Genomic DNA, 70,086 nt, shown 5'->3' with positions numbered 1-70,086 from the left:
AACCATGCACTGACTGGGTCTAGAAGCTATGACTGGTCATTTGAAAATAATGAGAGCAAATACGGTTAACAGAAAAGTATACAACTTACTATTTCCAGACAGGAGGTAGCTTCTTTGTCTTCTTGTAGTATCGAGCAAGCCTATGAATCCTGCTCTCAACAAGGATCAACCGGAACTTGGAATCCTTATCCTTCCTGTTCCTCTCCAAATGCTTCCTAATTGCAACAGCCTTCTTGATGAGATGATATAAATCCTCGGGAATTTCGGGTGCAAGACCTTAAAAACAAATGAGAAGTGCCTAATTAACAAATGAACTATAAATGACAAAAGCTAAATTGTAACTCAAAATTATTACGCAAAGACAAAAAAAGAAAATTAAAATTAAGTCTGAATAATTACACCGTAATTTATGATATACACTCAATCACATGAACTAAAAGTTCAGCTTATTTTGAATAAAAATTAAGTCATTAGTCATGTTCCTTGTAAAAGGATTAGCTCCCTACCCTTTGCAAAAGAAAACACTCTCAGAGGAACAACTAATCTATGCAGCCTAAACACAGCAAAATATTTTATGTAACAATATTCTGGTGAAACAAGGCATACACATACGACTAATACCATAAACCTACTTTTCTACTTATTTTCTTCTAGAAGAAAAGAAGCTACTTTCTTAAACAAATGGAATATAAATAGTAAGTGACCAAAACAATCTTACCATGAGCCTTCAGGATGCGCAAAATCTTGCTTCCGGTGACGCTCCTAACCTGAGCAATACCATGAGAATCACGGAGAATGACACCAATCTGAGAAGGAGTAAGCCCCTTCTTTGCAAATTTGCAAATATTCTCCTCAACCTGAAAACAACTAGTATTATTCCTCCTTCACAATCTAAAGTGAAATCCCACAATATCTTAACCTTAAAATAATAACAATCCCACATGATTGAAAACCTCTTAAAAATTAGCTCAAAATGGCAGCGGCGTGCGTCAACAGAGTAATGATACTGGTTACCCAAAGCTCAAAAACTAAAACGAAATCTCTAAACACAGTACTTAAAGTCTAGCTTTTTCAATACAATAAGGGAGCAATTAATTCAATGATTCACTGATACTGCGAGAAATATAGAGCTTAAAGAGTTCTACGACTAACATCTTGGGGAGAGATCTTGAGCCAACTTGGTGGAGTTCTCTTGTAAGGCAGAGCTGAAGCTGAAATACCCTTGCTGCAAGCAAGCAATGCAGATATCAAAAACTGCAATAGAGACATATTAAGAGGGAGTGGGAGATAGAGGGAGAGGGAGATACCCGCGGCTGTGCATGCGACCCATGGTGACGGCGATGAAGATTGAGCAGTCTCTGCTTGCTGGCTCAGCTTCCTATACAGCAGATCTGCAAACCCTAGATTTTCTATCCTAAGAAGTGTTTAATATATGCATGTCAGACACCAAAATGGGCCTGGTTAAAGCATAGATTACAATAGTAGGGCCAAGGTTGGGCTGCATTTACGTCCTATTTTAGGCGTTGTTTCCTTTACTATGTAGAAACACCCTAGCATAGGCCCAGCTTTTCTCTGGCATGTACAACTTCTAAAATCCAATTGTAAAAAGTCCAAGCCCACTATGTGTTAACCAACCTGATTAGATGGATTTGGACAATCATAATAATCGCGCTATGAATTTAAATTTAAAAAATAATATTTATTGCGTATTCAAATTTTATATATAGAATATCACTGTTCGACTTTATTTATATAAATAATTAATTTAATATAAAAAATATATTTTATGATAATTAAAAATTAAATATTTTTTAAAAATATTATATTTTTTAAATAAAAATTATTAATGAAAATATTTTTTATATAAATTATTAATTAGAATATATAAGATTAAATGAATTTAAATTTTATTCGGATAATAATAATTGGGTTTGAGACAGATTCAGATAATTTAGATTAAATTTTAATCGAATTCAAGACGGATTTGGATAGTGCTAATATAAATCGGATTCGGGTTCGAATAATTTAATTTTCACGAGTAATTTACGTGTTTATATTCTAAGCACAAAAAAAGTCATTCATTCCATTGATAAAAAAAAAAAATACAAACATTGAAGGAATAAATTAAAGTATTAACAAGTTGCATTTGAGTTCAAATAGAGGGAACCGGTTCAAAAGATTGTTTGATTGTAGAAATTTCCGATATGTTGATCCGCTATGAGCAATGGAAAAAGGGTTAAAAGCTAGGTTTTTAGAGATAAGAAATAATTAAGAAAAGTTTCCAAATAAGTATAGGAAGGAAGGTGGAGAATTGAATCCGAGTGTGAGTTATAAAGGTTTTTAGGCATTGTAATTTTTTTTTTTTTTTGAAATAGTTAGTTATTGTGTTAAACTAGTGGAAAAAATATATAAAAAAAAATTCTTAATTAAAGATAAAAAATAATCTACAAGTGAGAATAGAAAAATATATATAAATACCATTAAAATTTTAATAAAGCAAATTCTCATATATCATATTTTATTCTTTCGATTTCCAATCTCATTTCAAAAAAAAAAAAATTGAATTCTCAATTACTTAGAAAAGCTAGAAACTTATAATACTGTAAAATGTAGTTTCAATCTAATCTTTGTCATCAACCAATTTTAGAACATATGGATGGGCCATACATCCAAATAAGCTATTCAACATATATACTAAGAAATATGTGCACAAAATAATATTGCAATGAGAGTACTCCATTGTTCACATGGTCATATATACTAAGCTCTTGTGGGAAAAAAGGTTACTTCATCTCAAACCAGTTTTTGTAATTTGAGATTTTCTACGTACTGCAAATTAAGTAAAAATAGTCAATTACATGCGTTCTTAACTAGTAACTTAATTTTAATATATTTAAAACATGACATATAGGAAACAAATGATCAGACTAATAAGTAGTGGTAGTTTATAAGACATTTGAAATATATATAAGCAAGAGGGAGCGAAGGAGTAGGCTGATTTATGGTTACGGTTTACTTGTTTGTTTGATCAACTTGATTTTATTAACTGGGATGGGCTCAACTTTTCTCTTGGACTTTACATTTTAATCATTTGTTTCTAGTATTTGCTCAATTGAACTAGGTTACTACAACTTTAATGTACATATTGTTTTTTAAGAAAAAAGAAATAGTGAAGGAGCATGAAGAGAAATTTTATAAAATAAATAGTTATTTTGTTTACTCTTTTGCAAACAACCTTTGTTAATAATTATAGGCTCGACAGCTTGGGCACTTAACTTTTAATGAAGCGATCTCGTGGATTGGCCAAATGTGATACTTGAATAGTGGCTCGATTCGATGGGTTGATCGTTGATCTGTGATTGGTTTCGTATAAATCCCTCCATATTTAATCTTGATGAAGGGAACCAATAAAATATAAGAAAATGGTCAGGGATGCATTCGATTCCCCGGCGGAGACCTTCCGATACTCAAATTAGATCGAGAGTATTTTAAGATTTATTAATATGAAGAGAAAGTAAATAATAATAAAGCATTAAAGAGAAGACACATTGGATGCCTCGGCGGAGACCCTCCGATGCTCAAATTAGATCGAGAGTATTTTGAGATTTATTAATATGAAGAGTGTAACGACCCGGAAACCGATACCCCTCTGTAACGGTCCGAACCGCTACCGGCGCTAGAATCCAGATCGGCTTAAGGCCGCCGGGACCCGTAGCAAGCCTAACATACATCCTATCACCTGGTCAAATCCCATACATGATCAAAACTTTAACATAAAAACTGTAATATATGATGTATAAACCGAGCTTGACCTGTATGCGACATAACTGGGAACATAAAGAACCCCCCTACTAGAGCCCTCATCAAAACTCTAGCTGGGTCAACATAACATACATCAAGCTGGGATTACATCCGAAGAACTAGAACCTAACCTGTGCATGCATCAGACCACAAACATAAGACCTCCACTAGGGTCCTCATCAAATACTCTAGCATGGTAAACAACACATGCCACAAGTTCAGTTCAAACACAACTCAACATTAAACCATAACATACATCATGTACTAAACCGGGACTAACCAAGTCTTAGGGCCAAGCACAGTACTAATTCATTACTCTACTATACTTGCATTACATTACATTGTCTTATCTTACAATCCATTATATCAATTTATAATACATGTCCACACTAAAAGTACTAATCTATTACATTAACAAGACTTTTACCCTTGACGTCTTCCTGGCCTACCTCTGACCTGCAAAACTGGGGTTAGGGGAGAGGGGTGAGCTAAAAAGCCCAGTGAGTAGAAACAGAAAAACAGTTCATTAATTATATGCTTTCATGAAATGCGTCACAGCACAAACATTTCACATAACGGATGGACATGACCACCAAAACTCCCTCTGTCTGTAACATATCATGGTGCCCGGCCCTTTGGGCTCCTCAGGACTTCATTATGTCCGGCCCTCAATGGGGCTCCTCAGGACTTCATTAACATAACATATCTAGGGCTATTGGGGTCGCCTTAGTCCATCCACATCAACAGTAAATAATGCAATGCGTCATATTCGTGTAACTAGTGCAATCAACCTATTACATATAAACATGATGCATGAACATGCTTTAGGCATTTGCTTTCTTAAAGTAAAAGATTAAGTTTAGTTCTACTCACCTCTGGCAGACGTTGGACTGACTCTGCAACTGCTAACTCTGATGGCCTCCTCGGTCCCTCAGGTCCAATCCTACACAGGTGGACTCGAATGAGGTGCCAAACACACTCTAAATAACTCATAAACAACTACCCAAAAACCCCTCTAAACATCACTTAAACATGCATAGAAAACAACCATGAAAGGGCTGGACAGGGCACTTTCGGCGGCACTTTCGGCGGCCGAATGTCCCTTCCAGAGTCGAAAGCCATGCAGGTTCGGGGGCACCTTCGGCGGCCAAACCCTCTCTCCAGATCCGAAAGTCAGGCACTTTCGGCGGCCGAACCCTCTCTCCAGATCCGAAAGTCAGGCACTTTCGGCGGCCGAACATCACCTTCGGCGGCCGAAAGTCTGCTCTAGATCCGAAACATAACTTTCGGGGGCAAGGTTAGGCGGTCAAACCATGCATCCACAGGCAGGTTCGGCAGCCGAAACTACCTTCGGCGGCCGAACCTGAGTTCATCAGAACTCAGCCTCTCGTGCATACCAGCCTCCAAAACCTTACCAAACACCCCAAACAAGCACCCAACCTTTTAAAAACACGCATAAACCCTTAACCATGCACAAAGGAGCTTAGACAAGCTTAAACAAGCTTAAACTCCAACAAAGAACATCATAAAGCATACATAAATAGCTTATGACCCACATAAGCCAAAACCATCAAAACTACTGAAAACCTCACTTGCTCTCTCTCAATCATGCATACACTCTCCCACATGCATAAAGGAGCATAAACTAACATAAACTCCTCAACACAAACATCACATAACATACATTGGGTATAAAATCCACAAAAACCCTAACATGCATATCTATCCACACTCAACCATCAAAACTTCATTAAACTTACTTAAAACTTCATTAAAACACAAGGAAAGCAAGGATCTACACTTACCTCTTGAAGATCGAGGGGTGGTGTGATCCCTAACTCGGAGGTGGGGAGGATCCAAGCTCCAAAAGCCTCCAAGCTCCCAAAACTCCTATTTAAGCTTCAAAACTTCAAAATAAGGGTAGAACTCATGAAAACTTGAGGGATGGGTAGAGAAAGCATGAAAACGACCAAAGGAGTATAAAAACTCACCTGAGCTCGAGAATGGGGAGAAAACTCGCCCATTTTCGATCTGAGGGCTCTTTATAGGTGGCCTGGTCAAAGACCTTCGGCAGCCTAACGTGCCCCCTAAACTCATGCATGTTCGGCGGCCGAACTTGAGGTTCGCTCAAACAAAGCTTTCGGAGGCCAAAAGCGCTCCCAAAACCTTCCCATGTTCGGCGGCCGAACTTCACTTTCGGCGGCCGAACCTGGCAAATGCCTCCTTGATCTTTTTTTTTCAAAACTCAATTCTTTTTCCATTTAAAACTATAAAATCATGTGAAAACATTTTAGAAACACATTTTACCCCTCTAGAAGACTCTGGCATCATTAAATTCCAGATTCCAACGGAGATTCCGCCGGAAGATAGGGATTCCGATGCCGTAATCTAGCCGGGTATTACAAAGAGAAAGTAAATAATAATAAAGCATTAAAGAGAAGATATGAAGTTTCAGCATGCATGAGAGTGAGAGGAGAGGGAGTTCTCAAATGAATGTGTGAGGGTGAGGGCAAGAGAGAGAGTTTTTTCTAGAGCCTTGTTCAGCCCCTCTTTTAAGTGTGGTTGGTTTAGGGGTATTTGTACCTTGATTCTCTATCTTATGTCCCATCAGATTGGATGGTGGTGTGTTGTGGCAAGTACGTCAAGCAGCTAGCAGTCAACTAATCAATGCGGAGCCGGTTTGCCTATACCTTTTGGCAGGTGTGTTAGGTGGCTGGACAATATTTTTGCACGCGCATTTAATACTTCGGAGGGGCTAGAGGAGTCGACCATCATATTGGAGGTTGACTCCTTACCCTAACCTTATCAAGTTGTGTCTGGCTCACTTGTCTTGTATAGAGGCAGATTTCTTCCAGCCACTGAGGTCGTATGTGTCTATATTCAGTGTCTCATTATAGTATGAGCTTGAAAGGATTTGGCCGTCTATTCCGGGCTTTGAAGAGGTCATTAAAGTTTGTACTTATTTTTAGACTATATCATATCGTGCTCGGCCTAAACTAAGGTCAATTCTCTTTGGTTCTTTACACTTGGTCAGATTGTGGATAGGTGTCTTGATCATAGGGGGCCTCATACTTAATATATTATCAGATGTCATTTCACTTCTTTGACGATTATTTATAACAGTTGGATAAGAGAATCTGATCTACTAATTTGACGCTGATTCTCTGATCTACTGATTTGACGCTGATCTACTGATTTCTCGTTGTTAATTGAATAGCAAGATATTTAGCTTCATATTTAAACTGAATGCAAATATTAATTTTTTTTCAACTATATCATCTCATATGATTCAAATAATCTAGTAAATAATGTTTCACATACATAAACTATTTCACAGCTTTCAACGCACATATCAACATATTTTAAACGAATAATCCTATTTTAAACGAATAATCATTTTTTAGTGAATTCATATTAATATTAATCACCGATGAGAGTTTTTAAACTATTCCAAAATACTATCATGTTCGTACTTATATACACGAGGATTAATGTTTGTGATTAGTTATGATAACATAAATACTTTGAACAAAAGAAGCAACTGTACAGCTTAGCTGACTCACGCATGTCGTTTTTCTCTCACGATTGCTTGATCATCTTTATATTGTGCTCCTTCTCACGTAGGAATCTTTTGTGCGATTTTTAGATTTAGCATGTAATCACGTCATTTCACCGTCATTTCAGACTCTCATGTTGTTGTTATCAACTTTTTTTTGGTTTGTCATGTGGATTTCAATGGATTTTGTTTGGAAACTCTAGCGACAGGATAGTCTCCTTCGTTTCCCACAGAGGACGCCAATTGACAAAGTTGAGATTTGACAGGACGGCCAGATGCAGACAGTGGCTCGATTCAACGGGTTGATCATTGATCTGTGATTAATTTCGTATAGGTCCCTTCATATTTGATGTTGATGAAGTGAATCTGCAAAATATGAGAAGACGATCAGAGATCCACTGGGAATGCTCCCGACGGAGACCCTCCGACACTCAAATTAGATCAAGAGTATTTTGAAATTCATTAATACGAAGAGGAAGTAAATAATAATAAAGTATTAAAGAGAAAAGATGAAGTTCCAACATGTATGAGAGTGAGTTCTCTTGTGAATGTATGAGGACGAGGGCGAGGGCGAGGGCGAGAGAGTTTTTTCTAAAGCCTTGTCTAGCCCCTCTTTTAAGTGTAGTTGGTTAAGGGGTATTTATACCCTGATTCTCTACCTTATGTCCCATCATATTAGAGGTAGCATATTGTGGCAGATATGTCAGACGGCTGGCAGTCGACTAATAAATACGGAGTCGGTTTGTCCATACCTTTTGGCAGGTGTGTCAAGCGGTTGGACAACCTTTCTGCACCCGCATTTAATACTTCGGAGGGTTAGAGGGGTCGACTATCGTGTTGGAGGTTGATGCCTTACTCTGGCCTTATCAGGTCATGTCTGGCTCACATGTCTTATATAGAGGCAGGTTTCTTCTGGTCACTGAAGTCGGCTGTGTCTGTATTCATTCAGTGTCTCGTTATAGTACGAGCTTGAAAGGATTTGCTTGTCCGCTCCGAACTTTTGAAGAGATCGATCAAAATTTATACTTATTTTTCAAACCGTATCAGATTGATACTCGACCTTTACTGAAATTGATTCTCTTTGATTCCTTAACCCAGTTAGATTGTGAACCTGTGTCCTAATCATAGGGGTCTTATACTTATGTTATTACAACCTCCGAAAGCCAAAAATGATAGAGCGTTTGTAGGGATTGGGGCACAGTGGTTTTACTATTTGCTGGTTAGCCAGCTAACTACTTCGAATTTTATACTATTTTAATTAAATTTTAGATAAAATTTACTTGAAAAGAATTTCGTTATTTAATTTAATATAATTTAATTGAATTTCACATAATTTTAATTTAATTTAATTTCATAATTAAAATTTATTTATTCTTAATTTCTCCATAATAGTATAGTGTGTATATATATATATATAATTTTCAATTATAAAAAAAATATTATTCAAAATAAATATATAATAATTAACCAATAGTAACAACAATAATAAATACATAAAAATATAAACCAACTGGTAATATGTTGATAAAATTAAGATATATTCACATGAGAGTTGATATTAGCATTTACTTTTGCTTAATAATGTTCTCATTTCATTCAATTAATTTAAGAGAATTTCGAGATTTAAGAGAATCTCAAGCTTCCAAAAACAAAAAAACAAAAAAGAGAATCTCAAGATTTAAGATATGTGACCAATTGTTTGTTAATATCAATTACTTTTTATTTAATATTTATAAAACAGTATAAAATTTATAAAAATGTAATTATTTTTAATAATTTATGTCGTAGTCATTAATATTTTTTAATTATTTATTAGTTTTCAGTTATTTATTCAATTAACTAGTGAAATAAATGACAATTGATAGAAAAAAAAATTATTATGAATATTTTAATTCACAGAAGTGTTGTGAAATTCATTTCAAATTCTATTAAAATTTGAAAAAGTTTTGTTTTAGTTATAACTAATTTCATGAAATTCAATTCATAAAATTGAATTCTAATTTCTCCATCAAACACATAAAATATTAAATTCAATTAAATTTTATAAAATTTCACAAATTAAAATTGAATTCAACGTATACAATGAAATTCTACAAAATTATAGAAATTGAAATTGAATCAAACAGAGCGTATTTAAGTAATAGTTATAAGTATTATTTTATTTTACTCTCTTAATTATTTATTTAAAAAACAAAATATCGAATTGCAGGATTTGACATAATGTAAATTGAACATGATGAAATATATGTAAGCAAATAAAATTTTTTAATCGAATGATGAACTTAATAATAATATATTATATTTGAACTGAATATGTTTTACTTGTTATATCAAGATATGCATTAATGCTGCGATTAACAAAATTTGTTATTCTCCACTCGTTTACATGTCTTTCATTTATGACAGCATGAGCTGTGACATTAATTTGCATCATCTTGTTGGTACGTATGGATCCCACAGTTAAGGTCATTATATAAGAAGTATGAATCCAGCTGCAAATTTAATATCAAGAACTTAGCATGCCAGTCTCGAAGGTGCTCCTTCCTTGGCTGTTACAAATGCTTTTTCAGAAGGTACTTAATTCCCAGCATCAATATATCAAGCATGTTATATCCCAAGCGTGCATTAAAATTAAAACTTATATTTGCGACATTTTGCTAAGAAAGATTTGTCTTCAATATCTGAAAAATAATTGCAGAAGACAGATCTACCAAAACCATGCATTGCCGTGCCAAGGCAATTAATGGCCTTTACAAAATAATTAATTGGGCGATAGAGATATGTATGAGAAGCTAAACCAAGAGACGTTATAGACCTGCTGCAGCTGCACATGCATAAAAGAACAAAAAAATTTGAATTGTGCATGCATAAACAATCCCTTTTATTGGTAAATGTGGTCATCTGATTAGTTAAATTAAACATGGGTTGACATTTGGAAAAGGACAAGAAATGGGACTTTTCCTGAAAATCTGTGGATTACAACTTGGCTCTAGGCAGATCGTGCATGTGCAGCCGCAGATATTCCTAACAGCAAACTCTCGTCTCAAAGGTAATTTCTTTGGCGGGTGGGATTTGAACGACACAGTTTGGAGTATTTATGATTTTACTTAAAATTTATCAACTTGTTAGGAACTGGTTCATTAATTTACAAGTTTCATTATTCAATATTCGGCATAGGAGTGGTTTGCATATGAGGCCAGAATTAGACTAGAAATTCCAATTTTATTTTATTTTATTTTTAAAAAGTAAATGTTCGATTTTAATTAAAAAATAATAATAAAATTAATTTAGTCCAATTTCAATATACTGCAATACCATTTTAATCAAAATTGAGTTTGAATTATTTTAGTTAGTTATCTGCAACGAAGAAAAGTTTTTTTTTCTGCACTGTAAAAGTGATATATTTATCCAAAGGAAGACAGGCTTTTTCAAATTCTGATGGTGCCTGGTGTTTAACAGAGAGCAGCAATATTCAAACAGAATCAATTCCATATTCGTTGTGGCAATTTTCAAGATCATTGACATGCTCAATCTTTTCCTACTAACCCTGCTATTTTTGAATTTCTCTCCTCATCCCATACCCTATGCCCTATGTGCGTGTCCACCGCCCATTGGCTGTTTTCCCTATATCTTTATGTTGGTTTAAAAATAATATATTATATGCGCATGATTCTGCATTCTGCATTCTGCATTCTGCATTCTGCATTCTGCATTCTGCGATGTCGTTTTGGATTTTGAACTGAACCTATGTTTGTCTTGGCCAGTTCCGTTAGCCACCTAGGGATGGTAAGGCATAGAATTTTTTGGGTTGCTTGTTAAGATTCTATTAATTTAAATCTGGGTAATATGTAATGAGAACTTAGATAGAATATTAATTTTAAAAAATATTTACATTACCAAATCCATTTACTTAAATGTTAAAACCTTTGAATATAAATTATTATTAAAAATGTATTTTCGAATGTTATTAATCAAAGTATGTAAATTTAAATGAGTTTGTGTGTGTAAAACTTTAAACAATTTTAGTGTGTATATATGCATGTACATACATTTTCTTTAATTTAAATTGAAATTCAAGTTAAATAATGTACCGATATTATACTAAAAAGATTAAAATTAAAATTTTAAATAAAAAATTTAATATTTTCAATTAATTATAATTACAATCCTTAACTTAATTATAATTCCTACATCAAGCTATAAGAGTAAATTGTGTCTTAAAATGAGAGAATAGTGAATTTGTTGCAACTCGTCAATAAAATTTTTTTTGTAATTTTTATATTTCTATAGCTGAGTTTATAACTTTTGGATAAGTTTTAAACTAGTTCGAGAATCCATTCTCGATTATTATGAAGTCAGACGCTTAACTTTTGATTTGAGCTATAACTCATCTCAATTATCACGATTTGTCATTATTTAAAAGTCTTATTTTTTATTATAAATTTTTTTATTTAAAAAATAAAATATATTTATATTAATTTTGTTTGTAGGTGTACTAATAGTGTAATTCATGTGCTTGATCGAGCTAACCATAGTATTATGACTGGTTGATGTTATTTCTTTACCTCCCGATTATATTTTTAAATTGATATTTTTTAAACTTAATGAAATTTATATTTTTATTAAAAACAAATGTAACCGTCATTATTTAATGATTAAATAGCTTTATAAATCAATTTTAAATTTAACATATTTTCAACTTTAATTAATAAATATTAAAATAATAAGTAATAGTTCTAAATTTTAAATTAAAGGCTTGGACGAGGGTTGATGTCGGTAGTTTTACCTTCATGTGCATATATAATGAAATTCTTCCATCCATGATGAAAAACTATTGTATTTTAATGTATATATTTGATTAATTTATAAATATTATATCATATAAAATTACAATACATTATTTTTTTTTAAAATAAAAATTAAAAATTAAAAAAATAAAATTTAAAATCTTTTAAATTTACTCAAATATACTGACTATTAAATTAAATTTGTGAATATTACAATACATTATTTAAAATTATATTAATACTATTTAAAATTATAATTAATTTTCCATTAAATGCATATAGAATTTCCTTTTCAGCAATAATCGTAACCGATTACTACTATAATTCTCTTTCAAATCATACACCTATGATTTATCAGCATTTTTATAAATTGGATTTTTAAAAAAATAATTAAACAGTGTGAAAAATTTATTTATCACGTTTGACTCGTTTATCCATAAAAACCCTTGACTTACCGGTCTTGCCCTTTCAAAACAGGAAAAGTACAGCTGAAAGACATTACTGCCTCTTTTTTTTTTTAAAAAAAAACAACAGATTTAGGAAGTTGAGGTATGAAAATAAAGAGCACCTCTCTCAATAAGCACTCAGGTCTTACTTCCCCGAAAAAAAAAAAAAAAAAAAAACAAACAAACAAAAGAATAACAAGAAAATCAATAGTCAGGTCAAATCAGAGTCTTCATCCACCTACCAAACCAGCTGTGAACCAGAGAAAACGTCACCATGCAACCGAGACCATTCAAGACCCCATACTCATCCCACCAAAGTCGGATAATCCGACGGCTGAAAAATAAAAGCATACTCTTCGAGATTGGCCATACGAGGCTCCTTTTCACTAAAATAAGGATTAATTGAGGGATAATTCTAATAACAGATTTAAACATAGATAAAAATTTCTCAAATGAATCTCATTTAATTGAGACCCCGTGCGCCTGCGGTCATGCTGAGCTTTGTCACTTTCCCCTCCTCTCATTCTCTTTGGTCATTTTTGAAACGGACTACTAGCTCACAAAGTCGATGGAGAAAGAAGTCATTTTTTATCACTTGCCCGGCGAAAACAAAGGGCAAACTGTCAAAATAGAGTAGAATCTGTGACAAAAAGTAGAATCTGGATAGAGAGAGATAGAGAGCTCGAAACCTTGGAAACTTGTTCAGGGAGAACTTATCCTCCATCATCTTGAGCTAAAATCAGAAATGAGTCTTGCTGTTTTTCTCTTCGGTCTTTTTATTTTCATGATGAATGGAACTGGGGTCAGTGCAAACTCTGAGTTAAGAGCTCTCATGGACATGAAAGCTGCCTTGGACCCAGAGGACATGTACCTCTCTTCTTGGACTATGAATGGGGATCCATGTGATGGTTCCTTTGAGGGTGTAGCCTGTAACGATAAGGGTCAAGTGGCTAATATTTCCTTGCAAGGAAAGGCTCTCCATGGAAAGCTATCTCCTGCTATTTCTGGGTTAAAGCACTTGACAGGCCTTTACTTGCATTATAACTCTCTATATGGGGAGTTGCCCAAGGAAATAGCGAACTTGACAGTTCTAAGTGACCTGTATTTGAATATGAATAATCTCTCCGGCGTAATACCTCCGGAGATCGGAAACATGGAGAATTTGCAAGGTTAGTTGCTTCTTCTGTGGAAAAAACAAGCTTGGGTTTATTAAGTGTGTTATTAGTTAAATATCGTTGCTTCGATGTGTTATCACTTACTGGTATGTCTTTCTTTCATATGCAATTTCTTTCCTTTTGCTGAGAAATAAAAATGGTTGGTTCACTACTCTGCTGCTCGGTTTCAAGAAATATATAGAACAAAATGTTAGTTTTGCCATTTGTATGCACACGATACAACTTTGCCTAACACTGTTATAATGTGATTAATTTTATATGGTTTTTTATAATGAAGCCAAATACAAATTTGAACCAAAAAGATTCAACTTTTTATTTCTTCCTCCCTTATATTCTCTCTGGTGAGTAACTGATTGAATTGAAGAAACTTCTTTATATGCTTGTTTGATTTCCCAGCTTGGTAACTTCTGATTATATGGTTGTTTACAAAAAAGCTTGAAACTTTCCAACTTCAGATGGATCTTTACCAAAAAGCCAAAAATCACTGTTCATTCATGTTTTGCTGAACGTCGCATCTTCTTTCTCCTAAACTGCGTAATCATTGTTGGGCAATGGGGTTTGCTTATCCGGGTGTTGTATTATAGTTCTGCAGCTTTGTTATAACCAGTTCACCGGAAGCATACCTCCCCAGCTCGGGTCTTTGAAGAAGCTTAATGTTCTTGCTCTGCAATCCAATCAACTATCTGGTGCAATCCCAGCGAGTTTAGGTGATTTGAGCGTGTTAATGAGACTAGCCTTAAGCTTCAATCGCTTATTTGGCTCAATTCCCACCAAACTAGCCGATGCTCCTCTGCTTGAAGCTCTGGATGTTCGGAACAACTCTCTCTCTGGCAATGTACCTCTGGGTAATAATGCTATAAGAACCATGTTTTGTAATCTCAGCTATTATCTTTTGTTCAATTGTTCTTTTTGGTGTTTTTTTGGAATTTTTGGAAATGACTTTGCTAAGTTTAATTTGATATTTTCTTTGATTGTTTGGTTGATGCAGCTCTCAAGAGACTGAATGAAGGGTTTTTGTATCAAAACAACTTGGGATTATGTGGGGCTGGTTTTATGAATTTGACCGCTTGCAATGTGTCGGATCTTCTTAATCGAAGCAGACCTGAACCCTTTGGACCAGGTTCCACTGCTTTGCCAACAAGGGAGATTCCTGAAACAGCAAATTTGCGGTTGCCTTGTAACCAAACGCACTGCTCAAATTCATCGAGATCCCATCATGCTTCAGTTGTTGTTGGTGCAGTGATCACAACTATTGCTTTGTCTGCTATAGGAATCCTTACATTTACTTACTATCGTCACCGGAAACAGAAGCTTGGTAACTCATTTGAAATTTCTGATAATCGTCTAAGTACAGATCAGGGCAAAGGTGTTTACAGGAAGAGTGGCTCTCCTCTAATCAGTCTCGAGTATAATGGATGGGACCCTTTAGCTGATGGTAGGAATTTCAGCAGACATGAGCAAGATGTTTTCCAGAGCTTCAGGTTTAACTTGGATGAGGTGGAGACTGCCACACAGTACTTCTCAGATGTAAATTTTTTGAGTAAGAGTGACTTTTCTACAACATACAAGGGTATTTTGAGGGATGGCTCTGTTGTTGCTATCAAGAGCATTAGTAAAAGTATCTGCAAGTCGGAAGAAGCTGAATTCGTGAAGGGATTGAATATTTTGACATTGCTGAGGCATAAGAATTTAGTGAGGCTTAGAGGATTCTGTTGTTCAAGGGGCCGAGGGGAGTGCTTTCTTGTTTACGATTTTGTTCCCAATGGTAATTTGCTGCAGTACCTTGATGTGAAAGATGGTGATGCCCATGTTCTCGAATGGTCCACCAGAGTTTCTATTGTGAAGGGGATTGCCAAAGGTCTGTTTTACCTACTTGTTATTTTCCTCTAGATCGCTTTACTTGATTTAACCACCTGCTGTATTATCTAATACTTAGTTCAGTAGTTCTCTTTTTATGAGTATGGCTTGCAATGAATTCCAGTTGGAGCTAAATTTCTGTTTTTTCTTTAACATTGTTTAGTTGATTATCAGATTATTATTTTATTGGAAACATCAAGTCTGTTTTATGGTTAATTTTCTTTTACTAAGATTAATTCATTTCCTGAGCAGGTATAGCCTATTTGCATGGATACAAAGTGAACAAACCTGCTTTGATTCACCAAAACATTACAGCTGAAAGTGTGCTTGTAGACCAGCGATGCAATCCATTGCTCGCAGACTCTGGCTTACAGAACCTTCTTACAAATGATGTGGTATTCTCAGCACTCAAGGCCAGTGCAGCAATGGGTTACCTAGCTCCTGAGTATGCAACAACTGGCCGATTCACAGACAAAAGTGATGTTTATGCATTTGGCGTGATTGTTTTCCAAGTTCTCACAGGAAAGCGAGAAGTTTCTAACTTAGTGCGTCTAGGAGCTGAGTCCTGCAAATTTCAAGATTACATTGACCCCAATCTTCATGGGAGGTTCTTCGAATATGAAGCAGCTAAGCTTGCAAGGATTGCTTGGCTTTGCACTCATGAGTCTCCTATTGAACGACCATCAATGGAAGCTGTTGTTCAAGAGCTGGGTAACTGTAGTAGCTGTCTCTAGTTTCCATGAACATTTTCTTGAATGGTTAGGCATCAAATGTGTGAGATGTGGATGAATGTGTCCACTAACTGAACCTTAGGATTCCTTGCTGTTTGTATCGTGGTGTCCTCTAACTAAGCTTTCTAATAAACTTATAACTTTCTAGTAAAACTAGTGCGGTGAAAACTTGAAAGGGAATTTGTGACCTTGTTAGCTGTGGTGGGCTGAGGTCCCCATTTGATCCTGTACCGTATTGGCAATGAGGGACAACTTGACTTTGCTGCACGTGAAATTCTAACAAAGTCGTGACTATGTTGTAAGGAACAAATCGAATTTTCTTTCATGATAATGTAATATGACGTTGTACATCTTGTCTACACCTAGCTCGCCATATGGTTCTACTTTAATTTCCAACTACCGTAGCTGCTTAGCGGGACCCAATGGAGTTGGGGTGAGGCCCACAGATTCTTCAATCCCACAAGGATGGAAACAACACAGCTATCAGTTCTCTCATGTTCCGTTGTCGTATCAGTCATAACTATTCACGAGTCTCTCTCTCTGCATTGTTTTCTAGTGTTCAAGCATTTTTTTTTCTTTTACCTTCCCTTTAAATTTAATGTTCCCTTGCTTGCACAAAAAGGGAGTTCTTCATAAAATAAGAAAATCCCACATAATTATTAGTGAAAGGTATGCGAGTACGCCTAATAATTTCACCTTGCTCTTTTCCTTCCTCTCCTTCCCCTGTTTCTTTCTCTCCCTCCCCATCCCTCTCTCACTTCTTGTTTTCTTTTTATACAATCTCACAAATACAATTCAAACATATAAACAAAACTCCCTTGTTCCCATAAGCATCTTATATCATAAAAGACGTGTTTGTTTGTTTTTTTAAAGGGAAAGGGAAAGATTGATTTTGGTTTCAAGTAAAATAGCTCTATAAGCTTGAGTGTTAGAATCGTGGATCTTTATGGTTTCAGAGAAACTTGAATTCATAAAGAAATTACCAGCACTCATACCAGATATATAGACAGAAGAAAATATCAGCATAGGACAACAGAACTTCCAATTAAATTAACATTCATAAACACGTAAATTCAAATATTTCAAGTAAATTAACCATTAAATTAAGGTTGCTGGAGGTGTCCAGATGGCTATTTACATCTTATATGCAACTCTTTTAAGGAACTAACTCATATATGTATACTACTCTAGATTACAGTTAACACCTCAAGTTTCCTCTGGCAGGCCTGGCAAGAAAATGGAAAAACTTTAATTTGCTACGACGCACCCAAGGAAGCATTAATAGAAAGTTCAAGCTTCAATTTGTTTCCCATGAGGGAATCTGACTCTGAAGACGTGCTCTTCTCCTGTGCATTTATCTACCTTAACAATCCAGTGACTGCTCCTCTTTCCAATCTTGGCACTTGCAGCTATTCTTGTTACTAATAATCCTTCTCCTATGGGCAGCAGTTGGGTTTTTGACCCACTGGACCACCACGATCCTTTGGTCAATGCATTGTACCCCACAACAACTGCACCATTTCGCTTCCCTCTAGCTTGAACTGCTCCAAGAATCCCTTCATGGTTCTCCAGGTTACAATCAATAAGCACAAAGTCTGCTTCACTATATTTGCTTTGTAAAAGATTTTGAGCTTCTCCGATAACAAACTCAATGTGACAGGCATCCAAGCCTAGGACTTGTCTGGATATTTGCAATTCTTTGTGATCACGGAGGATGCAAATCACGCGACCACCAGTTTGGTGAGCTGCAGCCACTAGTGCTTGCACGGTGGAAATGGCGGAACCGTCACATGACACAACCATTAGTTGTGCGTTCCTTCCTGCTGCTAATGCTGAGATGAACTCAGCTACATCTGGCTCTTTTGCCTTTTTGCCCTGCACATCAACAACAATGTTTTAGGCCTTGTTAAGGAAAAACTGATAGAAAAGCGAAAATTTCAAAGGAGTCTCTGGAAAATGAAGCATATTGCACGTACACATACCATTCTCACGGTTTTGAGGTAGGCATTTGTAGCATTCTCAGCAGACCAGAAGCCCATCTCTTATTTATGTGTATTCAACTTTCTTGGGAGTTGGGATAGCAATGGAGGCTAGCTCTTCTATTTGAATTTTGTTGAGATGATGAGTACTTTGTTCTAGTGTCGTGGGAATTATATATAAAGCAACAATGGAGGTTGGGCAAGCAGCCTGTCCATCCAACTGGCTAAGTAAAAAAAATGATATAAATTTATCAACTAGCACGGCCTCCAATAATTTAGAGTCACAAAATGATGGGTATTCCTGGCCCTCAGATGTAGATCCAAGTTGCCAATTCCATAAACCATATATAATTGAAAACATTAAGCTTATTAACAGCAAAAAAAAAGAAAAAAAAGCTTAATGAGCTTCCAGGACACCGCCTTGAAAATATTTAAAACCTCTTAACAATGAGGCCATCACACAATGATCAGCTGTAATGTACATTAATGGAGAGACATCAGAAATTTTCAAATGGATAACAGAAATCTGCGGCAACGTATTAGCTGCATTTGATATTTCTTAGAGACAAATCAAGCAATGCCCCATGCTAGTCCTGGCATCGAAGCCATCCCAACAAAACTTGTAGTTTTTTAAAATCCAATATAACCATAGCAGTGTGGAACAAAACAATGTGCAAGTTGCTAACAGTCCTCCTTTGTACTGTTTAAGGACTCCAGTATTAAAGATTAACTCCAGTATTAATAGATTAAGTATTTTATATAATTTTTTTTATACAGGTGTAAATTATTTATTTGTTTAACATGTTAGAAATATTGGGTAAAACAATGAAAATTGAGTCGTGTTGAACACTATTCTTAAAAATTTATTTTGTGATCCCCAGGATTAAACAGGTTTTTCCGGAATATACTTTTCAGGATCAGGACAATAAGAATTTATCTCTAATTGTTAACCTAGCAGATAATAAAGAGAAAATAGAGAATAAAGAAGAAAATTAGAGTTAATATATTTGCAAAGACGAAGGCTATTTATTGTGGAAAACTTGACCGCTATATATGGTTATAAGAATTTTGAAATAAAATCATAACAGTTATATTTAATATTATATTTAAATAGCATAAATAAATTATTTAATGATCATAAAATCTTTAATTATTATAAAATTTTCAACGATTATAAAATCTCTAATTACCATGAAATCTCTGACCACCATAAAATCTTTAATAATCATAAAATCTTTTTGAAATCTAAACTAATTTTACAACAGTGTGAGATTTTGGTTAAATACACTCTATTAGGCGCTGCTCTATGTGGTTTGATCCATGGGATGGGCATGGGATATCGCTAGAGGAAGCAAAGATGTAAAAACTTGACAAGAAACTTTACCTGTTTGTAATAAAAAAGAAAGAAATGTTTATTTGGAACATTTCAGGATTCGCTAGAAAGATGCAATATATGTAATAAAATTGGCTGGCTACGCCAAGAGATCTTGTTTTTGCCCCCCAAAAAGCTTAACAAAGATCTAGATCCACATCAAGATGCTTCCCTCCCAAACACACAGATAATAAAGCCAGCCCCATCAATAAAATTTTCTGTCTTCTGGTCTCTCTGCATTATAGGAGATCCCATATCTGTCTGATTCTGCAATTCTGTAATTAAGCTATGCTGTTTTCTTTAATATCATTAAATATGATCCGGCCAACTTATCGATTCCCTCATGTATTAAACAAATATTTTCTCTGTGGGTGCAATTGGATTCCAAGAAAATATAACAAACCAGTGAGAAAAATGTAAGGAGAACGTGCATGGGAGTGATCAGAAGACGATAAAGAAAAAAAAAAGTTGTGGGTTTAAAGATTCTGCTTAAATGGTAATGCGTCCTTGTAGAGGACATATCTGCATGGGTCAACACTCCTTAATTAGTTTCTATTTTTTATGCTACATTGCTTGGGAATTTCCTGGAAAAATTGAGAAGATTTCTCGGCGTATACGTGTGTGCACACGTGTGTAGATATGTAGTCATGCGTTGGCTACACATATCAATCTTGTTTAACTTGATTTGGATTAATGAAATAGATTAGCATTTACTAAATCCCTTGCATAAGGTTATGTTTGGATTTATCTAGATTTTAATATAAAATTTAGATTTTATATGCTCAGCAGTTTGAATTAGTATTTTGCTACATATATTTCATTGAATTCAAAATAATTAAAAAAATATAATATAACAATAGAAAACATTGTTATTTATTTGTATGGACGAATATATTAACTCATTAAAATTATAAAATTAATTATTAAATCCATTTCAAAAAAAAATAATTATTAAATAATATTATCATACTTTCATAATTCACTGCTACTAAAAAAATAATTTCAAAAAGAAAATTTATTCATATATAATAAATAAAATTTTCATAATATTATAATTTATATCACCTCATAAAAAATAGAAAAAAATTCATGAAGTGGTTTGTGTAGTAAAGATTTAATTGGATATGGGCCATTGGCAAAGTGGTTTTCGCAGTGAAGACTCAATTGGATATGTAAGTCAAATTTAAAGCCTTGGCCCACTACAAGACATCAGAATGTTGTGGTTAATTACGGATAATTACAATTTAGTGCCTGTAATTTAATAAAACTTATGCATTGGTATTTATATTTAAAAATACCATCTATTTAGCGATTGTAATTTTAAAAAATAAAAAAATAGTCCTTACTTTAAGAAATATAGTTAATAACTATTATTATATTATTTATTTAAGGATTAATTTATTTAAAAAATAAAAAAACTAGTCCTTACTTTGCTCAAATAGAACAACTAATAACAATGGCATTTTCTTATATTCACTGCCATGAACGTGAAGGTAAATCTAAGCCCATGCATATGAGAAAGAGAGGTGGTCCAAAGTTCTGTAAGTTTTCTAGTCTTGCATGTTCTCAGAGGAGATTTATGGAATAATTTTGACGTCTGCTGAGAATTCCATGTAAAGGTGCGACATGAAGTGAGATATTATTCCAAGAGGACCAAAGCTCGTGCATTGTTTTGCCACTAAAAGAAAACCATACGAACCAAAGTCTTCCTGCGCCATTCTGCTCTACTCTGCATTTTCCATCTCTCTCTGTCTTGCACTTGTACTATTCTCAAAGCAATCGATTGTGCACAACATGTATCATGGATTAGAAGATTTACCTGCCAGTGACAATTTATGGGATTCCATTAGCAAATCCATGCAAAGTGCAACCATGCTTGTGTATCTAGTCCACAATCTTCCATGTGTTGTATCATAAGCCAAGTTGAGTGCCTCTATAAATCCTTTGGCCAGTGCAAATATAGATTTGTTATAATTTGATCTTAGAGCAGAAATATGACTTGATAGAGTAGACAGATGAACAGGACTCAAGTGTGCACATCTCCATAAATGGTAAACTAATACTTTTAGTCAAAAAGGTGACTCATGTAACAAAACGTTGAAATTACTAATACCTACTTGCTTGGTTGTAGTCGACAATGTATGCTGAAATGTAACGCCGACAAAATCAGTTCAAGTCTGTTGCAATACCCCTTTCCATTGTCCTGTGCCTTCCCTTGCACAAAGCTTTTTAAGCAATCATGCTGACCCTAGCTTATAGCTCCACAAAACTTCAAAATTTCAACCTTCGCATCAAAAGCTTGGAAGGAACCAGCCTGGAAGTAAAAATGTCATGGGAATTGGAATGTTTTGGAAGAGAAGTTACTTAAATAAATGAGATATAAGCTTAGAGAAAAAATAATAAACAAATTGATAAGCAGAGGAGCAGAGGGAGGGCAAAACAATGGCGAGAATTGACAACCAAGCATTGAGATGACATCCACAGCTCATGATGGGATTCTAAATTTTTAACAAACAGACAATCCAGGTGATACGGCAGATCACATCAGTGAGTAGTGCTTAAAGAACAAAGGTTCACTCTTGGGTTCTTCCAAGGTTGACCCAAGAGGTTCTCCAAGTCCAAGTGCTAAAGCTGGCTCACCATCCCCCCAATCCATTTAGCTCAAACAATACCTATATAATGACACTTCTCAAGATTAATGTAAGCCAACTTATTTTTGATTAGATTAATTATCAATTAATTTTATGATATTTAATTCAAAATTTTCTTTCTTTTTGTCTTTTTTAAAAAATCATCTCTACAAAGCCATTGATGTTTCCAAAGGGTTAGAAGGCACTGGAGTCTTGCAGATATAGCTATAATCTGATTCGGAATTATGATTAAAGTTAAATTTAAACTAATTAAGAACAAGTTTAAACCAAAGTATAATAGGCTTTTCAACTATTTAAAGTTTAATTTTGCAAGTCTTCTCCCATTCCAAAACAGCACGGAGAAGGAATCCATATGAATTTATTATTTATTTATTTTTTACATTTCATGATCATCGTTAATTAATATCTAATTTTGAAACCGTATAATGTACGTAGGATTTTCTTATCCCATGTTTAAAGCTATAATAAGTCTTAAAGTTTCAAGTTATATTATAGAAATTTTCTCTAAGCTAAACATATTACGTGAATTAGACCAATCTATTAAATTAAAATTTTTATATAATTAAGTATATAATGAAAGTACAAATTTGATAAATTTTTAATCTAATAATATAGGAGTCAAGCTCTCCAATATGCAATATTTTTTACCCATTTGTTTTGAGATTTACTAATTTTATAAAAAAAAAGTTTTACATTCCTCTGAATAATATCCATGAATTATTACTCGGACGATAAATAATAAAAAAATCTATATTTTTTAGAGAAAAATATTATTATAAATTTTATGTACAACATTCAAAGACTACGGATTTGGGCCTCAATACTCCCATTTAAGGAGCAAAATATGAATTGTATGGCCTTCTTGTAAGATTATTACTGTCCAATAATAAACGGGCCTCACTTGTTTGCCCGTTAAGAAACCAAAGGACACACGTGTCGTCCTTTTTTAAGGGTTCAGGCGGTAAACTGCAACGGTAGCCAAAACTCGACGCAGACCTAGGGTTTAAAAGAAAAGAGTGAGACTAGGGTTTTAGAAGACTGTGCTGCGATTTTGAATCCGAGAGAAAGCAATGGGTTTTTGGGGTAAGTAATGCATTCATTTTCCTTTTGTAGTCCCATTTTTAGTCTTTTGATATCAGGAGTCTTTGTTTTCATTGGTTTTTTGCATTGGTTTGCTGATAAATCCTGTGTAAATTTGAAAGTAAAAGTTGAACAAGTGTTATAGGATTTCATACGGTATATTTTGGCCGATGAATATTCTTTTTTGATGTTATGTCTTAATATTCTTTAGGAATTGAAGTGAAACCGGGCAAACCGCATCCTTACCACTCTGATAATGTGGAAGGAAGGCTTTATGTAACTCAGGTACCAATTCCTCATTCTTTTTAAGGGTTTTGAACGTTTAACTGAAAAACAGATTCTAAACTTGAATGAAAGTTTTTGTCTGTGTTTTTATAATCAGTAATTGAGTGATTATTTTAGAAATGAAATTGAGTGAATCTGTTTTTGGGTTTGTCAAGCTCTGACTTAAAATTCTGGATCTCGTGAATCTCAATGGAGTACATTGTTTTGAATTTTCTGCCATCATTAGTATATAATTTTGTTATATGCTACAAGGCTCAAGGCTATAGAAATTTGTATGCTGCATTGTTGAAAATCTTACGGATTGTTCATTCATACCTGGTATCATTATCCAGGCGACTCTAGGCCTTGGTTCATCAACAGAGAGAAGCATACTTCAGTGTTCTGTTGGGCATAAAAGTCCAATTTTCTTGTGTTCCTTGTTACCGGACAGAATTGAATCTTGTTCCTTGAATCTTGAGTTCAAGGATGAATTAGTTGCCTTCTCAGTGATTGGCCCACGAAGCATTCATTTATCTGGTTACTTTGTGTCTGATGAAGGCGATCATCTACGAGATGAATATGAGTCGTATCCTTTTGACTTTTTCAGCTTTGATTTGTTATTTTTTGCCCCCTAATGTCCCTACCCAGTTTGTGTGATTGTACTGAAAGGAAGATGAATTATTCGATTGAATAATTTTCTGGTCATTTATTCCTTTCTTACTACAATTTTAAGTGATTCTGGAGAAGACATTGCTGAGACAGAGACTGAAGATTCAAGTGAATTTGATTATGATGATAATGACGACGACTTCATTGATGATGATGATGCTGAATTGTTTGCACCTTCACCTGTTCCAAATAGCGGAGGTAGAATATGGTGTTTATGAAACATGTGTATACATTCACTTTGTACTTGCTGTTACTGTGTTGTTTGTGTTAAGAAAGGAGTTTATTTTCTCTTTAATGCATTTTCAGCTAGCATGATTTACACATTTGTGTTAGGAACTAAAAGTGAGTGTTAGGTTTCCTGCTGTACTGGTTATGATTGTTTTAATACAAAGTTAGATATGCATTGGAATTATAAATGGAGTATATATGTGTAAATATTTAAAAGTTACGTCCTTCTAGCTCGTGATAATAATGCAGAATATATATGCAGTGATTTATGTCCGTAAATGACTGAAGATGTTTGCCTCTAAAAAATTTCCCTTGATTTTAGTTGTAATTGAAGAAATAGTGGATGATGACAAACCTACAAAAGGAGATGGTCAGCCTAAACGATCAAAGAAGAAGAACAACAAATCAAGTGAGCATGAGGACCAAAATAACTCCCAAAGGCAAATTGTTACTAGCGGGGCTACTGATACATCAGTTTTTGAAAGTGAAGACGAAGACGGATTTCCAATTGCTGGCTCACGAAAAAGTGGAGATGTTGTCCAAGAGACCCAAGCAGAAGCATCAGATGTACAGAAAGAAAAGAGTGCCACAGAAATCAAGAAGAAAGCAACAGATGGCAATGATGATGCCACAGTCAAAAAGAGAAAAGTTAAGAGTACTGAGCAAGATGATCAACCAATAAGGTTTATAATCCCATCCTTTGGCAGTATTTCTTTCTAATTGGATTGTCTGCTAGAGTTTTTCTTCATTTTTTTAATCTTCGATGTAATGAAGAGACATTTTGTAGAGTAAATTAAGACAAAATAATGAAGTTATGGACCTCTAGTGGATTTTTTGGAGGTTTTGAAACTTCCAGAACCTTGCACTTCTTAAAAGCATCTCTCGTACTGTCAATATTTTAAAAATTGTACCACTTAAATAACTTTGTCCTGAATATAGTTTTAAGGGATGTCAGCTTTACTAGTTCTGCTATCTATTGCTTCATCACTTATGTTTGTTGAAGGCATTCTATCCTAATTTGATGTTAGGAAAAAGAAGAAGGAGAAGCTGAAAGAAAAGGGTAAGGAGGTAGATAATGATGAAATAGATGATAATGAGAAAGATGAAATCCATAGTAAGGAGGTGAAGCAGCAGGATTCTCCTGATGATAAGGATCATGATCAGAGGTGAGAACTTCAATCTCCTACTTTGTAACAGTACCCTATTGTTGCTACATACTGAGAATATAAGTATGCTTATGAGTTGTTTGTGCATCCTAGTATGTTAATCTAGGAAAAATTATGTGTGCATCCTAGCATGTTCATTTATGGAAAATTATGCATATCTGCAGGATTCTATGCAATCAATGTCAGATCTGTATTGGCTATCCGCTTTTCAGCATATGCAAATCTTAGCTACTTGAGATTGTTTTCCTTCTCCACAATGATTCATCATGTAAACCTTGACAATTTTTTAGGGGTATACTTTACGCTTGCACGTGATAATTTTTCAGCATGTGATCACTCACACATGGATGTCCTTCTCAGTCGTTAGTGAATGGGCATTTGTGAGTAGGCTGTTGCAGATTTTATGTTTTTGGCTTTACATTCTTGAGCATGTTGCCAAATCAATTTGTAGGGTCCTTAATGCTGATGCAGACAGTGTGCATGTGGAAGACACCTCTGACAAGAAAAAGAGGAAGAAGAAAAAGAACAAGAAGAAGAACCAGGAGAGTGGGGAGGACGTAAATAAGGATCAAGCTGTTTCAGCTGCAGGAGATGGGGCCAAATCCACTCTGGAGTCCCAGGATAAGCAATCTTCGGGCAAGTCTTCCCAAGTTAGAACCTTTGCCAATGGTTTGGTTATCGAGGAGCTAGCAATGGGTAAACCAGATGGTAAAAGAGCTTCTCCTGGATGTCAGGTAACTCCTGTTTGGCGATTGGATAATCAACCCATAAGAAAACCACAGTATTCTACCTTACACTTCTTTATATTGTTGTTTTAGTTCCATTTATTTCCTTCAGTTGATGTCCAATGGCTGGTCAATAAAGTGTGGAGAAACAAAATAGAATAATTATGAAAATGATATTATTTTGTAATACTTTTTATAAATATTTTGTATGTGATAATGGCATGGTGTTTTGGCCGATAGTTGTTGGCTTCTTCTGCGATCAAATAGTTATATATCAAGACTGCATATTAAGTATTCCATGCTTAAAAATGTTACTTGCCCCCTACGTGGCTGAAAACAATCTGTTACTGGGTTTCAGGTCAGTGTTCATTACATTGGCAAGCTAAAGAAGAATGACAAAATATTTGATTCTAATGTGGGAAGGGCACCTTTCAAATTCCGCCTAGGTACTCTAATATTTGGTCTACAGATGATAGAAGCTTTATTTTGTTAACGGTAGTAACTATTTTCCTTTGTTCCTGCAGGTGTGGGCCAAGTTATAAAGGGATGGGATGTTGGAGTTAATGGTGCTTACCTTTCTTTTTTTGTTCTTTTCTTTTCTTTTAAAGACGTCACTGTTCCTTTGATGTTTTGCAGTATATGTACATGTTTATGTATATGATTGTTGAATCCTCAGGTATGAGAGTTGGGGATAAAAGAAGACTCACAATTCCACCATCAATGGGGTAAGCAACTGTTATCACGTTCTCAAAATAGCTACTCTTCTCTTATATTTGTTGGCTAAATTAGTTGCATGCCATCCGCGTCTTTAATTTTTGGGAGAACTAATTTGATGCTTGCAGTGATTTTCTTTTTTGTCCTTGGCGATGTCCCTTCTCTAAATTGTGATTTTTGAACTGGTTGAATTATCCTTTGCCAGCTGAAATATACTTGATTATGTGTTCTTTATGTGCAGTTATGGAGATAGAGGAGCTGGTGGAAAGATCCCACCAAATTCATGGCTCGTGTTTGATGTCGAGTTGGTGAATGTTCGATAATCAGCAACTTGTCCTTTTTGTTTCGAAGCCTCCATTGCTTTAACAGGCAGAGTGGGCTTAAATGGATCTTGAAAACTTAGTATTCTAAAGAATAGTTTTGTTTTGCTACAGTAGTAGTTCATCCCCATCAGACATGTGAAATCAAGAGTTATTAGATGGGGGTGCGGAAATTTTGATAGAAAACTGGCTGATTTTTGTTTTTGCATGGGTCACGTTTCTTCGAAAGTTGGATATACCGTGCGTAATTTGGTGAACTTTTGAGAAGTTGGAAGAATTATTCATTCAGGTAATTGATGCATCAACCGCCAATGAACTTGGGGATGCAACATTATTGAAACAGCTTGGTTTAAATAGTGAGGAACCTTTTCCTTTGCTTTTGTATTGAAGTTTGGTTCCTGTTACAGAATGGAGCTTGCAGTTGGGTCGGAGACGATTAATTTAGCTGTTGGATGTGGTAGACTGGAAACTTTTTTTAAATTCACATGATGGTTAATATGAAGCTTATGGGTTGTATTTCGAATCAGTTCTATAATGAGAATTATTTTTTATTAATTTATTGCTGTTTTATTTTTATTTTTTATTTTGATTACATAACTTTTACATTATTTAAAATTATAAAATATAATAAATAAATTAAAAATATTATAATAATAATTAAAATAGTTGATATTTTAAAAAAAAACTTATTATATGTATTAAAAAAAATTGTATTTAACTTTTTAAATGTTGTATATATTGCATAAAAAATTAAAATTTATATTAATATTAGCGTATTAATATAATATATTAATCGATAACGATTGAATATAATTTATTAAATGTTTAAAATATATTAATTGAAATCAGCTATTAAATTAAACAGGCCTTTAATTTGTTACTTGGAGAGTAGTTTTTACAGGAACATCTCCTTTCAAGAAGAGTGTTTTATTTTATTGGCCATGAGATGGGAATTACATTAGTTGGTCGTTGACATCTGTAAGATTTTTTCAAACTAATTATTCTTTACAAAATAATAAGTAAATAAATAAATAAGAGTGGATTAAGTTTTTTTTTTTTTTTTTGAAATAGGGATTTGGAAATTGGGGGAATAGAACCTAATACTTCTCAAATTTATTCATATGCATTCACCATCAAACTAAATTTGTGAGTATAAGAATAGATTCAAGTCTTATGTTTGAAAAATGTCATTAAATTTAACTTTTATTTTTCATTAAACTTGCTAAATAGTATGTGCTAAAATTTGTGAAGCCCTATGATTATTTGCCTTCTCCCTCTCTCTATTTTTTATTCATTCTCTCCCTCTTTATTTTTTGCCTTGTCCTAACGATTTGCAGCAATTGGAAGAGAGGAAAAAAATGGGGGAGAGATAAAAAAGAAAGTGAAGGAAAAACATGGTGAGGTACTAATAGGGAAAAAGATTGATGGATACATAAATATAGATATTTATTTTGAAATCAAATAATTTGTTTCAAGTACTAACGGATTAAAATGAATCTAGAGATTTATGTGCTAAGGGTAGACAAGTAAACAAAGCTTTTTTTGCTGAAAACAAGCAAACGACGTTGCTCATCTGTTGGCCAGATCTTCTTCGGCTGATGCTAGTCCACAACGGTGGGTGGTTTCCTGATTGATAAAGTGAGAGAAAAGAAAAAGGAACTCAATAATATATTTTTCCAAATTCAGTAATTTTTTTTCTCAAAGAAAATTCGGTGATAAACAAATGATATATATCAGAAATTTATAAAAATTCAGAGATCGAAGTAATGATAAAACATATAGGATTTTTTATTATAATGATGGTCTTCAAATTTTTATAATTTGAGTACCGCCTCAACAGATCACACTCCCACTTCCCAGTTTGAGAATGCAACTTTATAAAAATAGATATTTCGACTCCATGAAAGAAGATTTTAAAGTTAAAAACACATTGTATATCAGGTTAATTGTCTTAATATGCTTATTAATTGCAACAAGGGATAAATCCCTCTCTAGGTAACATTCCACACTCAGCAACATGTTCACCCAGGGTCCTGCAGGTAAAAAGCCCTTACTGATAAAACCCAACATGTTTGTGAATAGATATCTGATGCTTATTAATACAATGCCCACTAAACCTTAAGGTGTCTAATATGATTATGACAAGCATTCTGGTAGTTCCTTAGTAAGGCTCCACTGGTGCTCTGAACTTCTCTCCAGCATAGACTGCAGCAGCAGCTCCCAACTCCTCTTCTATCCTAAGAAGCTGCAGCGGGAACGATTCAATTAACCAGATAGAGCGAGAGAGTGAGAGAGAGTGAGGTTGAGAAGCTATTTTCTTGGTTTCAAGGCATTTCCATTTACCTGGTTGTACTTGGCAAGACGTTCTGACCTGCAAGGAGCTCCAGTCTTGATCTGTCCCTGTTTACATAAGGCGCAAAAGACAGAAATCAATTTACAACAACACAACCACAACCTATCAGTACAAGTGACCCATGTATTGCAACCGTAGACAAGGTAAGCCTGACATAAAAATGCACAAACATCAATAGTGGGATACTCACTGTGGCCAATCCAACTGAAAGATCAGCTATGAAAGTATCTTCAGTCTCACTGCCATGTGCAAGAACCATACCATTAACTCCACTCCAAATATTGCAAACAAATTATACAAGCTTACACTTCAAGATATTGGGATATACCTCCTGTGCTTAGCCATGACACCCCAGCCCGCACGCTTCGACATCTTCACAGCTTCAATACTTTCAGTTACAGAACCAATTTGATTCACCTGATAGAATATAGAATAATGGGTAGAAACCTTTTAGCTTTGCAATTCTAGTTACCATTGCAATTTGCCTTTTATCTCACCAGTAGTACAATTAAACTAGGTGATCCAAGTCCAGCTAAAACATCAAAACTAACAGCAAGTGAATATTGAATAATACCTTCAACAGTAGCGCATTGCAGGTCTTCTCTTTAATAGCCTTCTCCACACGCTGCCAGGAGAAGAAAACATTTAAATTTTACTACATTATGCAATTTAAGTTTCATTGCAATATTCAGTAGAAAATTTTATGTCCAGAGACTAATATTGCATACGGGCTTTTTGGAATTTTAGTATTAAAAAAATATTTAACTTTTTAAATTTAATCTAAAATTATTTGTCAATTTAGAATTTGACCGCACTGTAACGCGTTTGTTAAAAGTTACAGGTGAATTTTTTTTTTAAAAAAAATATGTCAGCTGGTCTGTCGGCCGATACTTAAAATTTTTTTTATTTAAAATTCTTGGTCTGGCACTGTGAGTAGCGCCCGGCCAAATATTTACTTTTTATTTTAATTAATATATTATAATAATATATTTATATTATATTAATTTAATAATATTATTTATAATATATATTTTTTAAAATAATAAATATTTTAATATTATTTTTAATATATTATATAGTAACAACATAATTAAAAATAATATTTATTATTATGAGACTAAATTATATAATATCAGTAATTTTTTATTTAAATATTAATAATAAAATATATTAAATATTAATATATTAAAAATATTTATTATTATAAAAAATTATAATATAAATAATATTATTAAATTAATATAATATAAATATATTATCTTAATATATTAATATTTAAAAAATAAAAAAAATAAGTCTTTGGCCTGGCGCCACTCACATAGCCGCCAGGCCAAAACTTGTAAATAAAAAAAAAAATTTAAATGTCGGCTGACAGAGGATATCTGCAGTCGACATGTTTTTTTTTTTTTTTTTTTTAAAAAAAATCCGGACGCGCTTGAAGGTCTGATTGTTACATGAACGGTTAAACTCTAAATTAATAAATAGTTTTAAGTTAAACTTAAAAAACTAAATATTTTTTTTTTCCTAACTCCAAAATCCCAACAAACCCTATTGTATATCCTGAACTTTAGGTCATCTATTCACCTTGGGGTTTGTAACAAGGAGATCATCGCCAACAATCTGCACTCGCTCGCCAATCTCAGTTGTCAACTTTGAGTAGTGCTCCCAGTCATCCTGGTCGAAGGGATCCTCAATGGATACAATTGGATAATCAGTCGCGAAAGACTTGTACACATTCTTCAAATTATCTCCTGATATCTTCTGTGATCCATCATTGTTCTGCAGCAGGAAGAGATCCATGAGCGCAGAGCCTTAGGTTAGCAATGTCATTCTAATTTGATTGCAAGTATGCACAACATTTTTAGAATGACCGATCATGAGTTTGCATTACCTCTTCCTTGAAATTTAAATCATAGGTCTTGTCTTTGCTATTGTAGAATTCTGAAGCAGCTACATCCATCCCAATCACAACCTGCAGGAAATCAGGAATAAGATAAGGTTATTTGAGCATAATAAAATCCAGGAAGAAATCCAAATACGAGACTTACCTTTCCAGTGTATCCAGCTTTAGCTATGGCTGCCTTCAGCAATTCAAGGCCTTCTTTGTTTTCCTGAGTACAAAATGTTTTTACTACAGATAATTATGCAATTCATCCAGTGATAGGCAAACAAATTTCACCTATCCAATTAAATGTTTGGAAACTTAGAAAGCTTTTCAGAGAACGAATTCTTATTTCTTTACAAGGACTATCAGCAACAAAGTTATGAACAATTTAAAACCTGAATATTAGGAGCAAAACCACCTTCATCTCCCACATTAGTGGCATCCTGTCCATACTTCTTCTTTATCACAGCCTAGAGTACAGCAGGAAGTCAAGCATTAAACCATATCATTTTGGAACTACACATACAAAATCAAATCAAGGAAGAGAAACGACACCTTAAGATGATGATACACTTCCACACCCATCTTCATCGCTTCCTTGAAAGATGATGCTCTGACAGGGAGAATCATGAATTCCTGTAGAAGCGAAAAATGTTAAAGAGGGGCAGAGAAGGATTGGAACTACTTGACTGTGCTTTGAGTTTTTCAATCAACAACACCTGCATTGCCAGTTTATTGCCTGCGTGGGAACCTCCATTGATGACATTGAATGCAGGTATTGGCAAAACCAAGGTCTTGTTCCCAGCAAGATTCGCTATGTGCTGCAGGATAAAAGAAGAAATAATGCATCTCAAAGAACTGCAATAAAACAGTGGAACTCATACTATACAGAAGTCCGCATATACCTGATAAAGTGGGATCTTCTTAACCGTAGCACCTGCTTTACAAACAGCAAGGGACACAGCCAATATAGCATTCGCTCCAAGCTGGAATAATTAACAAAAAGGGAAAACCAGCAAACCAAAATCAGTACAGATATTCAAGGCATTATCACATGAAAACAATGTCCTGCTAAGTGCTTTTATCCAAAGCTGCTTTATGAAAAAGCTAGGTACCTTCTGCTTGCACCAACCCCATTCATTAACTGTTCCATCAAGTTGTTGCACCATAAAATTATCAATTTGGGTTTGCTCTGTTGGATCCTGTAGAATGTAAAATTAGAAACACCGATTATCCGCATCAATAATCAATCACGAGGCTTGACATATATACAATTAAAACAAAATACAAATATTACCTTCCCAATCAACGCAGGTCCAATTAGGGGTGAGCACTGGTCGGTTAGAAACGAAATAATCGATCGAACCGATTTGATTTAACAATTTGATTTGATTTTAAAATAAAATCGATTCGGTTCGGTTTTAATTTTTGAAAATTTCAGGTTAGTCGGTTCGGTTCGGTTTTGGAGACAAAATAGTTCGGTCAAACCGAACCGACCGAATTAGCCTTAAACGCTCCGTTTTATGATAGGGTTATATCACTTCACTTCGTCACTTTCCCAAGTTTCCATCCCGCTCCCGCATACAGCCAGCCACGGCCACCCACCCACCCACCCACGGACCCACCCACTCGCGAAAGCCAGCCAGAGTCTCTTCTTTCCATCCTTCGCGTAACATTCCCTTTCGCACTGCAGATTTTTAGAAGATGAACAAGCGCTTTACATTGTCATTGACTGTCATTCTGTTATTTGGAGAGGCGAAAACTATTGATCCTTACAAGGTAAATTCAATTGATTCCATTCTTTTGTTTTTCTAATGGTTTTAAAAAATTTTTTTACCCCGAATTGCATTTGGGTGTGGATTCTCATTGTTCACCATTCTCCTTTTGATGTATGTTTGGATCAATTTCTGCGCCTCCTACAATTCCCTCTACATTTGGGGGAAATTTTGAATTTTATATTTCCTGAGTAAAATTATTGGATTTTATGATTGAATCTCATCTCAACTTTTGCTATGAAATTTGAAGCCTGTATATGGAGCATATGATCTGTTAGTTTCAAATTTGTGAACAAAAGAATTTGCTTCGAAATTAAGCTAACTGATTTTTGGGATAATTTAATTATTATATTTGATTAAGTATATTAGGTTAGAAGTTGTTGATTAATTTGGATTTTATGATTAATTGATTGGATTTTATGATTAATTAAATATATTAGGTTCAAATCAATTCTTATTAGGCCCAAATTTACAATTTAAAAAAATTCGGTTAAATCGGTTTTGGCCGATTGGATTCGTTACCAAACCGAACCGATTGACATTCTCCACAGCCTAAACAGAATCGTGGAAGAAAATAATAAAAACTTGAATCATGCAATCTAAACAGCTTATTGAACTCCTTGATCCCACTCCAATCAAACAATTACCGGCATAGTAACAGATAAAACAAGAACCACAACATACCTTAAGGACACCTTTCCCAAGATAGTCTGATCCTCCATCTCTCAACTCTAAAGCTTCATATATACCTTTCACGCGAAAATAAGATAACGAATCAGCGAACAAATCAAGCGAATGCAAGGAGATTGATATTCACATGGCTAGGCCGTGGTTAGAAATGTTTATAACTCTACCATAGCAAATATAAATGTAAACATATTTTGCACGCAAAACCAAATCATTTATAAAATGTTAACTAAGCAGCAAAAGGGTATTTACCAGTTGAAGCGCCGCTTGGCACAGCAGCTCAAGCGAAGTTTCCATCAGAAAGTATTATATCAACCTGTTGTTTAATCCACATTCGTCAGCAGATGATTATATTACAAATCAAAGAGCATATCTGCTAATATTGAAGAATCTTAGACCCAGTAACCCACCCACCCCCCACCCCCTTAAAAAAAACACTTTGCTGCTTACATTCTCTCAGAAAACAAAGGATAAGTGCGATTATAAAACATAGATCAAAAGGAGTGCACAGCACAATCCAAAAAGAACATCAAAAAAGCAATGGGCGGAAAACAAATAATAATAATAATAACAATAAGAAGAAGAAGAAGAAGAAGAAGAAGAAGAAGATATGAGACGGCTGGAAATGGAACGGAGCTTACTTCAACGGTGGGATTACCACGGCTATCGAAAATTTGACGGGCCTTGACAAGCTTAATCGTTGCCATTATGCCTTTGTTGGATCGCAGTAGAGACTAGGGAGCTTCTCTTTTCTATTACACTTTTCGTCGAACTCTCTGTCTGATTGGTTTGCAGGTTTTGATAGTAGCACCCTGACGTGGTCATCAAACCAAGGTTAGTCAAATAGCAGCCGTTGATAGTGGAAAAGTAAGGGCCCATGTGGACGGTTCTGATTTGCGTATCTTGCACATCTCGTGGGCCAGTGGTAGTATTAGCATTCAGCAATATAAAGAAGAAAGGGAGATATGATTACATGTTATTGAATACTGCTTCATCAAAGATGTAATTCTCTGCTAAAAAAAGGGATGTGATTCTATATTTAATTAATAGTAAAACGATAAATTATCGTATACTTTTAAAAATAATCATCAAAATACAAACTACCACATATTATATAGAAGTTTAAAATAAATTTAAATTTATTAATTTTTTTTAATAAAATTGATAAATCTTTTCCTCTTCTTGGTCCATGATAGATCTGATTTTCTTCTGGGTCCGTTCTTGCTGGACTCTCTGATGGGTCTCTCCATGTTTTTCCTGGTGAAAGGACCCGTAAGATAAGAAAGAATGGTCAGGGGCCTACCGGGGTGCCCCGGTGGAGGCCCTCCGACACTCCAGTCAGATTTTATGGTTCAGAATAGTATATTTAGGCAAGAGTTGCAGAAAGAATAAAAATGGTATCCAGGAAGGAGAAGGAAGAAGAAGAGAGAACCCCCTCTGCGTGGCCTCTACCGTGATATATATATCTGTCTCTCTGCCACAATGCTAGTTGTCTTCTGCCGCCTAGCTCCGTATGTACGGATGTGTCAGGCGCCTGCTCCATGCGTAACGGCCATTAATTCTCCTCTGATACGCATGCAGAAGGACCTACCAGCGGGGCATCTTGGTCATTTTTCTCTTTCCGAGCTGGGTTGAATGGTAGGGCTGAAGTTGAGCCTGGTGAGGGCCTGATTACTGGGCCGAGAGGTTTAGGCCGGCTTTATTGAGGAGTCTAAGCGGAGTCCGGCCCTGTGACTGAGCGGGCTGAACCTGGCTCTCGAGGGGAATATTGAAGCTTTCGGATCATGAACCGTTTTCATGGGCCTGGCCTTTAGACCGGGGTGAAGAAATCCAGCATCATCAAAAATTATTTATATATTTTATTATTATTGGCAAAATGTATCTCATTTACTGGTTCAAAAAATTTTCAGAATACACAAAGACCACATTAAAATTGGCAAATAATTTAGAATGGGCTTCATTGGCAAGGACAACGTAGCATCTGATCTGAGGCTCAGAATGACGAACGGCCGAAACTTAGCCCAATTTTGATACCCTTGACTTGTTAACATCACTAATCCCCTCTAGAAATTTTTTGTGAGGGTTTTACAACAGTTTTGACTGTTTAGATTTTGAGAGGTTACAGGCACAAAGAAAAGGTACCTATTCGCACTCCCTATTTGATTTCTCGTTCTTCTTCGACTCTACTGCTATTTGCAAGTTTTGTTTTCCAATGTTCTGGTAGTTTTGAAGTTGGGTCCGAATTATTTGTGGAAATCTTTCTTTTTTTCTTATCCAATCAAATTGAGGCCTGGCAGTCGGCGTCTGTGTTTCCAGCTAAATAGAACACAATTTTGACCTTCTTAAATTGTAATTTCATGCAATTCAGTGTGCAAGTTACTGAACTATAGAAACTGTGATATGGATCGTAAAAAGGATAAATAAGCCACTTGATAGATAATCAAGTCAATGTTGTGAAAGTCTAATCTGTGATCTTATTGTTGAGAAGTTCAGATACAATTTTAAGTCGTTTAATATTTTATAGCATTGATTTTCCTTTTTTGATATTATCTCTCAAGTTCCGTTCACTTCGTCGAAGATTTGCCCTTTGCTCATGATCACCCTTGCAAAAAGTTTTATTAATTAATTAATTAATTAATTTATTTTTAATGTTACATAATGTCTAACTTATTATGCAAATGATAGATTGTGGTGAAGCTTCTTTTTAAAGACCTACTTTCTGATTAACGAATCAATGTACCTTTTACATTTTCTTTTCTGTTTTGGTACAAATTTCCTGGTTTTTCTAGGTTTACTAATTCATACTTGTGATACTAGGATTGCATTTTCTTACTATGATAGGTTTATCTAACGGGGACAACAGATAAAGATTAGAGCCTGTATGGGGAAGGATCTGAATTGGAGTCCAAATCAGAGGAAGAAGACGTGAAGTTGTCTATACCTTCACAAAACGCCATATACAACAGAGATGGTCTCAATGACAAACTTCAAGATATTAGCTGGCCAGAAATGGGGGACGGATACACAAGCTTTCCATTGACATTAATCAAGAACAAGAAGTGGATGTGAATGATGACCTGGCACGAGAGTTAGCTTTTTACAACAAGCATTGAGGGGAACAAGTCTGGCCTTTGAGAAGCTTGAGTCGATGGGGCTTCCTTTTCTCAGGCTTCCTGATTATTATGCCGAAAGGGTGAAATCAGATGCTCACATGGAGAAGGTAAAGGGTCGGCTTTTGGCTGAGAAGAGAAACATTGAAGAGTCTGAGAGAAGGACGGCTAGAGAAGCAAAGAAGCTTGCTAAAGAGGTTCAGGTACAAAAACTGAAAGAGCTATGCAGAAAAAAATGGAGATAGAGACTATTAAGAAGTGGAGGGAGCAAAGACAGCAAAGTGGGTTTGCAGAGGCGACAAAGATGGTGAGATGAATTTGTCCTTCGAGGGTGGGAAGGTATTTGAAAGGCCAAACAAGAAGAGACCACGGGTATCTCCAGGAGATCGGTCTGGAGTGAAAGCAAAACGAGATTGGAAAAAGGGAAGTAAAAAAGGACTGGAGAAGCAACAGATGAAAAGGGAAGCAAGGAAACTCCAAATTTGGATTTGGTGGAAGGTATTAAGGATAAGGATAATGTACAGCTGTAACTACATTTGTAATTTGTATTTCATATTTCCGATTCTAGTTCCTGATCTTATGTTAGTTAGTTAAAGGATTACTTGTATTTAAAGAGTTGTAAACTTCAGTTCAGATACATAAAAACATAATCTTCATATGGTATCAGAGCCATAAAATACTCTAACGAGTTTTTGGTTGATCTCTATTTTGTCTTCTTATGGCTTCTACATCTATTACCACTGTTATTCAACTAAATGCACCTACCCACTTTCCCATTAAGCTCACTCAAGAAAATTTCCCTGTTTGGCGGAAGCAAGTCCAGTCCACACTAATCGGGCTTGATTTGCTTTCCTTTATTGATGGAACTCAACAATCTCCATCCAAATTTCTCCCTGACAAAGACCGATCTGTAAACCCAGCATATTTCCTCTGGTATCGACAAGACCATATTCTGGTCAGTGCTCTTCTTGGGAGTTGCTCCGAAACAATTCAACCTCTGATTTCCTCAGCAGAGACGGCTAAAGAAGTCTGGGATCGACTGCATCAAAGCTTCGCCAATGTTTCGCGATCGCGGGTTCTTTCGCTCAAAACGAAACTTGCTCAGCATCCAAAAGGCACGAAACCTGTTGCTACGTTTCTGAATGAGATGCGCGCCATTGCTGATGAATTAGCGTTTACACAAAATCCTGTGAGTGATGATGATTTAATTGTTCATATTATTACTCAACTTGGTAATGATTATGGTCCAATTGTTGCTGCTATCAAAGTTAGGGAAACTGCAATTTCTTTTTCTGATTTATTTGAGAAACTCACTGATTTTGAAAGATCGTTGAAAGACAAGGAACCGGTTGACTCTTCGCCTCCTATTGCTACTGTTAATTACACGAATAGACCAGGCAATCGGCAAGCCCAGCAAACTGGTGGCTATGGGCGTTCTAATCAATCTTTTCGCAGGAATCGTGGAGGACAATCTCGTTCTTCTCAACCAAATCATAATCGTGGCAATTATCAGACTGCTGTTGTTTGTCAATTCTGTGATAATGTTGGGCATGTAGCTGCTGAGTGTCGAAAACTTGCACGTTTTCTTCGAGAAAATAACATGGTGGTTCGAACCAATTCTACATCTACGTCAGTTACTACGTCAGCTACACCTTCTGTGAATGCTACTACGGCTCATCCATCATCACAACAGTGGCTGTTTGACAGTGGTGCCTCTCACCATATCGTGTCTAATCCATCTTCTTTGCAGAGCTATACTGATTATGGAGGGCCAGAAGAGGTTCAACTTGGTGATGGTACACATTTAGCTGTTACTCATACTGGAAATACTCATTTACCAGCTAAATCTACATATTTATCTCTTCCGAATGTTTTATGTGTGCCACATTTACGCAAGAATTTAATTTCTATTGCTAAGCTATGCCGGACTAATCATGTTTCTGTGGAATTTTTTCCACTTTATTTTGTTGTGAAGGATCTGCGCACGGGGGCGTTGCTTCTACGGGGCGAGAATATTGATGACATTTACTGTGTCAACTTTTCCAAAAGTTGTGTCCAACCACAGTTGAATGCTACTGCTAGTGTGTCTTCACTTTCAGCCTTTCATCATAAACTTGGCCATCCTTCCAATAGATTTTTTCGTTTAGCTCTTACTAGCATGGGGCATGAGTCGTTAGCTAAGTCTGTGTCCAAATTTCATTGTGTTTCTTGTTCAGTTAGCAAAAGTCATAAACTGCCATTTTTTGATAATTCTCTCACAAGTTCTAAACCTTTACAGCTTGTGTATTCTGATGTTTGGGGACCAACAAAACAGTCTATTGATGGTTATGTTTATTATATTACGTTTATTGATCACTTCACTAAATATACTTGGCTATACCCAATGAAAAAGAAATCTGATACACATGACATTTTTGTTTCTTTTCAAAAGCTAGTAGAGAATTATTTCCACACAAAAATAATCTCAGTGTTCACTGATAATGGGGGAGAATATCAGAAACTAAAAACTCATTTCTTATCTTGTGGCATTTCGCATTATACTTCTCCACCTCACACTCCCGAACACAATGGAACTGCTGAAAGGCGACATAGATTTATTGTTGAAACAGGTCTTTCGCTCTTACATTTTGCTTCCTTACCACTTGAGTTTTGGACTTATGCTTTTCTCACTGCAGTTTATTTAATTAATCGGCTGCCATCCTCTGTTATTGCGTTTCAAACACCATTTTATAAGCTTTTTGGTCGTTCTCATAATTCTGATCGTTTAAAACCATTTGGTTGCCTCTGTTTCCCTTGGTTACGTCCGTACATTACTTCCAAATTGCAATCTCGATCACAACCGTGCATCTTTTTAGGTTACTCATCTACCCAATCAGCTTATAAATGTTATGACCCAGCTACTACAAAATTATACCTTTCCCGTCATGTGAAGTTTGTTGAAAATGTGTATCCTTCCATAGTTTGCACAAGTGTCACTCAGTTTTCTACATTATTTTTCGATGCTCCATGCGCAGGTCCTCCACAGTCTCAAGATTCAATGATTTTGTTACCTCTGAATGATCAGCCATGTTCGGCTTCTGGGTCTGAGCAGCACCAGCATACTGAAAATGCTTTACAAATAACTGAAGTTCCAGAAACTTCAGTTCTTGAGCAGCCACCTTCTCCGGCAGCTGCCTCATCTTCTGAATTAAACAATGCTGCAACGCAGTTGGCAGTGGCCCCTACTACAACTTCACATGAGTCACATGTATCTTCTGCTCTTGCTGGACAGCGGCCTCAACGCCAAAGAAAACCTAATCCCAGGTATTATAATGATGCTTTTATTCATGTCACAACTAAGTATCCTATTTCCGACACCATTGAACCAAGAACAGTCAAACAAGCAATGCAAAATGAGCACTGGCGTCGGGCTATGGATTCTGAATACAATGCTCTACTGTCTAATAAAACTTGGGAATTAGTTCCGAAAGCTCATCATCATCCCATTGGCTGTAAATGGGTGTTTCGTATCAAACGAAAACCTGATGGCTCGATTGATCGGTTCAAAGCAAGATTGGTTGCCAAGGGTTTTCTTCAAGAAGCTGGGCGTGATTATTTTGAGACCTTCAGTCCAGTTACGAAGCCAGTTACAATTCGTGTTGTTCTTAGTCTTGCTATCTCTAGAGGTTGGCCTTTGCGACAGCTTGATGTTAATAACGCCTTCCTTCAAGGTACTCTTCATGAAACTGTTTATATGCAGCAACCCCCAGGATATGTGAATTCTGAATTTCCTGATCACATTTGCCGTTTGCGCAAGTCTCTTTATGGCCTTAAGCAGGCACCTAGAGCGTGGTATCTTGAACTTACTTCGTTTTTGCTTTCACTTGGGTTTCGCAAATCTACTGCAGATGCCTCTCTGTTTATTTTCACATCCAGTACTGTTCTTGCTTACTTTCTCATATATGTGGATGATATTGTGCTCACTGGTAATAACACTGGATTTTTAGATGATTGTGTTTCAAAATTAGCCAACCGTTTTTCTCTTAAGGACTTGGGGCATTTACACCATTTTCTAGGTGTTGAGGTGATTTCTACGCCTACAGGGCTTTTTCTTTCACAGCATCGGCATATTCATGATCTTTTGGTTAAGTTTGATATGGCTGGAGCAAAAGAGGTTCACACACCTCTATCTTCAAGTGAAAAATTAGTTTTATGTGATGGCTCGCCTTCGGCTGATGCTACGATTTATCGTCAGATTGTTGGTGCTTTGCAATATTTGGCAATTACTCGTCCTGATGTCTCTTTTGCAGTGAACCGCTTGTCTCAATTTATGCATGCTCCAACATCTACACACTTTCAAGCCTTGAAGCGAGTGTTGCGTTATCTAAAGGGTACTATTTACTTTGGTCTGTTTCTTCGTCGCAATTCCGTTCATACCTTGGCTGCCTTTTCCGATTCTGATTGGGGTGGTGCACTTGAACATGGACGATCAACGACTGCCTATGTATTGTATCTTGGGTCTAATGTCATTTCTTGGAAATCTACAAAGCAGAAAACTGTCTCTCGTTCTTCCACTGAGGCTGAGTACAAAGCTTTGGCTAATGCTGCAGCTGAACTTATTTGGGTCCAAAATTTGTTACAAGATTTGCAATTGCCTATTTCAGACTCTCCAACTATTCATTGTGATAATATTGGTGCAACGTATTTTTGTGCGAATCCAATTTATCATACTAAAATGAAACATTTGGCACTAGATTATCATTTTGTGCGTGAGCGGCTACAAGCTGGGCAGCTTCGAGTTCGCCATATTAGTACCAAAGAACAACCTGCTGATGTGCTTACAAAAGCGCTTGGACGAACTCAGTTCCAATATTTTCGATCCAAGATTGGAGTTTCTGATGGAACTTCCATCTTGCGGGGGCGTATTAAGGATAAGGATAATGTACAGCTGTAACTACATTTGTAATTTGTATTTCATATTTCCGATTCTAGTTCCTGATCTTATGTTAGTTAGTTAAAGGATTACTTGTATTTAAAGAGTTGTAAACTTCAGTTCAGATACATAAAAACATAATCTTCATAGAAGGAAAGGCCTGAAGAAGCAGAGCACAGCTGATACCACTTACAATTTGAGAGGCTACAACAAAGGTGGTGGCCCAGAAAGTAAAAGAAGGAAGAAGTTATATGAATATTACTATATATAAAATTGTTTTTGTAGGGCTCTCATCTGTTGTTTTTAATTAAATTCTAGGCTCATGGAATTCTGTGCTATTGGCATAATGGCATTTGTTCTTGAAATGACGATATCAGTTTCCTTTCTGGGGTATTTACATCATCCAGAAACTAGTAATCTTGTAATAGCAGCAGCATCTTGAGCGGAGTAAGTAGCAGCATTGTATTTGGGGTTATCATTATTTATTACCTAGCTTATTGCCTTGCTAACCTATATTCTGTGGAAGCTGAGAGTGGGTCTCGTCTCACCACCCTTGGGTGTTTAACAAGAACTGGACGCTTTTAATTAGCGTTTCCATTAGAGTGTTAATAAATTAGTTTTTTAAGATTTTTTTTGGTTGGTAAAATAATTTTTTTATTAAAATTCACCATTTGTGAGTTAAAAATTATAGTACTTAGCCTATCATATTTCGTTGGTAAATTATGTTGCTTATTATTTTTAAAATCTAAATTATAAAATACTTGAAAAATATTCCAAGTGGAGTCGTCCCACGGGAATTTTTAAATCAAAATAGTTGTCAAAACAAAATTGTCAGAAGCATAGATAGTCAACCACAATGGATGAGGAATCCTAGGCTTCAATAATTATCATCAGCTAGATTCTCGTATGAGTGATGTAATTAGGTTTTCAACCTGCCTCTTTCTTGCAAAAGAAAGTTTTTGGCTATACATATGAGATTAGTGGTGTTTTAATAAGAAAGGCGCAATGTAGAGAACAAAAGGGGTGTTTCTTTGTAAGAAATTAGAGGGCAGAAAAAAGGGACAAATAAAAAGAGAGAAAAACGTAATTTAAGGTCCTGGTGATGACAGCGTGGCAACAAATTATGGTAGAATGTGATTTATGTGAAGATCCACAACTTGGAGAAATTTAGAGTAAATGGGTTTTATTCTTGCTAGTTGCTAGCTATTGTTTAAAGTAAAACCATCTTAATTAATGATCAAAATTTATGCATTGATTAATGCCTCAGCTTTCGCGTCCCGTTACTCGCGGACAGAAAAGCGAACATATGGATTGTTTCTCGTCTTCTTACTAAAGGAATCATCTTCTGATCCATAATTCTCAACATCCCGACAGAATTACATGAGAAAGAAAATCTTTAATAACGTACACTTGGAACTTTGTCGTCTTCCATAACAAAGGAAAGTGGGGAAGCGTCCGAAATTGATGCCTGGATTCAGAATCTTTAAGAAGAAATTTCAGTATACATCTGCTGACTGAAAAAATCACATAAATTCTGATAAACAACAGCATATGGATTGTTCAAGGACAAGGGCATCTGCACGCCAAATGTCCACTTAAATTTGTTCGCTACAAAGCACTTGATACAAAGATTGACATTTTGACAAACCAGGTTGTCATACATCCACTACAACATCACAAACATATAAAATACATGATGCCAACAGCCACTGATGATCCTAGAAACTGTCAAGTCCTACCCCAAAAAGAAAAAAAGAAAAAACAAAACAAAAGTGAATCCAAAGCATGTTAAACCCTAATCTGCTTGCAATAATGGCCAGTTTGTTTATATTGGACTCCAACAAGGTCGGATGAGCCTAAATACTGTCATGTCTTCAGTAAAGAATGAAAGATGCCACCAGCATATATAAAAGTCATCAACTAGAAACCTCACAGTTGGATAGATTTGGACCTTTAGATTCATCATCAGGCGAGGAATTTTTATTATCAGAAGCTGAGTTCCCAAAGGCCTGTATAGGGTTAAGGGGAACAGAATTATCTGATGCATGGAAGGACGAAGATGGTATGAGAACTGGCTTAACTCCACCATATGCCCCCTTCAACTCCTCTGGCGAGAGAACACTGATAGGAGCTATAGCTGGTGAAATTTCAGTTCTCTGCTTCTTGTGTTTTTGTTCCTGCTGATGACCTGGTATAAAACTGCCTACAACAACCTGATCCACTCAACAAAGTCAAAGAATGCCATATAAACCATGATACTAAGTGGCAAATGAGCAATAACAATGAAATGTTCATTGTACTCGGAGGTATCATTATTTCACTTGATGATTTGTGCATTAACGTGAAATTAAGGATGGGACTTTTATTTTAAATTTTAGTTAATGTGGAAAAATCCAATCGTAATAAACTACTACTAAATAATGACATGAAAACCCTGTCCCTGTCCTTTTCTTTCATCAAGTTGGTAACCAAATGGTGTACCTGCACAGGGCCAGCAGCTACCAGCATACCGGCAAGTCCACCACCCAAAACACGGCCATCTGGACCTGCCAGTGAAACACTCATCCCACCGGATCTGCTCTTTGTTACTCCATTATCAGTTGGCATGAATGATCCAGATAAGGAAAGAATCTCAAAACGACCCTGAGACGAAGAAAGACCCCCCAAAAAAAAAAAAGAATAAATGGGTACAAATGCCTTAAAAATAACTTCTCAGTCACATCAACACGCTACAACATTACATCTAGAGACGTACCATAAAACAGAACAAATTTCACAAAGGACATTACTGTACAATGGGTACAAAACTATTCAATAACAGAGTATCACTTGTAAATTTAGTGCATAGAAGTGAAAAGTGTGGTGGGAGATAAATAAAAAAAAAATAGCTTAAGAAATATATCAGAAAGAAAAAGAAAACATTTGTCTTGGAACGCAGAAAAAGCCCCTGATGGTCGTTTATTGCCATGTGGCACTTGACTATTGATCACTTAAGAATGCATGTCAGGTAGATGAAACAAATTGGAGCAGAGCACTATTCTTATTCCTCTAATCCATATCAAGCAGATGGTCAATGTAACAACAAGATAGAATTCAAACCAAGAAACAAGTCGAAGCACAACATGAAATTCTTAGACATTGATCCTCACATAGTATGTGATTGTATTCAATTTTATGGTTCTAATAACCAGTGCACTATTACACAACTTAGAAGCAGTGTAGACCAACCAAGTGCCAAGAAAGCTGCATTCTGTAGATCTGCTACCACATTTATATGAAGTTATATTGAAAGTGGATCAAGGACCACACCTCATATGTTAGAGTACCACCAGAAGAAGTAGCTTGACGAAGTGTAACATTTGATATTGTACCATTTGCAGAAAGAATGCAGATAGCACGAGCTCCTTGCTGAGAAAAGGACATGACCTTCATCATGACATCCTGTAAAAAAAATGGAACTATAAGTAACGGAAAATAAGAGAATGCTGTGATATTGCAATAAACCATCCTTGTTTAAATATATCATCGGGGAGGATCATCAAGCCATTCCAAGTATCATATATGACGATAGAGGCATGGGTTTGACCCATGTCCCAAGGCTTGTTGGACGCAAGCTTATAATATGCCATATATACCAAATCATTCAGAATTAATTTCAAACGCATACCTCACCAACATTAACTGTGAGCACATGGGGTGTGAAATTTGCACCGACAAAGTATGCAATTCTATCCCCTGCAATACAATATTTCATTAAATCACTAATGGAAATCCACAATTTTGTGGTTGCACAATCATATCCAGAAAACCACAATCACAAACTAATTGAGATTTGACACAAGGATCCTTTTTCTTAAGTCATCTCTACTTAGTTCCAAAATTTCAAGAAGCATACGAATAATGTCTCTACTTGTTTGTATGCATACGATACCACCCCACCCACTCTGCCTTCCTAGGTCTTTGTCTAGAGACATAATTGAGCATCTCATAGGACATATGACCCTTTGGTGAAGATGCAACTATTTTTGCATTCCAATTTCCAATATCAAGTAAAAACATGTATCACTAATTAAACAAACGGAAGGTATTAATAATACAGTAAAAAATATCAACTAGAATGAAATCAAAGCATACAAAATTAGACGTTAAAATATTAGCAACGCTCAAAAAATACTCTGCAAATCTTTTGGCAGAACAATCATAGCAATTTACCATGATTCCAACTCCACCCACTCAGCTGGCTCCTATTTTCTGAATTTTTTACTGCTTGACTGAGAAATGATTTAAATCTATAGCAATATTCAGCCTTTCTTCGTATTCCCATTTTATTCTTCCAGAGGGTATGTCTGCAAACTGAAGTTGCCCTTTTTAATCTTCAGCACCAGAAGCAGACATTTGAAATAAATTACTAGCTTAAGACAGATCTGGATCCAGTAATCACAGCTAATACCAGATTTTGCCTATCCAACAAAATGTCAACTTTAAAAAAAATATATTCTCTCTGATTTTCTAGCAGAACTTTGCTATTCTCCCCTTAGAAAAGGCAAGAAAGTACAGTATTCTATCTAGAAGAAAAAAGATTCCTTGAGATCGTAGTATCTTCGTCAAATACTCTTGTTATTCACCTGTACCGTTAATTCCAGATATGGGGAACAGAAAAATCAGAGGAAACGGTCCCACTCTCACCCTCACATCAAACCCAACAAATAAAACCATATCTACACCCAAATCCAAACCAAAACATCGATTTAGACCCACTTCACATTTAACACAAGTAAACCATGCAAAGCATTTACATCAGATTAAACGCATCATCAGCTTAAAAACCAACTCATCGATGAAGCAACAGATCATCAACTCATGATCCCAGATGGAACAGTACAACATTAAAAACATGCCCAACAGTAACCACTTTCAAAAATTCAAAATTTAGTAGAAGAGAGAATCAGGATCCAGAATTATTTCACCTGTGCTCTCATTTTCATATTTATATTGCTTCTTCACCGACTCTAAAGGCCGCCCTCTACCCCGTTTCCAAGCTGATAATTCCCCGCTGAGTGGAATAGACGACGATATCGGCATCGGAGACAGTGCCGTAACTAAGGTGCCGTCAGGTCCGTACTTCCTTGGCCTCCCCCTTTTCTTCTTGACCTCCGTGCCCGCGGTCGCCGGCGAGGAGATCACTGTGGGACCACCAAACTGGCTAGTATTAGGGGTAGGATTAGCATTAGGAGCGGGGTCAGGGTTTGAGTGAGGATTCGGATTAGAATTAGAAAATATAGGATTGTGGCTAGGGTTCAGGTTAGAGATAGAATTTTCAGTTCTGGGGGCCACTCTGAAATTCTCTGGAGCTTCATCTCCCTTCACCGTCACCCCCAAACTTACTCCTTCCTTCGCCTCCATTATTCATAGATCATTTAAAACTCCTAAAACCCTAAAAACCCTACAGTCTAATAAGTATTAAAAAGAAATCAAAACTTTTGCAGTTCAAGTGTTAGAATTATAACACCAAACACAAAAATCTCCTAGAATCAAAACTTTTTGTATTGAAAATAAGCTCAAACTAGCTAGTACAGCTCCAAATAAAAGGGAAAACCAGGACTTTGTTTTGTAACTTCAAGAATCAGAAACAAAATAGTACAGATTAAGACAGTTGGGTGATTTTGTATCTTAAATCTTCGCCATTGCAGAGAATGCACAGAGCTTCAATTGTGACTTTAACCTGATACCAAAAAATTTCATGAAGTAGCTAAAAAATTCAGGGAAAAAAAATACAAAAAAGGAATGATTGCAGAAATTTTTCAAGGAAATGAATTTAGGGTTTTTGCAAGAAAATGAGGAGAAATAAATAAAGTAGGAAAATTTTGGAAAATAAAACATAAAAAAGGTATATGCGATATAATATTGTGAATTTAATTAATAATCAATATTTTAATTACAATATTCAAAGTATAAATTTTAGTTAATAAAATGGTTGAGGTCCGTCTTGGAAATTTAATAATAGGTGATTTAATAACCAATGGCAGAGATATTAAAATTTGTTTAATATTATTTAATTAATAAAAAAAGTTATGAAATTTGGGCAAAGAAAAAAGAGTAATTGATTAATATATTTTAAAATTCTCCTTTAATAATTTAAAGCATTAAAAAAAATAAATTTCAAAGCTGTAAAGCTAAGGTTGGAGGCATCCCATTTTGCCAACTACTGACATCTTCTTTGTCTTTTCAGTTCAATTAAAGTTTGACTACACAAAGCCTAAACTAATTCCCTCTCATAAACAGATAACTAAAACTTAACCATAAAATGAAATTTAAAGAGACATCAAATTCATAAGTTTTTTCCCCCTTATACTACAAATTTATAATTAAAAGTGTGAATTTTTAAGAAAATTAATTAATGATGTTCAAATTAATTACTATATTAAGTTATATTAGCAATTAGTGATATTTAAAGATTAATTCTACGAAAATTATAACTTTAAATATTTGAAAAAATATTTTCTGTGTTTTTAATTGGGTGGTGCAATTCTGTTTAAGAAATTAGGTGGTAAAAATATTCCATTTTACTAAATGCATACAAGTATCTCAGATAGAGTCAAATACATCAAAGAACTAATCATTATAAAAAAAAGAAAAATTAGAACATTTTGATACTTTTTGTACATTTAATTTTGATGAGAAGATTAGGATGAACATAAAAAACAGCCATGTTTTTTTTTACTACAAATTCAACATCTTAGCTCTGTCTCTCAGGATGAACACACAAAGCTATTCCAACTAGGAATTGTTAATAGGAACATCCTTGATTGTATGTTATAATTCTTCTTCTGCTGCCCAGTATCTAGCATTTGTCAAAGATGCAAAGCTTAAATTGCACCACTTTAACAGGGGAGCCCTTTGTGAGATCTGTTTCTTTCATCCAAATGTCATGGAGCAAGGGAGAGTAGGGAAAGATGAGACATTCAATAGCTGAAGCTACAAATTTATATCACAAAACCATCTTGTCAAATCCATCAACTGAAACTTAACCGTGATTTAGCCATAAAAAATGCAGGTAATAACACATGCTGGAAAGCTCAAATGAACAAAACCTATAATTTCATTATTTTGTATCATGTAACAATACTATCCAACAAATAGCTCTCATTTTTCTCCACAAGTACATATTAACCTTATCCTGATAAGTGAACAAAACTTTGAGACCTTATACTACAGCATATCCTGATCCATCCCAAATAAACTGCAGCCATATTCCCCCTGATCCTACAATAAATTAAATCTCACTGAACAAATTACCTTTCTTGTATGAAGCACAAGTATGCACGCTGTTAGGCAACAGAAAAGCAACAATCTCACAATCATGAGCGTTGGTTGCCCTCAAATTCTCTTCGTATAATTTCAAGTACAAATTCATTCCACGTATCAACAGGACCTGGCATGCACCAGTGTAAGCAATCCTGTGGTGGAGGCCTTCCATTTGGTCCACGTTTTGTGATTTTATTTGGGTCAGGACTTCGGTACGGACCCGGATGCCCATCATGGCGGTAACTAAAGGGTTTAGTGATATCCATCAACCTCAACCTTGATTTATTTGTTGCCTTCTTAATTGCATGACCAAAAGCTGTTACCTGTTTCTTGTACATTGTATCTGTAAATCCATTTTCCACCAACTCTCCAGGAGCAAGAGGTTTCACTTTTCCACTGCATGATCCCCCAGTATTCCAGGCCCCATCTTCATAATGATCAGGTGAATATGAACGCAAAATAGTCAGCCCAGTGTAGTTTGGATGGGTAACCATAGATGTGAGAATAGTCTCTGTAGATATTCCAAATGCTTCAATATTGTTAATCTTCATTGAACGAGACTTGTCTGGCCACCACAACTGCCCTCCCACAATTTCATTGTTCAAGACATAGACAGATTGCTTGGCAAACCAATGCCCAGAAGAAAGAACAATCACATCAAAACTCGAAATGAATTCCATGAAATCTTCATCTGGAGCATCAAGGTGGACTTTGACAACACCTTCAGGAGCGAAATCAAAAGGTTCTGGTGTTTTGTGAACAAGCCAAGAGGACCATATTCGTACAATCATAGTAGACGTTGACCTGAAGTAATATCGTTGCATTCTCCTGTTACCACGGTTTTTGGGAACTTCTACCTGAAAATATTTCAGAAATCTCTTTATAAATTACATGAACCAGACTAAATAGCAAACAATCATGTAATGTAAATCACAACATTTCTTCATCTGTGAAAGCACTTCATTTCGTAGGAATCACAACTAATCACATTTATAAAAATAGAATTCTAATGAAAATGGCATAGAGGCAAACAAATGGGAAAATCACATAAATATTATAGATCTCCAAATGGGAGCAGTGCACAATTGTTGAAATTACCAACTTTTGCGCCCCATTTACCATGAAAAATAAGAGAATTATTGTTAGTCATACAACCAAAATAATCAACTCACATAAATAAACTATCCCTAAATCAAGATATACTACAACCCACTATGAGGCACAATATTGCCAATGGACCAACATCGCCAGAAGCAAGTATACTTGCCTGCCAGAGAAGGCACAACATTGATTCCATCTGGTTTCGAGCAACAGAGTCGCCGATGAAAGCTAAAGTCTTCCCTCTCATCAATTCCAAAAACTTCTTGGCATCAAATCGTGGAAGTTCACACTGGGAAGGTCTCCAACGCCAATTCTCATACTCCTTGTCTGGTCTTCCATTCCCCTGGCAATTCTGCATCTGTGTGAGGACAGGGCATGTATTGTTTGCATATGATGGTCCTCGTGAATCAAAGAACCAAGTTCCACGGTACAGATCACAACCTACAGCTCAACATATAGAAGAACAATTAGAATCTCAAAGATCAAGATGTGGGATGAAAAAGGAAAGAACCCAGCATAAACCAAATATATTATGTACACAAAAACTTCTAAGAATTCCTTTTGAAAAAAAAAAGGAACTCATTCATCTGGACATTCTTTTGCAACCAAATATTTTCCTCTCAATCTTACACCTTAACATTTATGAATAAAAACCTCCATGATGGGCAGGCGATGAGCAGGCTTTAAAGTTGTCAAAAAAGAACATAAAACAAGCCCAGAATATGACAACATGCTTTTTTGCTCAAGCATTTCTATTTCATGCAGCAGAAAGTTAAACGATTGCTATTTGACAAAACAGCTCTAACTAAAAGTTAGCAAAAGTTTACCCAACTCCAGGATAAAGCCATACGACATGAAGAAGAAAAGTGCATGAACAAAAAGATCCTTTTATACCTTAAAAAGATAGATATTATACTTTATGAATCTATGCTAAGACTACCTGATAGGAATATTTTCATGTTTCATCCTTCCTTTAAAGCTTTGCTCAGTTCCCATCCCTTGCCTGGTTTCTAAAGCAGCACTTGAAGTCAACACCACTAGGCCTCAAAAGTCTACTTAATTGTAACTCTATTTGTTATTAAAAGATCAACTTTTGATACTATCATCAAAATACCTAATTACAAACTAATTGTTTATATGTAAAAATAGTCTCACATTTCTTGATTAAAATATGATGAATTGATGGCAGATATTCTCGTCATGTACCAGAAATAAAGGGGAAAAATATTTACTCCTCTCTGCTGTGTAAATGAAAGAAAAAAGCAATTTTTTTTTCAGTCAGCAGATATTTGATAGAGGAGGGAAATTGACCCTGATCCAAACATGCCTTACCAAATTGGATGGTAGGCAAATTCCACGATCAAGTTGATAAGTGGGCAGTCAACAGAGTATTAACTGGAAAGACAATATATGACAGTTAAAGAAACAAAGCATATCAGGAAATAACCATACAGAGACTCCTCCACGTGTGGAAACATAATTTGCTAATGTTTAAATTTCTGAAATAAGTTCAAACAAAAAAGAAGCAAGTTAGATACTTAATATAAGATAACATTAGATTTATCTAATCAACAAGATGGTACCAGAATCATCTGAACTGATCGGGGTTGCGTTGCTGGAAACATCAGATAGAACTGGCTTAGCCTCTGATTTGGAATCTGGAGCAGATGCGGCCGGGCTACTTTCATCTGATCCTTTATCCGCATTTCCTGAATTATTAAACGCAACATCTCTTTTAGCACCGGAAGCAACTGAACTGCCCTTCTCCTTGACCCCCACTTCTTGTCTGGCATTGGCAGATGTAGTTTGCAGATGAGACTTCGATGGCCAAGAATTCTTATCTATGTCATCTACACTGTCATTAACACCACTAGAACTAATGGGTACTTCTAAACTAAGTCCAGACGGGGAGTTTCTATCAATCGCATCTACATTACGATCAAGAATACGAACAGCATTGCTTTCGCTCCCAGAATAGATGGGCAAATCCAATTTATTATAATTATCAACACCATAAAAATATTCATGGACGGTAGAACCAATGGGGTAAGAAACCAGAAGCAAAGAGGCAAGAATTAAGAAAATGGCCAGGCCTCCAATTGATACTGCGATGGACGAAAGCGACCGCGGTAGTGCGACCAGTCCGGGAACGCCCTTTGGTGGATCCGAAGTCATGCCTTTCAAACAAATCAGGTAGGCCCTATACGGAAATGTAAGACCTGCAGATTATGAGCATTTCAAACAAAGTATCTACAATCTCCAGAAAAACATCGATTTCCGCTGTCTGAACCCCCTTCTGAAAATGACCATCAAACCACAAAATCTCACAACAGCTGCGAAGATTGACGAGATGCAGCTTTAATCCTCAGTTCAAGGATCAAAAACAAGAATCGCCTTCAGGCTTCAGTAACCTGAGAAAGCAAAAGAACACGGCATTTAATGAACTAATAACAGAACTTAACCAACTTTTTATCAAACAAAAAAAAATTAAAAGAAAAAAGAAAACTGAGAGACACAAGAAATAGAATCTGAAGTCAATTGTCAAATACAATACACAAAACAAACAATAATTCTATAATTACACGTAAGCAGCGCATATCCTTCATATCCGCTTCCAAATAAATTATTCAATTATCTCAGACTAAGTCAAAAATCGTTATATAAGGAACAATTGCCATCTTTTTCAGATCCTCATATGTCAGAAGAAAATACCTTTCAAAAAAAAAAAAAAAAGCAAGAAAAGAAAGCGCAGACGGCATTAAATGCCGAAACGAAGCTCGATCGATTTTGAACTTCGGGACGATGGATTTGAAATCCCGAGGAGAAAAGAAGAATGAGCAGATAATTGGAATCTGAAATTGTCCTCTTAACTGAGAAATTTCCGGACTGGGTGGGAGGTAAAAACGAAGCCGTTTTATTCTGTGATGTGCGGAAATAATTTGATTATATTGATGAAGACAGAGGAAGGGGAACTGAAGGATCTTGGATGGGGAGGAAGATGAATTTTTATTATTGAATGACTTGGAAATTTGAGAAGAATTAAATCTTGTTCTTGTTCTGCTGCTTTTAATCCTCTCCTTGGGCGTATGAGAAGCAAGGGGGAAAGAAAATAATCCCAGTAAAATAAAAATGCGTGTATAGGGCGTGAAAGAAAGAAAATAAAGAAAAAAAAAAAAAATCACTTTTCCTATTTAAAGAATACTATAAAATAGAACAAAAAATTTAAAAATCATAAAAAAAATTTTAAAGAAAAGAGAAAAAATTAAGAATATACTTTTTATTAATATAAATAATATGATTATCAATTTATAGAAATAAATTTTTTCCATTTTATGCTAAGAGAATAAAATACTTTGTCCTTCTTCTTTATTTTCAATTATTTAAATAAAAATAAAAAATTTAATAGATATATTTTATTTTATACGTTTATTTAACTTTCCCCTAGCAAATTTTCCAAGAGGAATAGAAACCCCTTATCCTTATTTGGATAAAAATAAAATGATAAGTAAAGAAAAATAAATAGGGGAAAATAAAGAAAATTTTTTAATTTATATTTTTTATAAAAAAAGGAAAATATATGAAAATAAAAAATAAAAAATACTTTTTATTCTTTTCTACTTATTTATTTTTTTAAATCGAAGAGAAAATAATAAAAGAAAATAAATTTTATTTTAAAAAAATATGAGTTATTTTCTTTGAGAAAAAATAAAGATTATGTTTCCTTCCATCCTTTAGATATCCAAACACTAAAAAGAAAAATAATAAAAAATAAATATAATTTTTCTTAGTTATTTTTCTTTCCCAAAGTTATTCAAACAGAGCTAAATCTTCCATATATATACAATTTTAATATTTATTTGAGTTTTATTTTTTATTTTTAATTTATTTTAATAAAATCATTCAAATTTTATTATATTTATAAAAAAATAATTTTAGCCTATCGTAATAAAATTTTAAATTATTAAAATAAAACTAATTATTTAACTCTTCTTGCAATTATTTTAGTTCTTTTTTACTTTTCTCTCCTTTATTATATTCTTTTTACTATTATAATAATTGACAATTATTTATTATATAATGTTAAATAAACTTTTATTTATTAATTTTATTAATGACTGTTTTGTAATGTGCGTTTCTTTCTATCTACTTAATTTATTAACCAATGAAATTGATGTTAATGTTAATTTTTAAATTTACTTTTTTGTACTATATTATTAAAAAATATAAATACCTAATTAGTAAAAATATAAAATATATTTCATAATTTCATAGAAAATGAGTTCAATAAATAAAATATTAAATCATGATGTATGATCAAGTGTCTAATTTTTATAAAAACATTTTAATAACGTAAATACTTTTTTTTTTTGAAATGGGATTAGGGATTGGGGAGTAGAACGTGAAATCTATCATATTTATTCAAATACATTTACTATCAGATTAAGTAGTGAGTGCAATAATGTAAATACTATAATTAAATAAATAAAATAATATATATATATGCAATAAAAATTAGTTAATCATAAAATAATTGAAGAAAAAAGGTAATCTGAAACCTGAGAATTAAAATGAAATCAGTAATTTATATAAATCCAAAATGAGAATAATAAGAAACTTACAATTTTGTTGTATCTATAATTTACTAGTGCATTTATTTAGCCATGCATGGTATTGGTATGTTTGGAAGGGGGAAGTTGATAAAAAGGATTATATTTAGCCATGCACGAGGAGAGAGGTATGCCTACTAAAAATGTATCAGACAGAGACATTTGCACTAAAAATGTGATGAATCCCCGCATTTGCAGCTTACAACATTCACCAATCTTTGCCTGGTGAGTTTTCCACCATTAACTAATTAATCTCTTTTTGCATTTTTCATTTATACCTTTGTTCATCATTCAACTTTGGCATTTTTTCATGGCCTTCTCATTTTTAGCCACACAAAGATATGTCGAAGCCCCACCTGCTGTTGTCGCCGTGGTTCATCTGCTGCTTTAATGTTGTTGTTGTTTTCTTCCTTCAGGTAGATGCAGCATTTGAGTGCAATGATACTGGGGTATCGTTTGAAATGTTCCACATGCACTCTCCCGAGCTAAAGTTGCAGGGAAAGTCTCTTGGAACGTCCAAGACTAGACTGGATCGCTTCAGGGAATTGCTTGAGAAGGATAATGCCAGGCAGCAAAGATTGTCATCACAGCGCCAGCCCCAAAGGCATATGCCGGATCCGACAGCTGAGCTTCCGTTGCGATCAGGTGCAAGTACTGGAGATGGGGTGTTCTATGTATCGTTCCGAATTGGAAGTCCTCCGCAGAAGTTTGTGTTGGCGGCTGATACGGGCAGTGATCTCACCTGGATGAAATGCAATTTCACTTGCAAATTTTGTCCAAAGATCAGTTTTAACCCGGGAAGGGCCTTTCAGGCAAAGGATTCTCCTTCCTTTCAGACAATTCCATGCAGCAGTAAAATTTGCCAGGAAGATCTTGTTCGGGTTCGGGCTTTGCCTGATTGTCCTACACCGGATACGCCTTGCCTCTTCAATTACACGTAATTATATTAATTTTTCTATCATCATCGTCATCTCATCTCTATCACACCGGCATATTATCTAATACAATGCCATGTAATATTTGATTTTATATATGGCAGCTATTTTGGTGGGAGGAGTGCTGCAGGGGTGTTTGTCAATGAGACCGTCACAGTGGGACTTCACAGTCGCCGTAAAGTAATACTTTATAATGTGCTTGTTGGGTGCACAGAGGCGGCTAACCTACCGGAACCCTTCCCGGATGGAGTGATGGGGTTGGGATTCGGCGAACAGTCTTTTGCGATGCTGTTGGCTCAGTTGTTTGGGAACAAATTCTCGTATTGTTTCGTCGACCACTTGAAACCAAGTAACTTTAAAAACTACCTCAGTTTCGGACAGGCTCAACATTCTGTACCAAAGAAACTGCAGTACACAAGACTACTTGTAATAAGAGACGCTCCATATTACTGGCTCAATGTTACCGGAATCTCGGTCGGCGATAAACTGCTAAATATTCCAGCAGTTATATGGAGCATTCCGGATGGTGGTGGAACCATTATCGATTCAGGTTCGAGTTTGACACATCTAAAAGAAGCTGCATACGACGCTGTGACGGACGCTCTTAGAGCTACGATTTCAAAATTTAAAAAGGTAGAGCTGCCGGTGACTGAGTTTTGTTTCGAAGCTAATGGATTCCAAGAAGCATTGGCTCCTAAACTTGTATTTCATTTTGATGATGGGGCTGTACTTGAGCCGCCGGTTAAGAGCTATATCATTGATGCGGCGGAGGGGATCAAGTGCCTTGGATTTCAGAAAGTTGGGGGGGATGAAATCAATATCATCGGTAACTTTATACAACAAGAACATTATTGGGAGTATGATATTGACAGGTTTATGCTGGGGTTTGGTCCTTCCACTTGTATCTTACCCAACCCTAAGGATTAGATATTTTCTTTCATTTCTTTTCTGTTAATATGTACAGGTAACAATCAATACGTTTCTTGTATACATATACATATGACTTGGTCTAATAAATTAATTTACTCTTCCAGGAAAGTGTTCTCTGGAAAACCTGAGAGAATAAGAAAATTGCATTCTCTTGTCATATTAATAAGGATGCAAAACTGCAAGATTTTATTTATTAGTGTTATAATCATTATCGTGTACACACATTCTCAATCAGTTGCTGCAATATTATGGAAACCAAGAAATTGAAACACTTGTTAACAGGAATCTAAACATCAAGCCAAGTTAGTGAAATTACTTTTAACAACGGTGAATCAAATTTATTCAAAAATTTAAACAAACAAAGTTTGTGTTGAACTAATTAAGGAGATTCTTATGAAGGAATTGAGTCATGTTTTTCTTTGCGGAATTTAAGTTCTTGCTTTCCTTTTCAGCTCTATCCAAATTGGCTACATTTGAGAAGAGATAGAGAATGTTTTGCAAGAGGCCAATCAGTAAAGGTTGATCCTCAAGGCAGATGTAGCTTGTTTATGATTTGCAAATGATACTTCTTAATCTAATTAAACATTAATCTCTCTGCTATTACTTGTATTATAGATTCAGTAACTGATAAAACTTTCCTTGAAGATGGATCATATTCTCCTGCTTAGGACTCTTTTTTGGAGGATCCAAATTCATATCACGTCTCTTTGATGTAGCAAATTGTGTAATTTAAGAAGCATTTAAGCTTTTCATTAAAGAAATTGTTGTAACATGCCGATTACATTGAGCCTGTGGTGGCTATCCTACCTGATGGTCCTGATGCAGAGGCTTCCAACAAATCCATTATCTTTTTCATTTGTTATAATGAATAAAAGAAACCCAATTGGTTGGTAAAGGATAAATTTGCAACATTATAGTCATAAAATCTTTAAAATAGACAAATAATTTTTTAACGGTTCTTTTAAAATGATTTATTTTTTTGAAAGAATAGGTTAAAATTACAATTTCAAGCAGGCTATTCAAATTCTAGGAGAGCCTAACCTTTCGAGCGGATTAAGCAATAAAGCAGCAGAGAAAAACGTATTTCCCCATCTGCCCCAAAATTGAAAGCCATGGTGATCATATAACCTCTTGCTCGTGTTCCATTCCTCTGGGATTTGAATGATTCACCAAACCAATTTTCTTCTCCCTTTGTACTATTACTGTCAATAATTACAATCTATCACTTTGAAAAAGAAAAGGGTTTAAGAAAATTGAAATGGGCCTGGGCCTAATGCACGTGGGTGGGATGAAATAATTTGGTCTACCACGTAGTACGTAGAATGATGATGACACACGTGGGCATAATTCATCAATGGGGCAAGGCAAGGCAAGGCGAAGGAAAGGGTTAAGAGAGAGAGAGAGAGAGAGAACATCTCATCTACTAAGAGATGTTTCTAAAGTTTAGTTTTTTGCTTTGGGTTTGGGACCATTTTCTTCCAAAGAATGTCTACCAAAAGTGGAACACTACCCCCTCATTTCTATTGAATGAGAGCCCATCTTACGTCTCCTCTCATGCGCATTTCATCAAATTCAATTTCTTTAATTATTTATTTATTTAACACCCTTTTTTCTTTTCTTTTTTTTACAGATATTAATGGAGTTATTAATTTAAGGGTGTTTAAATTTTCAAAAGAACTCTTAGTGGGTTCTTGCTAATGTTCACTTGGGTCTCCATCAATCTCTTCTTGAATTGCCTTTGAAATTCTCCGCTGTAAGACCAAAGCTGGGATTGATCATTTTAACACAGATGATTTTATTTATAAAGCAGCTATAGCAAGGAATCCTCCATTTCATATATAGGTAGGTAAAAATAAAATATATTGGATAAAAATTGCAATCTATGGTCTGTATATGATTTTATGTTTTAGAATTTTGCAACCCATTATTATTTATTTACTATTTTTAAGGTAACTAGTAAATGAGTAAGCCTATCAAATTCACAAATATTTATATTATGTTCAGTTTCTAAAATTATGGTAGGGCCACTTAATATTATTTTTTATTAATTCAGGATATATACAACTGATCATATGCATACAAGAACTTCTGATAGTGTATTTGATGGCTCCTTGTGAACTAGTAGACTACCAAATACCTGAAAGAGGCAAAGCTGAAGTCAATGGAAATGGGATGTGTTGCACTTATAGGACTCAGACGACTAACTTGGAATGGATCCATTTTTGGGTATGTAAAATACTTACCAAATAGCTGAGCTTTGACCTCTGATTATGGCACCCCTTAGCTACGTCCATAATTTAAGTTAACGCGATTATGCCATTTTCACAAACACTTTCCTCCACAAATTAAAGTGAAGGACTACAAGTTAGGAAACTGGAGAGGCATCATCATCTCACCTGCCCTGCTTACGTGGATGATTGCATCACAACCCAATTCCATGAAATGGGTGTCTCACTTTCACTTGCTGTCTCACGCTTCAACTCCATAGTTGATTGAGTGCTTGCTGTTGCTGGGGCTGCGTGGCACCACTTGAGATAGCCAGCGTGCTTGCTTCCAAGCCAACCACATGGAGAGTCAGACTCACCCGCATGTCATAACGCAATTGATTGGTTCCATTCAGAATTTAAACAAAACATATATTCTCAACCATATTATTTGACTCACTATCTGTCTATCCATGCAATTTATTTTATCAATTATATCGGTTTCGTTCATTATTTTCTATTTTAGAATATGGGAAATAAGGAACTTTTTGCCTTAAATTTCTTTACTTATTTATTATGAATTTAATACTTTATTAGAGAAAAAAAAAAGTAAAGAAAAAGAAAATCTCCTCTCGTACAATTTATGGGAATTTATTAAATAATTTGTTAAGAGTTTGAAAGTGTGAATAGAATGGTACATTCGTCTTGTTGATAATTTTTCTAATCATTTTATCGAAATCTCAATTCTGCATGACTTGGTTTCTTAAAAGCAAGCTACAGCTTTTTGACTGAACTGGTTCCATAAGAGAACAAAATCCCATTTAGAGAGAAACGAAATGGATGATGCTTATAAATTACTAAATCACTGAATCTGATTAATCTTGATAGACAGCCATTAATGGGGTGACAAATGTCAAGATTTGTGCATTCACCAAGTATATTGGGAGGCTTCTTTTACCAAAAATTCTTGAAGGGCACTCCTTAGAAACAAAACAAGCTTATCAATATCACCAACAACCTCCTCAATCAATCTCTACAAATCCCTGTGCATCCGAGGATGCAAATATTGAATAATTTCTCTTAAATATGGCGTAGAAGTGCTCACTAAATAAGAGGTTAGAGTAAAACAATAGATCAACTCACTGGCATTCTTCTTCTTGTGTATTATTACTTTGTAGACGTGAAGAAAGGAAAAAGAATAAACAAAAGTAAAGTGCAAAGAGCTACAGATAGTGATAGAGATTAGAGAGTCACCATACTCGATTGATTTAAAGGGCACATTTATCAATATAAGCAAATGTAGCATAGCTGCCTGTTCATGATCCGACAAGTAAACATGGGCATCCTTCAAATGCTCTTCCATTACTAGGCAAAGGTTAAAAAAGAAACCAACTTTATCTCAACCCTCTAATTATTTTTTTTTTTATTAACATAAAGTGTCAGTCTCAAAAACTCATCCCTCAAGAGTGCTTGTGATGATGTGGGTGTGTAATGCTTGGTTGTATTAGAGTATATAATATAGTAGCCTCCATTATCTCTACCTCGTCCTCATTACTCAGTAGTCAACTCAGAAGCTGCTTCCCTTTTAGTTCTCAAATCTGAATACATGACATCGATGGTAGAGATTTATACTCAACTTGTCAAGTGCCCATTTGAATTCAAACCATACAGATCATACATAGTGATTTTTGGAGGGTTCTTCTTTAATAATCAATGTCTTAATCAATATAATCAGATATTTAACTTTTTTCCTGCTTTTTTTTTTTTTTCTAATGCATGTTCAGCCGTAGCACCTTTTAAACCAATTATCAGTAAAGGGTTCTATTATTGTCCACAAGTGACTTAAAATTGACTAGGTGAAGGCAGCCAATGGGTATGGTTTAGATGCATTGCCAGATTTTAATTTGTAATTTTTGCTAAACCATTTAATTTCATCTCAATTATATGAGGTTTCCAACTCTATAAACATACAATGTGAACTTTATGTAATTGTAAAGTCTCTTTCCTCAAAAGAGAACACATGATTAACAAAATCAAGATCTAATTAAGTAGTCCAAAATCAAGATCTATTGTTGATTTTTAACATGTCTTTTAATCCATCACATAATCAAATTAGCTTATTAAAGAATTGAATATATTATTGAAAATAAAATCCATCTTCAAAAGTAGTTCTCGAGTACATATGCCCATCTCAAAGTACAAATATACTCGATTAGAATTATTTCTCTCAAACATTTTCCTTTGTTAATTAAAGCTTTCATTAATCTATAATTAAGTAGCCGGCAAGCATTTTAATCCCTAATTATCTTCATGCCAAATCCTTCACATCATTACCCTTTCCTTTTTCTTTTCCACTTATGTTAAAAAATCTTTGATACCGGTGGATTAATAATTCACACATAAACAAACATATTTATAGAAAAAGATAATTAGCTAATAAAAGTTTTAAAGGAAAAAGCCAATAATGATATACATACATGACCCCTTCCCCTCAAATGTGCATGGAAAGAAATAGCATCTAAGGAAAGGAAAAGTTCTCTTCCTCCATATCATTTTCACCCACCGGAAAATATATAATTATTTCAAAAAAATAACTCAAGTTAAGACTCCACGCGCTTATAAGAGTCCGTGGAGTTTCAATCACAAGATACAAAACAGTAAAATAAATATTCAAATGAAAAATTTTGAAATCCACGCACTACTACTGCATGTGAGTTTTACATTTTTAAATCCTCTGTGTTTTCTTTTTTTCTTTTCTTATTATTATTAGACAATTAGAGAATGCTATTTGTAATGCTCTTCTCAACATCCCACGAGCCTCTAACTCCAAACTTTGCAATTTCTTTTCTTGCTTCTCCTGTATATATCCTTATCCCAGATCTCCAACTCCACTCTGCAATAATTTCTCCATCAGTTCATCTCTAGATTCCTCTCGTTTCCTTCCTTCCAATCGCCGCATCAACACTACCCACCACCCACTTGTTTTCTTCAACATAATTGCAGTTAAAGATTCGATATGGCTGTTGAAACTTGGCTTATGAAAGTGAAAACTGCAATATCCCACGGCTTCGATTCCGTCATAACCTCCGCGCCCATACCGAAAGCTTATAAGAAGTCCACCGTTGGAGTTTTAGCTTTTGAGATCGCCGGTCTTATGTCGAAGCTCTTCCATCTATGGCAATCCCTCTCCGATGACAACATAATTCGCTTGCGAAATGAATCCATCTCTCTCGAAGGAGTTCGCAAGATTGTCTCCAATGATGAATCATTCCTTCTCGGCCTCGCATGCGCAGAAATCGCTGAGAATCTAAGGATCGTTACTAAAGCCGTCTCTAGATTGAGCAAGCGATGTGAGGATTCTAATCTTTTTCGCTTTGAACGTCTCTTCGATGAGTTTGCTAACTCTGGTCGTGATCCTAATCCCTGGGTTTTGAGTTGCAAAGACATGGAAGCTAAGAACAAGAAGATGGACAGGTACGTGACCATCACAGCCACACTATATAAAGAGATGGAGGAACTATCCATTTTGGAGAATGGATTAAGGAAGGCCTTGCAGTGTAGCGAACATGAGCAGACAACGAAAGAGCAGAAGATCATGGATCTTCAGCAGAAGATACTCTGGCAGAGACAGCAAGTCAAGTATCTGAAGGAGAGATCCCTCTGGAATCGAAGCTTCGATGGTGTTGTCTCGATGCTTGTGAGGTCTATCTTCACTGTTTTAGCAAGGATTAAGGTAGTTTTCAGCATAGGACATGGGTATCCAACTTCTCTACCTCGTAGTCTTTCAGCATCTGCAACTGTCCATCCAACCGAAAACCCTAGTACTTTTAGCTTTGTGTCAGGGCCATTAAAGAGCTCAAAACCCGAAGCAAATAAAGAATTGGCCAATGGGTTTTTCGAGTCAAATTCGAAGGTGCTAAAGCCACCGAAAACTACGCTTGGTGCGGCAGCTTTGGCTCTACATTATGCGAATTTGATTATAGTCATGGAGAAGATGATCAAGTCGCCTCAACTAGTTGGTATGGATGCTAGAGCTGATCTCTATTCCATGCTACCGAGCAGCATAAGGTCTTCGCTAAGGGCTAGATTGAAAGGCGTAGGATTCTCGGCGAGCGATCCAGTTCTCGCCGGAGAATGGAAAGATGCTTTGGGAAGGATACTAGGATGGCTCTCACCTTTGGCACATAATATGATTAAATGGCAAAGTGAAAGAAGCTTTGAGCAGCAAAATTTGTTGCCAAAAACAAATGTTCTTCTGTTGCAAACGTTATTCTTTGCAAACAAAGAGAAGACAGAAGCTGCCATCACAGAACTTTTGGTGGGTTTGAATTATATATGGAGGTTTGAGAGGGAGATGACTGCTAAAGCCTTATTTGAATGCGCCAACTTCAATGGACTCCAGAGTTCCAGCTAAAGGAAGATGGTTTCCTTTTTCTTTTTCTCTTTCTTTGTTTACTAAAAGTTTGATGGTTAGATTGAGCTGAGTTATGTTTCAGAATTTTGAGGGTTTGTTTTCCATCTTACACTGATCTGTATATGCCAATATAGTTTTGTATATGTAAATCATATGGTTTCAGTAATAATGTTTCGTTTTGAAGCAATTATGATGGGGCTTTCAATCATATAATTATATGCAGCCACGTGAAAACAGTACCTTTGAATATTATAATTATTGTTGCTGTTGAATTCTAATATATACAATTGAATCGCATCAAGATTCTTTTCCAAGTTTATTTCTGTGGTAAGTTATATGTATTATTGAAAGTTTAATAATTTAATACTGTTTTTGTCTTTCTGATATATGAAGTCATTAACTAACCTACATATAGAAGCAGTTAGATATATCAATTGTCAATGGGCCCTCCAAATACCTACTTAAGATCACCTTAAATTAAAGACAAAAGGAACGTATACCTTTTTTCACTAATAATTTACTTACAAATTTCAAAAAATTACACAAAACACATACATATGTACGTAGAGAGTGACTTATCCAACACTAAATTCAATGACATTGACTGTCCAAAAATTACAAGGACTAGATGGCTGTTTGACATATATTGAATAGAAAGAAGTAATAGCAGGACAAACCCCACACTTATCTCATCCCCAATATATTGCGTTTTTTTCTCCATTTTTTATGGTATCATATCATATGGGCTTACAGCTCATGATGCCTTCTCAAGACTTTTTCTGATTTCTTTTCTGCAAAATGTTCCCAAATTTCTCACTTTGATCCCCACCACATATTCACAATCTCATTGCATATTCCTCCAAAGCCCCATATGTCTTGAACAATCAAAGCTGAAGGTAAGTTTGAATTATATATATATAATGAATTTAGAATTTGAGAAGGACCACTCTTAAGGATTAAAATTAAATATCTGTTTCATGCGTGGCTAGAAGCTTGATAGAAGGGAGGCCAGGGAACAAGGCAGTTGATAATTCCCTGACCCAAAAGCTTTGCAGAAATCGTTATCTAGGCCACTGGTTCTTGAAGTTGAAAATGGTATTCTGGAAAAACACCAGCCTTACAATGCCCCTAGTGGTCCAGCGCTGAAATCGGGGAGCTAGACCCAAAAGTGAATGCCCATCCAAGATGGGCCAGCTGGGCACCCCCTTGCCAAACAGTCCTCAGGAATCTGGGCTTGACAAAGGTTTACCGAACAGGTAAAATCTCCCCCAATTGTGTTGCTTCTGATGCAAATTGAGAACTTCTCTGGACTCGTCATTACATCATCCAAATAAGTTTTTGGAACTGGCTTTCATCCCTCTTTTATTGTGAAACGACCGTTGGAAACTTTAAGCAATTGCCATTTCCCTATTACTTACTTTCAAAATTCGAGGTGAGGTAATTTCACTATGGTCTAGCTCACAATACAGGTCCAATTAGCTCAATCCACAATGCCAGAGGGTTTGATTTATCCCCCCAAAATTTTCCCAATCTTACATATGTATACTCATTTTACTTTTTCTTTAATGATCAATTAACATATAAGAATATCGTTAAAATTAACATATAAGAAAATATATTTACATGGTTTACATATATTTTTTATACAATTACATTTTTAAATTTTTAAGAACTCTTTTAGATATATTTAAATACATGAAATATTATAAATAAAACTTACAACACAGTATTTCAGCCATGCGATTTAATTAAAAACCAAGCAATTCAACTATCTTTTGATTTATTTTTCACGTGAATTTGCCTAAGTAAATAGCAGAACTTACAATCAATCCCAAATTTAATAGAGAATCATAACAAATGTGGTTGAATCAAAATGATTTAGAAGAATAAAAAAGAAAGAGCAGATACGAATACAGTCCTCTTATTTAAGATAAACAAGCAATAACTCACAAATCCATAAGACAAAAAAACCTACAGGACTCCTCAACTCATTTAAAACAAAAAAGATCAGAAATTAAACGAAAAATCTATATATTCCATTTGGGAAACAGTATTATGCCAAAGACCAAGAATAAAGCATAATTAATCGACAACTAAAAAAAAAAAAAACACTCATAAACAACTGTCAGACTCAATTCTTACCAAGCTCAGCTTGCCCAATTTTTGTTTTACTTTTTTTTTTTTTTTTTTAACTGCTTCTTTTACTTTGCTTATCTACGTATTGATGCGATCATCTTATATTCTGAATTTACCCTTTTTTTTTTCTCTTTACAAATGAATTTTACCATTTTAATTGATTAGAAAGTTTTTGTTTTTAGAGAAAATAATTTTGTATCAAAGCACTAACCATGGGGAAGAATTGTTCTATACTTTTTCGGTCCAAGACCGATCCTACCACTGCAAGTTTGCAACAGACCACAGTTTAAGCAGTTGCCGGAGATGGCACCGGAAGTATGGAACAATATCTCCACGAGTGTCGCATCAATTTGTAGATAAATCTAATAAAAGGATTCGTAATAACCCTATGCCTAATTAAATTCTATTCCGCAATTTATCAGTATCACCCTTGCAAACCTGATTTTGTTTGAGCATATTCTCACGTGCAAACGCCTTGTAATCGAAGCTGCACGAGTGTTCTTCCGGGTACCTGTGTTTCCCACAAAACTTATTCCCACATCGGCACCGAAATCCGGTCAGCCCAACCCGCTTGTTGCACGTATTGCACACATCCTTCCGAACGGTTGAAGAACCGAAAAGGAAATTGTTGGGATTAGCCCTATGAGAAATGCAAGTTTTATCGGTTAAACTAGAAGCAGCAGAAAAAGAAAACTGTTTGGTGTTACTCGAGGAAGCACCAAAAAAAGAATTTGAACCGGAAATATTATTAGAATGAAAAGAGAAAGCAGAACGAGGTGCAGAATTGAAGAATCTGGAGGTAGCGTTTGATGGCGGAGGCGACGATTTCTGGTTCAACGGTTCCTCGATCTCCATGGATGCCTTTTTTATTTCTTCTCTGTAGCAGCTTGAGCAAAGATTTCGATATTCTGTAGATCCATAGAAACCGCAACCATTAGCGCAGTGTTGTGGATCGATGCTCTTACGTGAAGCCATGTCTTGATCGCTGGGATTTTCTTGAAGAGCCCACTGGTCTGGAACTTTTCTTGATTTTAATCTCTTGATCAAACGGCGACTGTGGTTAGCGTGTTTATATGAAATCTAAATCAGAGTCGGTTTATTCCTACACAATAAGGACAGCAATAAATTTAAAAGGCCCGAGTGATGTCTTGGACAGTGCAAAATTCTGGCCCATCATTCAAGGCCCAACCAGCGACTGTTCAATGGCGTTACTCCACTTAAAATAGAATCCAATATGCTAACGGGGACACGCAAAGAATATGTTTAATAGATGTTAGCTTTTCTTTATTTTTTGAGTTGGGGAGAGAAGGTGTAGGAACTTGAACGAACCATAGGTCTTTAAGTAAATAATATACTTTTAGTTATCGAACCAGTCAAATTAAATTTAAATATTTATATTTAAATTTTAAACTTATGCATAATCAAGGTGTATAGTGCAAATGTAAAATTTAAATATAAATATTTATTTTATGATAGTCAAACTCTTTCTCATATGTAATTCAAAAGAACAAAAAATTATTTCTCACATAAGTTTGAACTTTTTAAGGCCTTGTTATTTTACCTCAAACCTTATGATCACACATATATATGTCTTTCCCCACTTTTGATAATTGCCTTAGCATTATCGCTTTATCACTAAAATCATTATAAACTGTCATTACAGTTTATATATCAACTTTATGTTTAAATTTTATTTAGTCACATTGCTTTAAATAGATATATTACTGATGATCGCTGGATTTCTTCACCCCGGTATAAAGGCCAGGCCCATGAAAACAGTCCATGATCCGAAGGCTTCAATATTCCCCTCGAAAGCCAGGTCCAGCCCGCTCAGTCATAGGGCCGGAACTCCGCCTAGACTCCTCAATCAAACCGGCCCAAACCTCTCGGCCCAGTAATCAAGCCCTCACCAGGCTCAACTTCAGCCCTACCATTCAACCCAGCCCGGAAAAGGGAAAATGACCAAGATGCCCCGCTGGTAAGTCCTTCCGCATGCGTATCAGAGGAGAATCATACGTATCAGAGGAGAATTAATGGCCGTTACGCATGGAGCAGGCACCTGACACATCCGTACATACGGAGCTAGGCGACAGAAGACAGCTAGTATTGTGGCAGAGAGACAGATATATATATCACGGTAAAGGCCACGCAGAATGGGGGGGCTCTCTTCTTCTTTCCTTTTTCTTCCTGGACACCATTTTTATTCTTTCTGTAACCCTTGCCTAAATATACTACTCTGAGCCATAAAATCTGACTTGAGCGTCGGAGGGCCTCTGCCGGGGCACACCCGGTAGGCCCCTGACCATTCTTTCTTATTTTACAGGTCCTTTCACCAGGTAAAACATGGAGAGACCCATCAGGGAGCCCAGCAAGAAGGGACCCAGAAGAAAACCAGATCTATCATGGACCAGGAAGAGGAAAATATTTATCAAATGGCGCCGTCTGTGGGAAAACGAAGGGGACCTTTTCGTCACCGGAGTTCCTAAATCCACCCATTGAGATCCACATGGAGGTATGAAAGCTTATACGAAAAAGAAAGATGGAGATTTACAGTAATCCAGCTGAAAAGAAAGACCCAGCTGGTTTAAGAATATCTTGACAGTCTCTTAATCTTCATTTTTCTACCCTCGTTGTTTATTTTAACATTTATTAAATATTATCACTACTAACTTTTTCTTTGAGATCTGACGAGGTGAAACTTCAGATCGAAGTGCTTGCCTGTAAGTATAAATTTTAATTATTTCTGTAAAAAAAAAAAAAAATGCATAATATACATATTTATTGAAATTGTGAGGTCGACCGTGTATATATATTGTAAGGGTTGGATGGGCAGGTTGGCTGTAAGATTCCAAGTAAAAAATAAAAAAATAAAAAAATAAAATAATAAATAAATAAATAAATAAAAATAATATATATATATATATATATATATATATATATATATATATATATATATATAGAAATAGCAGGAGTGAAAAGAGCTCGAGCTGCCAAAGACGCGCCGACCTGAGAAGGAAGCTGCTGGTCTGGTCAAGACCCGACAAATGAGGTCGGGGTGATGTAGAATTGGACCAGATGTGAAGGCATGATAGAGCTGACACCACGTCTGCAAGGGAAGAAACCACAACCTTCAAGAATTAAAGCAGACACCACCACCAGATGATCAACTTTTGAGTGGGAAGGCTCCAGCAGACCACGCTCAACAGGTCGGAGGAAAAGCTCAGACAAGTCGGAAAAGCAAAATGGGAAAGAACGACTTCAACAAACCAACAAGAGATTCCCAATAAACATCGCGAACCCGACTGGGCATTGAACCACATGAATAAATCAGCTCATGCTTAATAGTTGACGGACCCAAGCTTGAGATTGAAATCGTGAAGTCAGATAGATGTAAGCTTGGGGTCAAAGCCATGTTGGAGGATGATCCCGCATTCCTGGTCGGATGGCCAGACTGCCCTCAAGATTTGAATTAGCAAGTTAGTGGGTCAGAATAGCAAGACAGGAAGGAGCTCGGCAAATCCGACGACCACAGTGATAGATTGCTCGTTCAGGTCGGATCCGTGCTCGAGCTCAGAATTGTGATCGAGCTCAGAGCTGTGTTTGTGGAAAGCTGGCGAAGCACAAAGATGGCTCTGTCATCGGCAAATTCGACGACCACACTCATTCAGATCGGATCCGTGCTCGAGCTCAGATCTGTGACCGAGGTCGGAGCCGTGTTTGAGGTCGGGCTCACATCCCAGGTCGGGTGAGATAATGTTACCGAACTCATATTCAAAGGCGAAGTAAAACAGATGAGTATTTACAGAGCAACCTCGATCGATCAAGCAATGCTCGAACTGTCCCAAGGCCGCGCCAACGAAGTGCTAGACCGTCCATCTATTGCTGTCGGAAACTGCGTAAATGGAACTTCCCACCTGTGACATCCACGCCTTCGTCATCTCTATTACCCGCTGTTATAGTACTAAATCTTTTTAATTCGCTTTCTCTGGATTGTTGAGGTGGGGGATTGAGCTCGGCCACCTGAGTCCGGTGACCTGAGAGGTCTAAAAAAAAAAAAAAAAACGGTCAGAGCGGATTGCTCGAGCCCTGGACCACCGGTTAAGCCGAGAGCTTCCCTTCAGCTTCCGAGGCTGAGGCTTGTCGTCTGAGGCAGAACAGGCTTGGGTAGTGAGAAAAGGGAGCGATTTAAGATTGGGCTGAGGTCGGGCAAG

The 70,086-nt window shown here is 35.6% G+C and overlaps 10 protein-coding genes, 1 non-coding gene and 2 pseudogenes across 13 annotated transcripts in view; 7 read left to right on the top strand and 6 right to left on the bottom strand.

The window, feature by feature from the left end:
* Positions 1 to 1,461, bottom strand: part of LOC110599785 (40S ribosomal protein S13) — a 2,090-nt gene extending 629 nt beyond the window's left edge. The window contains exons 1-4 of the mRNA XM_043950077.1: positions 1,308 to 1,461; positions 1,153 to 1,225; positions 719 to 857; positions 90 to 276 (exon numbers count right to left, since the gene is read on the bottom strand). Coding sequence (XP_043806012.1) covers positions 90 to 276; positions 719 to 857; positions 1,153 to 1,225; positions 1,308 to 1,330 — 422 coding nt within the window. The 5' untranslated portion in view covers positions 1,331 to 1,461. The remainder of the gene's footprint in view (positions 1 to 89; positions 277 to 718; positions 858 to 1,152; positions 1,226 to 1,307) is intronic.
* An 11,614-nt stretch (positions 1,462 to 13,075) lies between these two features.
* On the top strand, positions 13,076 to 16,701 carry LOC110631081 (probable leucine-rich repeat receptor-like protein kinase At5g63930). Its single transcript, XM_021778794.2, has 4 exons — positions 13,076 to 13,759; positions 14,350 to 14,610; positions 14,754 to 15,623; positions 15,875 to 16,701. The coding sequence occupies exons 1-4, from the start codon at positions 13,336 to 13,338 to the stop codon at positions 16,354 to 16,356; spliced, it is 2,037 nt and encodes a 678-aa protein (XP_021634486.1). The 5' UTR covers positions 13,076 to 13,335; the 3' UTR covers positions 16,357 to 16,701.
* Positions 16,702 to 17,392: 691 nt separating this feature from the next.
* Positions 17,393 to 18,513, bottom strand: LOC110630701. The gene is made up of 2 exons (XM_021778248.2): positions 18,336 to 18,513; positions 17,393 to 18,228 (listed from the first exon to the last, which is right to left on the bottom strand). Exons 1-2 carry the CDS (start codon positions 18,390 to 18,392, stop codon positions 17,644 to 17,646), a joined length of 642 nt encoding a protein of 213 aa, XP_021633940.1. The 5' UTR covers positions 18,393 to 18,513; the 3' UTR covers positions 17,393 to 17,643.
* Positions 18,514 to 23,295: 4,782 nt separating this feature from the next.
* On the top strand, positions 23,296 to 28,076 carry LOC110600180 (peptidyl-prolyl cis-trans isomerase FKBP53). Its single transcript, XM_021736962.2, has 11 exons — positions 23,296 to 23,438; positions 23,647 to 23,720; positions 24,053 to 24,285; positions 24,433 to 24,566; positions 24,919 to 25,279; positions 25,625 to 25,762; positions 26,214 to 26,496; positions 26,846 to 26,933; positions 27,012 to 27,053; positions 27,164 to 27,212; positions 27,443 to 28,076. Exons 1-11 carry the CDS (start codon positions 23,426 to 23,428, stop codon positions 27,522 to 27,524), a joined length of 1,497 nt encoding a protein of 498 aa, XP_021592654.1. The 5' UTR covers positions 23,296 to 23,425; the 3' UTR covers positions 27,525 to 28,076.
* Positions 28,077 to 29,428: 1,352 nt separating this feature from the next.
* On the bottom strand, positions 29,429 to 34,956 carry LOC110631085 (annotated as a pseudogene).
* A 1,999-nt stretch (positions 34,957 to 36,955) lies between these two features.
* Positions 36,956 to 43,281, top strand: LOC122721249 (annotated as a pseudogene).
* Positions 38,518 to 38,646, top strand: LOC122721836. Its single transcript, XR_006348621.1, has one exon. It is a non-coding gene; the product is annotated as a small nucleolar RNA Z247 (small nucleolar RNA).
* Positions 43,282 to 43,754: 473 nt separating the features above from the next.
* LOC110599962 (AT-hook motif nuclear-localized protein 6) lies at positions 43,755 to 48,121 on the bottom strand. Of its 2 annotated transcripts, XM_021736610.2 has the most exons (5): positions 47,211 to 48,119; positions 45,911 to 45,978; positions 45,553 to 45,684; positions 44,725 to 44,886; positions 43,755 to 44,456 (listed from the first exon to the last, which is right to left on the bottom strand). In XM_021736610.2, the coding sequence occupies exons 1-5, from the start codon at positions 47,644 to 47,646 to the stop codon at positions 44,160 to 44,162; spliced, it is 1,095 nt and encodes a 364-aa protein (XP_021592302.1). In that variant the 5' UTR covers positions 47,647 to 48,119; the 3' UTR covers positions 43,755 to 44,159. The 2 variants fall into 2 exon arrangements, with proteins under 2 accessions (XP_021592302.1, XP_021592303.1); XM_021736611.2 differs by lacking the exon at positions 44,725 to 44,886 and having other exon boundaries at positions 47,211 to 48,121.
* Positions 48,122 to 49,324: 1,203 nt separating this feature from the next.
* Positions 49,325 to 53,763, bottom strand: LOC110630712 (protein YLS7). Of its 2 annotated transcripts, none has more exons than XM_021778260.2 (4): positions 53,362 to 53,763; positions 52,233 to 53,060; positions 50,816 to 51,090; positions 49,325 to 50,405 (listed from the first exon to the last, which is right to left on the bottom strand). In XM_021778260.2, exons 2-4 carry the CDS (start codon positions 52,822 to 52,824, stop codon positions 49,602 to 49,604), a joined length of 1,671 nt encoding a protein of 556 aa, XP_021633952.1. In that variant the 5' UTR covers positions 52,825 to 53,060; positions 53,362 to 53,763; the 3' UTR covers positions 49,325 to 49,601. The 2 variants fall into 2 exon arrangements, with proteins under 2 accessions (XP_021633952.1, XP_043806685.1); XM_043950750.1 differs by lacking the exon at positions 53,362 to 53,763 and adding an exon at positions 53,232 to 53,249.
* Positions 53,764 to 55,597: 1,834 nt separating this feature from the next.
* Positions 55,598 to 56,268, top strand: LOC110599783 (aspartic proteinase NANA, chloroplast). Its single transcript, XM_021736354.2, has one exon. The coding sequence runs from the start codon at positions 55,598 to 55,600 to the stop codon at positions 56,195 to 56,197; it is 600 nt and encodes a 199-aa protein (XP_021592046.2). The 3' UTR covers positions 56,198 to 56,268.
* Positions 56,269 to 56,443: 175 nt separating this feature from the next.
* On the top strand, positions 56,444 to 57,118 carry LOC122721738 (aspartic proteinase NANA, chloroplast-like). Its single transcript, XM_043950381.1, has one exon. The coding sequence runs from the start codon at positions 56,444 to 56,446 to the stop codon at positions 57,116 to 57,118; it is 675 nt and encodes a 224-aa protein (XP_043806316.1).
* A 4,963-nt stretch (positions 57,119 to 62,081) lies between these two features.
* On the top strand, positions 62,082 to 64,058 carry LOC110631222 (protein PSK SIMULATOR 1). The gene has a single exon (XM_021778973.2). The coding sequence runs from the start codon at positions 62,342 to 62,344 to the stop codon at positions 63,737 to 63,739; it is 1,398 nt and encodes a 465-aa protein (XP_021634665.1). The 5' UTR covers positions 62,082 to 62,341; the 3' UTR covers positions 63,740 to 64,058.
* A 1,584-nt stretch (positions 64,059 to 65,642) lies between these two features.
* LOC110630825 (zinc finger A20 and AN1 domain-containing stress-associated protein 1) overlaps positions 65,643 to 70,086 on the bottom strand; it is a 10,933-nt gene continuing 6,489 nt past the window's right edge. The window contains exon 2 of the mRNA XM_021778424.2: positions 65,643 to 66,977. Coding sequence (XP_021634116.1) covers positions 66,272 to 66,850 — 579 coding nt within the window. The 5' untranslated portion in view covers positions 66,851 to 66,977 and the 3' untranslated portion in view covers positions 65,643 to 66,271. The remainder of the gene's footprint in view (positions 66,978 to 70,086) is intronic.

This window comes from Manihot esculenta, chromosome 14, assembly GCF_001659605.2.
Source record: "Manihot esculenta cultivar AM560-2 chromosome 14, M.esculenta_v8, whole genome shotgun sequence".
NCBI classification, from domain to species: domain Eukaryota; kingdom Viridiplantae; phylum Streptophyta; class Magnoliopsida; order Malpighiales; family Euphorbiaceae; genus Manihot; species Manihot esculenta.
The sequence above is the reverse complement of the archived record's forward strand: the minus strand, read 5'-3'. Positions and strand labels throughout refer to the sequence as shown.

Bases quoted from the DNA above. Each gene is read 5' to 3' on its own strand.
- LOC110631222 (XM_021778973.2), top strand. From the start codon at position 62,342: ATGGCTGTTGAAACTTGGCTTATGAAAGTGAAAACTGCAATATCCCAC.
- LOC110599962 (XM_021736610.2), bottom strand. From the start codon at position 47,646: ATGGAGGCGAAGGAAGGAGTAAGTTTGGGGGTGACGGTGAAGGGAGAT. The intron at 45,979-47,210 runs GTGAAATAATTC...ATTGTATTGCAG, and splicing joins ATATGAAAATGAGAGCACAG to GGGATAGAATTGCATACTTT. The intron at 44,887-45,552 runs GTGTGGTCCTTG...TCTTCGTCTCAG, and splicing joins GTGGTACTCTAACATATGAG to GGTCGTTTTGAGATTCTTTC.
- LOC110600180 (XM_021736962.2), top strand. The intron at 26,497-26,845 runs GTAACTCCTGTT...ACTGGGTTTCAG, and splicing joins GAGCTTCTCCTGGATGTCAG to GTCAGTGTTCATTACATTGG. The intron at 27,213-27,442 runs GTAAGCAACTGT...CTTTATGTGCAG, and splicing joins ACAATTCCACCATCAATGGG to TTATGGAGATAGAGGAGCTG.
- LOC110630701 (XM_021778248.2), bottom strand. From the start codon at position 18,392: ATGGGCTTCTGGTCTGCTGAGAATGCTACAAATGCCTACCTCAAAACC. The intron at 18,229-18,335 runs GTATGTGTACGT...GTTGATGTGCAG, and splicing joins ACCTCAAAACCGTGAGAATG to GGCAAAAAGGCAAAAGAGCC.
- LOC122721738 (XM_043950381.1), top strand. From the start codon at position 56,444: ATGGGGTTGGGATTCGGCGAACAGTCTTTTGCGATGCTGTTGGCTCAG.
- LOC110631081 (XM_021778794.2), top strand. From the start codon at position 13,336: ATGAGTCTTGCTGTTTTTCTCTTCGGTCTTTTTATTTTCATGATGAAT. The intron at 13,760-14,349 runs GTTAGTTGCTTC...GTTGTATTATAG, and splicing joins AAACATGGAGAATTTGCAAG to TTCTGCAGCTTTGTTATAAC. The intron at 14,611-14,753 runs GTAATAATGCTA...TGGTTGATGCAG, and splicing joins CTCTGGCAATGTACCTCTGG to CTCTCAAGAGACTGAATGAA.
- LOC110599783 (XM_021736354.2), top strand. From the start codon at position 55,598: ATGTCGAAGCCCCACCTGCTGTTGTCGCCGTGGTTCATCTGCTGCTTT.
- LOC110630712 (XM_021778260.2), bottom strand. From the start codon at position 52,824: ATGACTTCGGATCCACCAAAGGGCGTTCCCGGACTGGTCGCACTACCG. The intron at 51,091-52,232 runs GTACCATCTTGT...GTTGAGCTGTAG, and splicing joins GATCAGTTCAGATGATTCTG to GTTGTGATCTGTACCGTGGA. The intron at 50,406-50,815 runs GCAAGTATACTT...AAATATTTTCAG, and splicing joins TGTTGTGCCTTCTCTGGCAG to GTAGAAGTTCCCAAAAACCG.